Source organism: Lissotriton helveticus, chromosome 5_1, assembly GCF_964261635.1.
Source record: "Lissotriton helveticus chromosome 5_1, aLisHel1.1, whole genome shotgun sequence".
NCBI classification, from domain to species: domain Eukaryota; kingdom Metazoa; phylum Chordata; class Amphibia; order Caudata; family Salamandridae; genus Lissotriton; species Lissotriton helveticus.
In genome coordinates this window covers 1557926148-1557998236 of record NC_136065.1, presented here as the reverse complement: position 1 = coordinate 1557998236, position 72089 = coordinate 1557926148, and positions in this window count along the sequence as shown.

The following is a 72089-nucleotide window of genomic DNA, read 5'->3' as shown; positions in this document are numbered from 1 at the left end:
CAAAACAGCAGTGACCTCAGAGGTGTGGTGGGGCCTGTGAGCAGTGTTGTGTGAGGGGGAGGCCGATGAGATAAGAGAGGAAGCAGTGTTGTGGGAGGGGTTAGGGGGAAGCAAACGGCAAGCAAATGAAACCACAATGTTTCATTGCACTAGTAAACAGAACAGTTAACGAGCAAAGAGGCAAAGAGGCAGGTCAAGGAAAAAAGGAATTCTCTCTAACTATAAATAACCTGAACAGTAGTAACACATGTAAAAGGGCCAGTCCTCATGGTAGGCTGCCAAATTCCAAAAGGAGGGACAACTAAGTGTATTCACCAATGAAAAGCCAGCATTTCTAAAGGACAGCAAGAGGAACCAATTAAAAGATGAGCGTTTCTTTAAGCCCCTAGATACAGCATGTCTCGAAGAGACAGCGCATGTGCTGCCTAGGTAAGACCTAAAACCAGGACAAGAAATATATAGACGTAAGACTAAAGGTTTTAGGTCTACTTTCATGTCTGACCTATCTCGGTTTTTGCTTCTCAAAATCTGGTGACACTAGCTTCATATCGCTTTTTTATTTCAATCCTGTTTCCTCCTTCAACAAGCCATTGTCCACCCTCACCCAGTTGGCAAAGCCAGTAGCCCAGCCCTAGGCAAGACCTATTAGCTTTTCCAATGTTTGTTCTAACTTCTTAGCATTTCTTTAGACTACACCGCTGCCACGTTCATCATTTCCCGTCCGCTGATTCTTCCCTGTCACCTTATTGTTCATGCCGTTATATTTGTTTTGGGAAGTTGGCCTTGTTTTTCATCAACCAGAGTAGTTATTGATAGAGAACACTGGTCTGCTCCACTCTCAGTGCCAGGGAATTTCCGCACATTGCCTTGCCCATCACTATCTTCCATTTGCATAGTTAGCTGTCTGCAGCCATTCACTTCACCCTCTCCCACTCATCTTGTCATACTGCACCTGCTTTTGTACTTAAGGTACTTTATAGTTTCATTTTTTGTGAATGAAATTAGCAATTAAGTCTAGGCGTAGTTTGCAGAGTTCGGCTACGCGGAACTCTGCGAAGTGACAAAAAAACTCTGCCAAGCTACGTGGAGTTCCACGAGCGGCGGAGTGGGTTATCTCACGCAGGTGGCACTGATTTTTAGTGCCGGGTGTTTGTCCCGCACTGTAAAATCAGTGCAAACGGCATCTCGCACAGTGCAAGATAATGCTTCTTTTTTCTGCCACTCGAGTAGAAGTTCTGCTCGAGCAGCAGCAGCCTCAACGTGAACGGAAGGTTTCATAACACGAGCCGTAGTGACCATCGGTGACCGCCCGCATTGTGAAATCTTGCTGGGAAGTGGTCTAGCGTTGGATTCTCCTTGCTTACACTCTGCAACTTACCATTGGTGAGCACAAGCGGGAGAAAAACTCCGCTCTGCAGAGCAGAGATTTTTGGAACTCTGAGAGTGCGAAAAACTCCCCAAACTCCACAAACAGAGCGGAGTTCACTGCCCAGGCTTATTAGCAATTACTTAATTTCCCTTATCAGCTCGAGTTGTGCTACTTGTTTGTTAATTTAATGAAGATACCCGTTAGGGACAAATTGAATTATAGGTAACTTTCTCTTCTCCATTATGGAGACATTGTTATTATTAGTTTCCTGACTTATTTGCAAATGTTCACGGACTTGGAGGCTCCCAGCATGTCTTAATCAATTTGACGACAACATTGGATGTTTTTTCCAAAGCTGGTTGATTTCGCTGATGCAAGTGGCAATATCTATTATTTCGTACTACAATCAAAGCTGCCCATATCTATTTCTGTTGTCTCCCTGACTCTGTTGATAATAGCACAAGGGTTATTAAATAATTGCTGCCTTTTTCCCATACATGAAATGCAATGTTAGTGCTACATAAATCTTCATTTTCTAAACTTCTTCCCAATTCTTTCATTGTGGATTAATTAAAGTAGGATCTGTAAAGATTTTATTCAAGATTAAAAGATCTAGGTTTGTTTAATTAAAAGTAAAAGTAATCGGAAACCAGGAAAAGTTCATAGAAGGCTAACATTTTTAATGCAAAAATAGCCAGCAAACATAGACAAACATTGGAAAAACCAATAAGTCTCACCGATGATGCCAATTGGTTTTGCCAATGATATCTAGCCATGCTGTATATAACAGCACAGCTGCTGTGCAGCATGGCTAATGTTATATATTTTTTTAAAGCATTATAATGTGGCCACTGCGTAATATTTTTAGGCAGGCACTAAAATTAGTGTGCGCAGTTACAAACTTACAAAATACAGAGAGCGGGTGGTGCGATAGAAGGGCATGGGTGAGAAAGAACAAAGTGGAGTCCTGGGTGGGGTGAGAGCAGAACACTGCAAGAGGACAACAGAGAGCACTGAGTGGGAGAGAGAAGGACACAGTGGGATGACAACGTGGAAGACTGGGTGAAGGGAAAGGACACCGCGAGAGAGAATAACATGGAGTACTGGTTAATGGGAGTGAAGCACATGGGCAAAAGAACAACATGGATAACTGGGGTGGACAGAGACGCATACCAGGGGCCAAATTACGGAAGTGCCTCGGGACGCAACAGGCAATGGTGTCTGCTTAGCGCATCCTGAGGCACTTTGGTATTATAGAAAAGGCCACTAACCCAAAAGGTGGCGCGCTGTCAGTGTGCCCCCTGATTGCAGCTCTCTGGAGGGGGAAAGGGGGTCCTGTGGACCCCATGGGCAAACCCTTGCAGGAGGGTGCAGTCACTCACTGCACCTACCTACATGGGGTTGTCAAGTAGTCAGGTAGTCAGCTGGAAAACATATGTACTCTTATAGAGTGCATATGGAAAGAGAAACCATTAGTTCTTGAAAAGCAAGCACTCGTGGAAGAACAGAGGGAGACAAAAAGGTAGTGAACAAGCTTTGCTACACAGGAGGGATAAAGACATGATGAATAGGTTTTAACAAATAATGCCAGAAAACAGAAAGCAAGCAAATGTGAAGGACAAAACACAAAGCCAATGGTAAGCAATAGGCGGTATCCATTCCTAGATACGCTTTCTGCATTTCCACAATACAATATGCCTTTGTAACCAGTCAACTTTGCTGTCTGGTAGGCATTGACCTAAAAAGGAGCTGAATAGTGGTGGCTCCTCCGCTAAGGCGGAGGAGCATCGCCACACAAGAAAAATAAAAAGATAATAACAATGTTATTATCATCTTATATTTCACTTTTGTCTGGTGCTGTAAAGTTGCGAGCGGGGCCGGGCTGTTCCGGCCGCAGAGCAGGGTATACAACGGTAACCACGCATTTTTTACAACGCGGTACCGTTACCACGCTACTTTTACCACGCAAGTCGTTACCACGACTTGCGCTGGGGGGTGCTCCAGGATAGTAAATAGTTTAATTTACTATCCAACTCCTTTCCCTAGAGTCCACGGGGACTGGAGTTGGAATAGTAAATTAAAAAATTTACTATCCAGCGCCCCTCCACGCAAGTCGTTGTAACGACTTGCGTGGTAAAAGTAGCGTTGTAACGGTACGCGTTGTAAAAGTACGCGTGGTACCGTCATACATCCCAGAGCAGGGGCAGGAGTGAGGAGCATACTCTAAAGTGTGCATGACTGTTTAGCTGGCTGTCCTGGGCCGGTCAAACAGTCATGCGCACTATTCGTGTTCCCCACCAGGCTGCATTACACAGCCTGGTGGGGAACATGCCTAGGCTCCCTGTCCCCACATGAGCGCCAAACTTTGGCGCTCAGACCAATCACAACGCTGCATAGCAGCATTGGGATTGGCTTAGGGAAGCCTGGGTGCTTCCTGTTCCTGCGTCGTGGACGAGGAGGATGGAGGAGATTTGGCCGCTTGGAAGGTAAGTGTGCTTACCTGTAGGTTTGACCTTGATTCTCTTGCGTTGGGAAGCACTCCATCTGTAAGATATAGAGTCCGTGGATTCTTTATTTTGTGTTCTCTGTGGTGACTTTGTAGCTTCTTCAGTCAAGTCTGACAGCCCTAGAATCTGCTTTGTACCTGGTGTGGTGCTCCCTCCCACACAATCATGATCCCTCAAAAATGCAGTCACAGGTTTAAAATATCCTTGTTTTTGCAAAGTGATAGTGGATAAGTCCTGATAAATGAGGAGGGAGTGCCCTTCAAATGTAATTGAATCCATTGACCTTGCTGCCACCATGATAACCCCTTTTTAGGTTTCGCCTGGCGATCCGCTGCGCAGCAGCGTTCGCGCAGGCGAAATCTTTTGAGAACAGTCTGTGGGCTTTGTCCCGCCTCTCTGTTCCATTGGCTAGCTCCATAAATGGAGGCTAGCCATTGGAAGAGAGAGGCGTCCGTCATTGTCCGAGGCGATTCGTGGGCGTTCCGTACATTTTTTCCCTCTCCGCCCCTTTTAAAACGTCATTGCGGCGGTGGGCGTTTGTTTTTGGTTTTTTTGCAGCCTTTTATTTTGTCATTTCCCCCGACCGCCGCCGGAGGAAGGTTGTGCGCTCCTTTCCTGTTATCTTTTTTTAGGCACGGTGATTACGTGATGTGCCCTGAATCACATGATATTGAGCCGACTCGGAGACTCTAACCTTACATCTTTATTATTCTATATATCTGTAAAATAATAAATGAGCTGCACGTGGGCCCCTTGCAGCTTGTGTTGCCCGGTAGGGCGCCTCTGGTTTCCATGTGGTCTCCAACGTCTGTGTGTCTGTTGTCTTTGACTGGCCTAGTTCGGTCTCTTTCCTTTACCAGCCTCAGAGTTCACGCATCCCAGGGTCCATCTCATCAGTCTGAGACCGTTTTCTTGTTTTGTTTTTTCCCCCTTAAATTACCGCGTAACACTAGAGTGTGATTTTTGTTACATACAAAATGGGGTATAAATAATGCTTATTTTTGTCCGTGTGTCCTGCTTGAGCTGATCTCACATTTTTGCAATTATATCTAGGTTTGGACGTGTACATTCTTCACACCCCTCTGCCTTCTGACACAAAAATGTCAGTGAGGCAGAGCCCGGTTGTAGATGGTCAGACGTTGTTCTCAGCAGCTAGCACTGATCTTAGATACATTCACACACCTCATGTTTTTTGCATATATTTGTACTGACTTTATTCACAGCTTGTAACATCGATGACCGTGTCATGTGCAGGTATTATCTCTGTTTCATGCGCGGATTTATGGTGCATTTTTATTCAACATCTTCTGCATTTTCAAAACATAATTGTGGAATGAATTATGCACTCCTCGCGTCATAAAGTGCAACTCCGGTGTTACTTTGTGGGGTCATTTTGCACACCTGAAAGCACATCTTTAGATATTATAAACTCTAAACTGAGACAAAGGAGGCCCACGCGCAGAGTGAACATTTCTATTCACACGTCATCTATGCAGCCAATCCGATGCTAGTTACGGACCATCCTTATGTATAGATTCAGTCACATTTTATGGCGTGCTAAATGTTTAAAAAACGACCTGCTTTTAGTTGATTTCAATGAAATGAGATCATGGTTGCGACGATGAACTATTGCTACTACCTACTGAAAGACAAAAAAAATAGCATCATGGGTTTCGGAGTTCGAGTGATGCTTAGAACATCGCACAATCTATTTTTTAATGACATAAGTAATTAGAAAAATATCATTTAAGCCATGCCTTTCACCCTGAACTTTTGCTCTGGCGCAGGTCCGTTGTGATGTGCTAATAAGAGTTTCACCTTTGTTTCTCTTTTGTTATCTACGCCGAGACTACTTGACATCAATTAAACTCGTACAACGGTGAATAAATGCATGTATGTATGAATGCATGTGTGTATGTATGTATGAATGCATGTATGTATGTATGGATGCATGTATGTATGTATGTATTTATGCATGCATGTATGCATGTGTATGTGAGGGTGGGAGAGATTCTGGGGCAGATTTACAAGCCCCTTGCGCCACTTTTGCGTCACTTTTTCCATGTTAAAAGTGATGCAAAAGTGGCGCAAAGTGCTTGTAAATCTACCCCTCTGTGTTTATGTGAGTGTGCACCTGTGTATATTGTGTGTGCGTGTGTTTCAGTGCATGCGTCCCTGCGAGTTTGCGGGGTTCAGTCAGTTTTCGGCTGTGTGTGGATAGATGGGTAGCTGTGTTTCTGTTTATTGAATAAAAAACATACATTCGCGTAGGAACGATTAAGAAACACAAAGCCGTACACAGAAGGCAAGCTGGGTGATTGGACGTGATAACACTGCAGTCCGAGTTTGTGGGGGGCGCTGTGCTCAGTGCGGGTGGCACAGCCGAGTGCGGGCTGCCGGTATGGTGGGGCAGTAGGATGCACACGTGTAGCAGTAGGAGACGAGTGGCCAGGCAGCAAAGGTCGCCCTGTGTGACCTGAGCTCAGGGCGAGGGCAGCAGTCGCCAATTTGGTGCTGAAAGACAAACGGCCGGAGCCCGCCTGTACAGGCTGGGATGAGCATCAGCGATGGTCGCACACGAAGCCGCGGCCCCTAGGAGTCCGGGGTGTGCTGAGAGAGGGCAGTGTTTACTCTGCGCACAGCACCAGGGGAGGTCAGACGGCCGAGCCGACCGCCGAAGAAGAAACACACAGCTGCAGACTCTGGGCTTGAAAATGTAGAGACGCAGCACACGCTGATGTGTAAGGCCTCCGGGCGTGGGTGCCTGCCTTGCAATTGTTCATTTACCACGGTAGGGTGAAACTTGGGATCTGGAAATCACAGTAAATCTCAGAGGCGAGGGTGTCTAGGTGCATGGATATAACGTGCATTTATAAGGTAGGCATCTTGGCGCTGAATAACCTAACTCAATGGTACTCATTTTATGGACCTCAGATGGATGAAAGGCTGAGGGGACCGGGACCCCCGGGATTTCAACCTGCGACCATGAGGTCGAACATAGGACCCTACAGTGGACGCATTAGTCCCCTTAGCCACCAGACCCGGCTGTAGAACTAGATCGACAGAGAGAACGATTCTTGTCCTGTTCACGCACACAAGGGTATGGCAAAATAGGTGGAATCTTCCATAGTTAGTTGCAAATGCGAACAGGAGTGGGTCCAGCTCCCAGTAAAGAAGGTTTGGTGCCGATGGCAAACACACACATATCCCCTTCAGACCCTCAAGTTAAACGCAGTGCCTAGCCCTAGGGTGTACAAGGAGCTTTCGCGAAACTTGGCACTAAGATTGAAAAAGAAAGGTCCAGGCACCAGAGAAAGCATCAACTCACTGTCGCTTCTTTCCCCCCAAGGATACACAGGAGCCAGAGAGGTATGTTAAGCACGTCTTTATTCTCTCGTGCCTACCTCTGTACTACTCTCCTCCTCCTTACTTCCTTTCTTTCCCCCGCCCTTTCCCTTCCTGCCTGTCCTGTCGCAGACAGGGGTCAGGCAGTTGCATCACGACATCTCCCCCTTTTGTATAAAGTCTTACTGTATCTCAGATGACTTCGATGAGGCGTTCTGGCCGTCGAGTTTGTCGTCTGGGTCTCTCAGATGGTTCCGAGGTGCGTCGGTGACGTGTGGGGTGATCGTGTCTTGCTGGACTGGATTGACTGTGGTCACTGCTTCTGCTTTGGCTTTCAGAGTCGGTAGACGATTCCCAGGGGTGACGATCGTCGGATCCTTGGGGACTGCATTTCTTGAAATGTGATACATTTCGTGTGATTCTCTTGTGGTCACCTTGCGCCGTGATCATGGTTCCTTTCCGACGGCTAACCTTTAAGGGATGGGCGAGGTAGCGACTGTCTGCTTTTGTTCCTCGATCCCGTCGAACTACCACCCAGTCTCCTTCTCGGATATCAGTGTGTTTAGCATGTCTGCGCTGATCAGCGTATGTCTTCATTTTTAGTTTCTTCTCCTGATCAATGTTAACTAGTGTTTCATGATCAATGTTCGGAGGTCGGGACTGACTCGCGCTGCTCAGAGCGGGCAGTCGAGTGCGTGGAATTCTTCCTAACATGAGAGTGGCCGGACATTGGTCTATGGTATTGTGAGGCGTGGTGCGGTAGGCTCTCAATACTTCATTCAGTGCTTGTTGGAGTCTCTATGGGCCAATTCCGCTTGTTGCACTGCTTTCTTCAAAGTTCCCATGAATCTTTCCACCATGCCATTAGCTTGAGGCCAGAGTGGTGTGATCTTTTGGTGTTTGAAATCAAGATGTTTTGCAAAGTCTGCAAATTCGTGGCCGTTGAATGGGGGTCCGTTGTCTGACTTGACGCGCAGTGGGATGCCCCATGCTGCAAATGTCTCATCTAGTATTGGAATTACTGTGGTGGCCTTGGTGGATGGTATGAGGTGTGCAAAAGGAAACCGGGAGTATTCGTCCATGATAACGAAGATGTACTGGCTTGACTTCAGGGGTCCAAAGAAATCTACGGCAACTCGTTGCCACACTCCTTCAGGCAATTCTGACATCTGTAGTGGAGCTGGTGGTTCGTCACGGCTTACCGGTTGACATGATATGCAGTCCTTGAGGGTGGCTTCTACCATTTGATCTAATGTCGGGAACCAGACGCGTTCCCGTAGCGCTTTCTTGGTGGCGCTTATCCCTCGGTGGCCCTCGTGGGCAAGGTTGATTACACCTTGTCTCATTCTCTGGGGAATGACAATCCTCCCCCCTCTCAAAATCAGGCCGTCACTGCTGATGGACAGCTCGTCGTGGACGTGTTTGAATGCTAGGAGTTCACGAGACTGAGTACTTTGGTCCTCCGTCACATGGCGCCAGGAGTTGTTGCGAATGCGTTCTGTCACAACCTGAAGAATTGGATCTTGGATGGAGGCTTCTAGGATGGCGGCGAGCGGGACTGTGGGAGGACACGCTGTATCAATGACGAAATATAGGTATGCTTCTGCAACAGATTGCTGTGCAGCGGTGGTGACTTTGGGGTGACGGGACATATAGTCGGCTGGATTTTCCGACTTCCCAGGCTTATGAACAATTGTGTATATGTAGTCCTGAAGACGGAGACCCCATCGCTCTATACGCGGAGGCATCTTGGCCTTGGGGTTGCCGAATATGGTAAGGAGGGCTTGGTGGTCCGTGACAATGGTGAAATGTTTACCGTAAACAAAAAGGTGGAAGTGTTCACACGCCCAGACCACTGCCAGGCTTTCTTTCTCCGGTTGGGAGTACCGGGTCTCAGTATCAGAGAGGCTGCGACTGGCATATGCGATGATGTGGCGTTGGTCGGAGTCCTCTGTGTATTGTGCAAGGATGGCACAAAGTCCTACCGGGCTGGCATCCACAGTGAGTTCAGTACGTTTTTTCGCATCAAAGTAAGCCAGGTTGATCGCGGAGCTGACGGCTTTTTTGATCTTTCGGAAGGAGTGGTGACAGGCGTCCGTCCAGTCGAATGGCTGCCCTTGGCGGGTGAGTTCTCGCAGGGGGTGACTGAGTGTGGCAAAGTCCTGGATGTAACGGGCGCAGTAGCTTGCCATGCCTAGGAATGAACGAAGGTCACTCACGTTCTGCGGTGTTGGTGTGTCTGCAAGGGCAGAGACTTTCTCAGGATCTGGAGTCATGCCGTCCTTAGAGAATATGTGACCATAGAATTTTAAGTTTGACTTGTGAAATTCACATTTGGCTGGGTTTAGAGTCAGGTTTGCATTGAGGAGGGCATGGCACACTCTGTCAAGGGCAGTGTCATGTTCGGTTTGATCCTTGCCATATACCAGTAAATCATCGCTGTAATTGAAGGTGTTAGGTATCCCTTGAATTACGCGCCTGATGGTCTCTTGGAAGATTTCGGCAGCAGATGATATGCCAAAGTTTAGGCGTTTGTAGCGGAAGACTCCTTGGTGATTTGTAAACGTGGTGATGTAGCGAGATCTTTCGTGAAGTTCAAGCTGGTGGTAGCCCTTATTAAGGTCCAGTTTCGAGAAGATGGTGGCTCCATTGAGGCGAGCGATCATGTCACTAATGTGTGGTCCAGGGTGACGTTCTCGTTCGATTGCTACGTTGGCTGCACGCATGTCCACGCACAGGCGCACTTTGTTGTTCTGACCCTTTTTGGGGACTACCACTACTGGTGATATCCACGGAGTGGGGCCGGAAGTGCGTTCGATAATGTCAGTTCTGAGTAGTTCTTGCAGTTCTTCGTCTACTGCTTGTTGCAGATGAAACGGTACTTTTCTATGGTGTTGTGCCACTGGTGTTACTTGTTCATCTATGTGTAGCTTGACCTTGAAGTGGTTTAACTTTCCAAGTCCTTTGAACAGGTTAGGAAACTTAGCAACGATGTCTGGGGCATCTTCGGTCATGTAGAGGAGTTCTACCAGTTTAAGTCGTTCCGCTGTTGGCAGACTGAGTAGGCAGTCAGCAACATCTGGACCCTCCACTACGTGGATGTAAGCTGGAATCACTCGGTCTCTATATGATAGGGTTGTGTGGAAGCGGCCGAGACATGGCAATGGTTTCCGAGACATCCACGTGAATATTCTCATCGCTGCCGGTTCTAGCGCTGGACGTGGCTTCATGCTTTGGTATTCCAGGGCGCAGATGTAGTTCAGCGAGGCGCCTGAATCTAGGACAAATTTAGCTAGGTGATCACCTATCCGGATGTCCAATTTTGGATATTTCCGTAGACGGTCTGGATCTGAGACCATGCAAATGTATTTGTCACTGTCTTGGGACACCGGTGTGTGTGTCACAGAGTCACTGGATGTTGACCTCGATTGGCGTGACCGACGTGATCTGAGTGAGTGATCACTGGATCGGGTAGAGCTGGTCGAGCGCCTTTCCCGCTCTTTTACTGCCCGTGCATGATGGCGTGTTGAGGATCGAGGCCGTGATGATCTGCGTCCGGAGCGTGGTGATCTTTGTCTCGACGACCTGGTCTGGCAGACGGTTTCGAAGTGATTGTCCCTGCCACAGCGGTGGCAGCGCTGCCCAATGGCTGGGCATTGGCCCGAGTGTGGATAGTCTTGTCCGCACCTGTAGCAGGCTGGTGCGGGCTTGTTGGATTTGGCATGTCGTGCTTCTCGTGATCTATGGCCTGCCTCAGGTCTCCGAGATGACGCGTGGTATGATGACTTGTTCGATTTCCTACGATCAGTCTGATGTTTCTGGTCCTTGTGGGCCTGAAGTCTGAATGCTTGTTCCTTCTTATCCGATTTGTTCGTCTCCATTTTCTTAGCATGGTCTTCCGCCTGATCATTTATGCGCGTCATTTCTTCAATTTCTTCCAATGAATAGTGCTTTTTCAGTAGACGCCGCCGTAGTGACTCAGACTGACATCCTTCAATCATGCGAAGCCTTAGTGCATCCTCAGTGTTGAAGTCGTCAAAGTTGCAGTGGCGAGCTAGCCGTCGTATGCGCAGTATGAAGTCGCACATTCGTTCCTCTTTCTCCTGCGTAGCCAGGTTGAACGTGTACCGTTCGTAGTCAAGGTTGTATTTGTGTAGGAATTGTCGGTCAAGAGTTCCTTTGACGTCATCATATGAGGCGGTGGCTGCGTCGGGCAGCTCTTTGATGATTTGGGCAATGTCCTTCCCCACCAGGTTTCGTAGGGCAATTAGCTTCTGTTTGGGGTCTTGTACCTGTGACCCAGTCATATAGTCCTCGAAATCTTCTGACCAGCTTTTCCATTTGGGGCCCATGCTGCTGCCAGTGGTGAGTTCTAGAGGCTCAGGTGGCCTGAGGTATGATATTCCCATGATTGCTGGGGGCCCTTGATTCATTACTGCAGGGTTGCTCGGTGAGGCTCGTGACGCAGGTGTCCCTCCTGTGTCACTGGATGAGCTGGGTTGCGTTGACATTCTTTTTTGTATGGATGCTTGTTCCAGTGGTTAATTTGCGCTTGTTTCCAGTTATCTGGTTTAAACAGTGTTAATTTGGTGCTTATTTCCAGGTGCCTGACTTCAAAATGGCCGACACGTATTTTGTGCATGGAGGTCTATGGGCGGTGCCTGACCTCAAGATGGCCGCCGTGTAGGACACGTGGCTCCATCTAGTTACAGTTCATTTCACTTGCAGGGGCGCGCTGCAGGGTGCTTGCCGGCAATTTGAGGGATCCGCTGCAGTGGGGTTCAATTATTTGGCTTCAGGGACTCACCCCTTCAGTTCTGACCGCAGCGTCGGATCGGCGGGTGCTTCCTCGTCTTCGCGCCCTTTCTTTCTTCTGTTCGCCGGTCTCGCGCCCTTTTTCTTTGGCCCCAGCTAGGGTTGGTGCTGCGCGAAGGTGGCGCGCATCAGGGGTTGCTTCTCCCCGACAGGCAGCTTCGTCTCTGGGCTCCGCTCTTAGCAGCGGCAACCAGGTGGTGTGTGAGCGCGTCTTCGTTCTGCTCATACGCGCCACTTTCAACGAAGGCTGCAGGCTCAGCGCGTTCGGCCGCTCACGAGCGGCAGGGGTTGAGCGACGTGGGAATTAATCCTGGATCCCACCCTCGTCGTCAGTGTCGCTTCTTTCCCCCCAAGGATACACAGGAGCCAGAGAGGTATGTTAAGCACGTCTTTATTCTCTCGTGCCTACCTCTGTACTACTCTCCACCTCCTTACTTCCTTTCTTTCCCCCGCCCTTTCCCTTCCTGCCTGTCCTGTCGCAGACAGGGGTCAGGCAGTTGCATCACGACACTCACCTGTTTACCACTCGGCGAACAAAGGGACTGAAGCCCCCCGTTTAACTTTAGTGCACATGGTGCAGCGAAAGGAACAGCGAAAGAAGACCTCGGGATACAAATATTTATTGGCTGATAGCACAGCAATGTTTTTACTTTTTTTTTTTTTACTGCAAGGCTTCCAGTGGCGTAACGTAACTTGAAGGGGTCCCTGCAAAGTACATGGGCCCTCCCTCCTTCCCCTGGGCCCACCACCTATCACCTTTACCGAGCCCACCCGTCCACCCCCCCTCCCCCGCACCGGACTTTGTTTACACCACTGAAGGTTACCCTGTAAACCGAGAACCACCACGTTTTTTTTAAACATATGCCAATCCCAAGGATTATTCTCGTACGTCAACAATAATGCTGCCTAATATTGTATTCTTTGTAAGATAGACATGTTAAAGTCAATAAGTATGAAATCCAAAACAACTGTATAGCAAAAATATTTCGTTTAACAGCAGCACACGTGACTCAACATAATAAAGTAAGGATGCGATATGATCAACTTGTGTGACTGTAAAAGAAACACTTCTGGCAAAAACAGTCTGTGCATTTGATGTAACAGTGCAATAAACTGAACATTTGATTAATGGACGTGCATGTAGAGTCATTCTGATAAAAATATTTTCTTTCACAATTCAAGATGCCAGTTTATATAAACACTTTAAGAAACCTTCCACACAACACAGCATTTGCTATCCAGTACATTAAGGTGACCAACTCACGAAGTAATCGTCTAAATGTGTTTAAATATATTTTAGAAATACCATCCCCGAAATAGAAGGCACGTTGTTTATGGAGAAAAAATTATTGCAGTTTTTATAGAGGAAAGTTTGAATACCTAGTTCAATATTTTAATCGACCAGAATTGTTTTTCTGTGAGAGGCGTGAGAGGTTAAAGGCAATTATAACTGTCACACACTCTAGGTTCGACAATTTAGCAGGAGTAAAACTGATTATATTATACAATTTTGTGTGTGCTTTGGCACCGGCATTATCATTTAGTAGACTGTAAACTGTTAACACGGATGAATGTAATAAACTGCTTACTGAAACTAAAACGCCTTGGCTATAAATCTCGACAGCCAAGCACAAATTACTTCTCTGCTTTATGGGGTATGAATACCAAAGCAGCGGGAGCTGGAAGAAGCACCAAATTAAAATGTAACTCCTCTTTTTTTCAAAAGAGAAGGTAAAGGTGTGACTTTATATATAGTGAGCTCCCTGTGCATAATCCTCAGCCACAAGATTCAGAAAGAGGAACATGGTGCATGTAAGTATGCTTTCTGTATAGTTTGTCTGGGGCCTAAACTTGTGAATAGTAACAAAAAAAATGAAATGGAGAAGATACTATTCAGAAAACTACCAAAGAAATAGTAAAAAGACTTACCAAAACTTGCTGAACCAGTAAATCCTTGGTTTAGTGAAAAGTGTGCAATACAATAAGATATTGATGTTGTGCTACTTGTACAAATAAATTCATTGGTGTATAAAGTTAGTAGTTCATGTTAGATGGACACACATGCAGTCAGTGAAGGCTAATGAATACCCAGAGTTTTTTAAGTAGATTGCTTTTTCACAACAACCACCACTTACATGCAATTAACCCACACCACTACATGTTTAGATTAAATCCCTAGCTTTGCTGTGGTCTTCAGCGTTTCAGTACCAAGTCCAATTTGAGTAAAATGCACTTGTTATTCAGTTCAAGGCTTGGTGTGTATTTTGTGGGCTACTATGGGGATACGATGGGAGAGAAGATACTCCAAGAATTGTTAACAACACTGTTGCTCAATCGTACCTTCTCTCACATCAAATATACGTTTAAGGTGTACATTTCTGGGGCAATGGGACTACCCCCATCACCCCAATCACCCGAAGCAAAAGGCTCCTGTAGCCCGTTGTGGGATCCTAGGGCCTGCCTAGGGACCTTCTGCTTGCTTTTTAGGTTTTGCCTGGCGATCCGCTGCGCAGCAGCGTTCGCGCAGGCGAATTCTTTTGAGAACAGTCTGTGGGCTTTGTCCCGCCTCTCTGTTCCATTGGCTAGCTCCATAAATGGAGCCTAGCCATTGGAACAGAGATGCGTCAGTCATTGTGGGAGCAGATTCGTGTGCGTTCCGGAGATTTTTACTCATCCCGCCCCTTTTAGAACGTCATTGCGGCGGTGGGCGGTGGTTTATTTTTTTTTCTGCAAAGGTTTCTTTTTGTCATTGCTCCAGGCCGACCGCTGCCGGAAGAAGTCCAGGTGAGTGCTGCCTTTTGATTGTGCCCGTTCCCGCCCCCCCTCCCGCTGTCCGTGTGCCCGTTCCAGCCCCCCTCCCGGTGTCCGTGTGCCCGTTCCAGCCCCCCTCCCGGTGTCCGTGTGCCCGTTCCAGCCCCCCTTCCGCTGTCCGTGTCTCCGGCCCATTGTAAATGCTTGTTATGTTTGTTGACGCTTCAAGTCGTGAGAGGAGGTGTGGTGTCTTTTCCTCACTCGTCTACGGAATGTTGTCTCTGTTTCCTTGAATCCTTCGTCTGTTTGCATTCGTCAGTTTATTTATGTATGTTTTAGTAAAGGGCCATTCAGCGCCGACATACCACTTCCACCGCACGGTGAGTAGATTGTAAACTAAGTTCCCGCCCCCCCTCCCGCTGTCCCTGTGCCCGTTCCCGCCCCCCCTCCCGCTGTCCCTGTGCCCGTTCCCGCCCCCCCCTCCCGCTGTCCGTGTCTCCGGCCCCTTGTAAATGCCTGTTATGTTTGTTGACGCTTCAAGTCATGGGAGGAGGTGTGGTGCCTTTTCCCCACTCGTCTACGGAATGTTGTCTCTGTTTCCTTGAATCCTTCGTCTGTTTGCATTCGTCAGTTTATTTATGTATGTTGTAGTAAAGGGCCATTCAGCGCCGACATACCACTTCCAACGCAAGGTGAGTAGATTGTAAACCAAGGCAAATATTCACATTGCAGGGCAAACCCCCTGCTTTCCTGTCCTCTCTTCCTCCTTTGCTGATCCTTCACCCTAACCAAACTATCAAACGTTTGTTGTCTCCCCGTCCCCCCTGCTGCTCCTGGCCTTTCTGCCTCGTTGTATATCTGCATTACAGTAAAACAAAGTAAGGTGTTAAGTACACCCACTTTAACAGACAAAGCTGCTGACATTGGATCTGGGTAACAGGATCCTCAGCCTGTGAATCTGGGAAACTCACTTACTCTCTCTCCATCACCCCCCAGCTCACCTCCCCCCCTGCCTAAAAAAACAAAATGTGTCCTTGTGCAATGTAACTGCCCTTAGCGTCGAGTTCGCGCTGTCTAAAACTGAAAAATAAATAACTTTTCACTCTGAAATCTAATAATACCTAGTCCATTTAGCCCCTCCGTTCATCTCTTCATAAAACTGTATGATGCCATAAGGCCCGTACAGTCATATAATTCCTTTTCATTTATCTCAAGAAAACAGAAGAAAAAGCATATAATTGCTTCCGGGGCTTTACGTGGGATGACAAAACTGGGGGAGTGTGTGTGTGTGTGTGGGGGGGTTATTTTTCTTGCCTCCCGCTGTCCGTGTGCCCGTTCCCTCCCCCCTCCCGCTGTCCATGTGCCCGTTCCCGCCCCCCTCCCGCTGTCCCAGTGCCCGTTCCCACCCCCCCTCCCGCTGTCCGTGTGCCCGTTCCCGCCCCCCCCCCTCCCGCTGTCCGTGTCTTCGGCCCCTTGTAAATGCTTGTTATGTTTGTTGACGCTTCAAGTCATGGGAGGAGGTGTGGTGTCTTTTCCCCACTCGTCTACGGAATGTTGTCTCTGTTTCCTTGAATCCTTCGTCTGTTTGCATTCGTCAGTTTATTTATGTATGTTTTAGTAAAAGGGCCATTCAGCGCCGATATACCGCTTCCAACGCACGGTGAGTAGATTGTAAACCAAGGCAAAGATTCACATTGCAGGGCAAACCCCTGCTTTCCTGTCCTCTCTTCCTCCTTTGCTGATCCTTCACCCTAACCAAACTATCAAACGTTTGTTGTTTCCCCGTCCCCCCTGCTGCTCCTGGCCTTTCTGCCTCGTTGTAAATCTGCATTACAGTAAAACAAAGTAAGGTGTTAAGTACACCCACTTTAACAGACAAAGCTGCTGACATTGGATCTGGGTAACAGGATCCTCAGCCTGTGAATATGGGAAACTCACTTACTCTCTCTCCATCACCCCCCCACCTAACCTCCCCCCCTGCCTAAAAAAAAAAAGTGTCCTTGTGCAATGTAACTGGCCTTAGCGTCGAGTTCGCACTGTCTAAAACTGAAAAAAAAGAACTTTTCACTCTGATATCTAATAATACCTAGTCCATTTAGCCCCTCCGTTCATCTCTTCATAAACCGGTATGATGCCATAAGGCCCCTACTATCATATAATTCCTTTTCATTTATCTCAAGAAAACAGAAAAAAAAGCATATAATTACTTCCAGGGTTTTACGTGGGATGACAAAACTGGGGGAGTGTGTGTGTGTGTGGGGGGGTCTCTCAAAGGCGCGTGACCAATGTAATTAAGGGTATGGCCTAAAACACGTAAGCTAAAAATCTGTGCTTAGCATAGTGTGCCGCCCGACTTGAATTTTGCTGTTTCTGTCATTGCATCCAGATATATGATACAACAATTAACAACAGACCTACAACAAGTCAGGACTATTGGTTTTGTCAATGCTTTTTTGTTGCATACGATGAATAATCAGCAACTATGGCTTGTATATAATATTGAAAAAGCTTACACTTAAAGCCCTGGTGACCTCATGACAATATTGCTGCTCTTGACTTTCAAAAAGAGAAGGGAAATCCAGAGAGAAAATGACTCCCGTTAAAGGATTTCCCTTCCCCTACAACGCTTACCTGGCATGAGGTCATGCCGTAGCTTCTACACTAGTGAGAAGTGAGCAGTGTGAGCACGCGCACATCTATGTGCCTACTGTCACTGCAGTCCGCGAAAAAACGGGCCGCCTGTGCTAGGGCACAACATGAAGCCCGATAGTGACCCGTTTCGAGGCCACCTTTAAAAAAAAATGCCGGTAATCAGCACCGGTGAGACCCGGGCTACTTAAAGCCCTGATTACTTCCTTGAAAGCACAAGGCTAATCCTAATGACCAGTAATGTACTCGGCTAACCAACAACCTTGGTTTCCAGTAGAACTGCGTAATTCAGCTGAAGGCCTCATCAGGGGTAGTAGGCGCTATATAAATGGAATACAATACATTTGTTCCATCAAAAAAAGTGTTAATGATACAATTTTGAGACGAAAAAGGTTAAAAAGCACTGAAATAATTTTTAAAATGCTTTTTTATTTTAAAGACCTAGAGCTATACAAACCATAACTTTTCCTAAATAATGTATGATGTCATGTTACTTGTTGTGAATATTCAACTGAAATGAGTTTATTCAAATGCACCTTAAGTGGTGTGCTACTGTCCTACTGCACTACCAGGAATAGGGCTCAAACAGTCCCATATTGCAGCAGGAAGCTGAAAATATACCCCTCTTGAGGAGTCCACATCCACAAAACGTTTGCCAGTGGGTCCAAAAATCCTTGCACTATGCCTTCCTCTTAATAGAAACTTTGGGCCTTATTTATAAAAACTGTTGCTCCACGCTGCACACCGACTAATGGAAGGTGTCGAGCATCGACGGCACGGTCATCACCACGGCCACCTTCTGGTCCAACTTGTGGAAGACCTGCATCACCGACTCCACCGGCATCTCCAACTACAAGGACTTCCCGTCCATGCTGGCCCTGGAGGGTGCGTCCCGACGGGGGGGGTCTGTGTGTGTCTGTGGCTCTGTGTATGTGTGTGTGTGGCTCTGCGTGTGGCTCTGCTGGTATGTATGTGTGTGGGACTCTGTGGGTCTGTGTGTTTGTGTGTGGCATTTGCAAGAGATTAAGCTATTGGCATTGTAAATGACAGTGCCATTTATTTATCTGTTTTGAAAACCAACACATAAATAAAAATGTTGTCATTTACAATGCCAATAGCTCTAACTTTTTCAAAGGCGAAACAGTTGCATTGTAAATGCTTGTTGACTAAAGTAGTGCATGCACATCTTTATCTCAGAGGAGGTATTTTCCCAGCATAGTGATGGCCCCATTTTGTGCGTACGATCCAATATTATATCTTTTTCAGATAAAGTCAGGAGTACAAGTTTTACGAGGTGCTTAACAAAGGTCCACCGCATTCCGTGGCACACCCTTAAGATAAATGTTCTGTTGCCTTGATCAATTCCCCAAGTCCAAGTGCAACTGGAGGTCTAAGTTCTGCTCACCGGAGTGTGATAAACTCTTGCCCTATAAATTAAAATTCATCCTCTCGCAAACCTTGGGCTCCTTCCAAATCATCCAATGTTTGTCCTATCAATGACACATTTTGTTTGAGGCCCTGCAACTGTTTTGTAACATCACCTCTCATATTTGCAATGTTCTTGTATATGCTCCAGCATAATAATTCTTCTATGAGCTGTTGTGTCACAGAGGGCTCAGGCTCAATTTCTCTTTTTTTCTGACTCTGGTTTTCTAGCGGTGACCCCACTTTCATTGTTGTGTCTCTTTTCTGCACCAACATTCATTTCAGCATATCTTTTAGTCTATTTTTTAGGTCTTGGGTTTAGATGGTGTGCATGCACTGTCTTAAAAAGAGACCTGTTGTATGTACTTTTTGGGCTTAGCCCACCCATCTGCTTTCCATTTGCTGGCTTCCACGTCGCTCCAATATTAATTTCCCCATTTGCCCATGGCATGCATGCGTCATGCCTCTTCCCATCTTTAGCGCTCCCCGAAATCAAGTGCCAAGTACTACTATTTATACACAGCAGCCATTTTAGGAAATGTTTTGGGACTATTTTTCTATTTGGTTTAACAGCACTCTTGACAGTGCTTGTGTTTTTTGCAGCTGCTCACTTTTTGCTTTTATGAGCACTTCTTCTGTTACAACATGTTGGCATAATGAGCTCAAGCACTTCCACAGCTCGTGCCAGTTGAAAGTTGTCACACTTACACAGAGCACGCGCCATGCAAGGCAGTCACGAAAGGCTAATTTACACTTGTTTAATTACAACCGTTCTTGGTTTCCTGCTGTATATTACTAAATACATGCAGTAAAACAAAAAGAAAATTCCTTTCTGTGTTCCTCAATCTAACTATATTCGAGACCTTGTCAGACAGTTTAAATAAAAAGCTCTACATATAAAATTCCCACAATCACACACAAAAATGCATATATTATCTTGATTTTATTTAAGAAACAGGCTTATTGCCTAGATTCATAAATCTTTATACAAAAATACATTGAATTTTCACAGTGCTTTCTATTATAACAGATCACTATCTTCTTCCATTACAATCAATGCGTGTACCAAACGGCACTTACACTATTAGAATTTGGCAAAAAAAGCAGTATTTGTACACAGTTATTATGCAAATATTAAAAACAAGTTAAAAAACATTGGTTAAAAAGAAGTCCTTATGTCGACGCGTTTCGGTATCTTGTTCTGATTTTATCAACACCTTCTTCAGGACAGATCAATATAAAACAAACAAATCTGAAAATAAATGCATACAACTAATGATTTATAATTTTATATGAATTTTCTACACTTACCTAAACTGTATGAGTGTACTGTCAAGGTCAAGAGAATCTTACTTTTAAGTGTTTATTCTTTCACTCTATTTAAAGTTGACCAATGATAAACTTATTGTACTTCTTCCAGGGGTTCAACAAGACGTCCTCCTGTATTTATAAAATGATATAGATTGGCTCTTAGTATTGGCTCTATGTTGGTCACTATTACCTCAAGCACTAATCATTCCCCATCTAGTAGATGGCTCACTTCCTTAAAAACGAAGCGATGTTGTCATCTCACAATATATCTCTTTCACAGGACGGTGCATATCGTTCTCCTGCTCCTGTTAGATACTATTCTGTACTTCGGTGTTTTTTTTTTAATTTACACCCGTATCCTTTTGGTGCCACCTCTGTGTCTTGGTTGCGTATATTAACAAGGCACCTGTAGTCATAAAAGAATTTTATCAATACTTTTGGTATCTTTATTTCGTTTTGCTCATAGATAAACCGACACTTAGATGGGTTATATACTGACCATCAGAACTATTTAGTACGCTGTGTTTATCATATGTTTCTCTAAACGACTCCAAAATTATTATTGGACCTGGTTACAGGTCATTTATACTCTGTTAATTTGACGGTCATTTCTGAGACCGAGTTGTTCGATTTGTCTGTTGATCATGAAAAAATAAGGATATAAAAAATATATAAAAAGAGACTTATCGTATGTTACTCTAAAAAACGTTAAAAATTATTGGACCTGATCATATGTACACGTGCCCTTCAATATAAGTAATCTGATCCCTACACTCGAATCCCATCCTACGAGCGTATAGTCTGTTCCCATCCTGCGAGCGTATAGTCTATTCCCTTACCTTACGCTTCCGACGATCGTCCGCTTCTTCCTACTCCTGGGTTGTTTGGTAGCATAACTGCGGTTACTTTACTACGCCTATATATACCCCACGCCTAATGTCTTGATTGAATAATTGGCGTAATTCGGTATCCTATTAACGGCACTACCCGTATGTTGTTCCACATTTGTAGTTTAGGATATAATGCTTCCGCATCACATGACTAAACCAACTGCGCGCGCATCACGAGATATTTCTACATTCGTCATTGCGCCCGCCATAGTTGTAGTTCCGAGCCGGTTTGTTTACAATACTTCCGCACTTAGGAAGTTTTCACAAACGGAATGTACGAAGTATGTATGTGCAGTTAAAAAGCCGGCATTACGAATTTGCGCTCTCTATTTTGTCATTATCATTACTCTCCTATTTGAGATAAATTTTAAAATATCGAGCTATCTATGTTAATCCTTCCAGTTAATCCATTCAGTCAGGTGCACAGATAACTTTATATCCTGCAGTGTTTACCACCGTCCCCCTTATTATTCCCTTTGTGCACATTCTACAGTTATGTAAAAAGACAAACCCTTTTCCACATATTAGATTTCTTTAGCAACGTTTTCAATGGGCTGTATACTCATGTAAAGGTTTTCTTATACATTAGAAATACATATTCTGAACCTTTTGGCATAAGTCCTTACAATCTGGCAGTGTCTTTCTTAATAAGGCAGTTATACATGAGTTTCGTGTTTTTGCTTATAAGATCTTATGCAATATATAATATATCAACAATCATAAGAAATAGCAAACAGTTCATAATATTTTATTCGAACACATCAATGGGGGTCAGCTAAGAATGATCATACTTTGCACAGATGTCATTATGCACAAACATTGTTTCCATATACAGTTATCTCAATATGCATTATTTGATCATTCTTTCCCACTCTTCCCTACTGTTCAATCCTTGGTGGTATGTTTTAAATGTAGACATGTAAAACTGCTCTCTTTGTTTGCGTTTTTTCTCCATGTCGCCACCTCTTAGTGATATTTTAATCTTTTCTAGAATGAACCACTTTAGATCTTCTATTCCATGATTATTAATTGTCCAATGTTCAACAAGGAGTGTGTTCTTTTTATGATTTTTAAGGGCTGACCGATGTTCAGTCAATCGCAGGTGCATTTCGCGTCCTGTTTCTCCTATGTACACCTTGGAGCAAGGACAGACAATTAAATATATTACGTTTGCAGTCCTGCAATTTACATGCTCATTCATGTAATGTGTAATTCCATTCAATTCTACTTTCTCAGATTTTAAGATACTCTTACAGTGGGTACAGTTCCCACAGGGCAGATTCCCTTTTATCGTACTCCCATTTGCTATGCTCTTTTGAAAGCCTTGTCTAGGTTCTCTATATGTTTGAACCAAATGGTTTCTGATCGTCTTATTGCGCCTATATGCATAGGTAGGTTTTTTAAGAGGTATGGTGCCAGATTTATTCAATATCGACCAATGTTTGTTGATCAGAGTTTTAAGTTTAAAACTCATTCCATTGTAATTGGACACCATAACAATGCCCTGCGCTACTTGGTTGCTCCTGTTCTTGGGTTCAAATAGGCTATCTCTATTAAAGTATTTCGCCCTCTTATATGCCTCTTTTATTAGTCTCTTAGGATAGCCTTGTTGTATCAGTTTTTGTCTCAAGGCTTCAGTATGAATCTCAAAGCTTTGTCCGTCACTACAGTTCCGTCTGATTCTCAGGAATTGGCTAAAGGGGACCCCATCTTTCTGACATTTTGGGTGGTAACTAGTATGGTGCAAAAGTGTGTGTCTGTCAGATGGTTTGACGTATAAATCCACACAAAGTTTACCCTCCTTAGCCATAATCTTAATATCCAGAAAGTCAACTGCCACTTGACTTCTGCTTGCTGTAAATTTCAGGTTCCGATCACCACAGTTCAACCACACTAAGAAGCTATTTAGATCTTCTTTGTCTCCCTCCCAAATGAAGAACACATCGTCTATGAATCTAGACCATCGCTTTATGTTCTCATAGAAGGGGCTCATTTCATTGTAAATATGCTGCTCTTCGAAATTCCCTACATAAAGGCAAGCCAGGCTGGGAGCGCATGTGGCTCCCATACTGGTGCCCGTCTGGCAATACCAGTCTTTCTTAAAGAGAAACAGATTGTTTTTTAAGATTATTTCAATGCATTCAATAATGAAGGTATTCTCTGCAGAGAGATCACCATCCTCATTGCTTAGAATCTCCATCATCATTGTGACAGTATCTTGCTGTGGTATATTTGTGTACAATGATTCTACATCTAAGCACACCAACCACTGACAGTTTCCATTAAAATTAACACCCTCCACTTTTGATATTATGTCCGTCGTATCTTTAATGTAAGACGGTAGTTGTTCCACTAGTGGGCGTATAAAATGGTCCACATATTTGCTCAAAGGCTCTGTTAGTGAATCTATTCCTGAAACTATGGGACGCATAGGAGGGTCATCCATGTTCTTATGTACCTTAGCTAGCCCATAAAGGGCCGGAACCCTCGGATAATCATTAATCAGAAATCTATACTCCTCCTCGCAAATGATACCGTCCTCTTTTGCATGGATCACTAAGTCCCTAATTTTCTTTTTAAGTTTATTCCACTCTTCACTGCAAGATTTTCTATAGTGCAATTTGTTATCCAGTAGTGCCAGCATCCTCCTATCATAGTCTGATGTGTTTAGGACAACTATACTACCCTCTTTATCTCCAGGTTTAATAGTAATCTCCTCTTATCTAGATACATTCATGAGTGCTTCCCTCTCTTTCTTGGATAGATTATTTTCTGTACATATTTTCTCATCAAATAGTTTTTCCAAACCATTAGTTATTACTTTCTCAAAAGTATCAATCTCCTGTCCAACAAGGCCTATGTTGGGAGTCCAGGTAGATGGGGGTTTGAGATCTGATTTATTGTTGGATGTTCTACTCTCCTTATCCTCAAAGAATCTCTTGATTCTAATTTTTCTAAAAAGGTCTTGGACATCTTTTTCTATGGTGAACCTACATCCTTGTGTACTCGGAGCAAATCCTAAACCCTTTTCTAAAACTGAGATCTCTTCACTTGTCAATGTTTTATCAGATAAGTTTATAATGGGGGCCTTAAGATTAGTTGTCTCTACTCCCAGTCCTTGTGGCTGCGTGTTCTCATATATGGACGCCTCATGATGCCTTCCTTCTGGTGATTGCCTGGACGTCCCCTCCCCCGTGTCCTGTAGCCCCGAGATTGTCTTCGCTGACCTAAAAAAAAGGGTAATCCCTGCTGCCCCCTGCTATTTCTTCTCTACACTCATTCCTATTTGTATTCTCAGAATTTCTCTCTCCTTCCGAGTCTGTACTATTATAGGAGGTGTCAGAGAATGTTATATTTTTTTTTAAATATCTATTCCTATTTTGTTGATAGTTTCTAACATTATGATCAGAAGGGGCTGGTTGTTCATAATAGTTCTTTTGAAAGGTGGAATAAACTCTGGAATTTAAAGAAAAAAATGATCCGTACAGAGTTACATGCTGAATTTTTAAGACAGTATTGTAAAAAAGGTATCATACCTCAAGGGCTGCAAATTAGAAATGAGCCGGGTCTCTTTGTAAAAAATGAGAAATTTTAAGAGAATTGGACACTCATCGCGAACCGATGCAGTCGCGACTGGATGTTACTAATCATTGAAACAGCACAGGAAATCATTATAATTGAAAGGGAGGAAATAGAAACCCTTGAAAAACACCTTAATGAGAGTACTACCTTAGAGGATGCCAAACGCAAGTTAGAAGAAATACAAGAGGACATTAGTGGATATCAAGACTATATGATAAATAAAAAATCCAACAAATTGAGAAAAGATATAGCCAATTTTCAAACAGAACGGGTTTATCCATACTTACAAAAGAACTATTATGAACAACCAGCCCCTTCTGATCATAATGTTAGAAATTATCAACAAAATAGGAATAGATATTTTAAAAAAAATATAACATTCTCTGACACCTCCTATAATAGTACAGACTCGGAAGGAGAGAGAAATTCTGAGAATACAAATAGGAATGAGTGTAGAGAAGAAATAGCATGGGGCAGCTGGGATTACCCTGTTTTTTTAGGTCAGCGAAGACCATCTCAGGGCTACAGGACACGGGGGAGGGGACGTCCAGGCAATCACCAGAAGGAAGGCATCATGAGGCGTCCATATATGATAACACGCAGCCACGAGGACTGGGAGTAGAGACAACTAATCATAAAGCCCCCATTATAAACTTATCTGATAAAACATTGACAAGTGAAGAGATCTCAGTTTTAGGAAAGGGTTTAGGATTTGCTCCGAGTACACAAGGATGTAGGTTCACCATAGAAAAAGATGTCCAAGACCTTTTTAGAAAAATTAGAATCAAGAGATTCTTTGAGGATAAGGAGAGTAGAACATCCAACAATAAATCAGATCTCAAACCCCCATCTACCTGGACTCCCAACATAGGCCTTGTTGGACAGGAGATTGATACTTTTGAGAAAGTAATAACTAATGGTTTGGAAAAACTATTTGATGAGAAAATATGTACAGAAAATAATCTATCCAAGAAAGAGAGGGAAGCACTCATGAATGTATCTAGATAAGAGGAGATTACTATTAAACCTGGAGATAAAGAGGGTAGTATAGTTGTCCTAAACACATCAGACTATGATAGGAGGATGCTGGCACTACTGGATAACAAATTGCACTATAGAAATTCTTGCAGTGAAGAGTGGAATAAACTTAAAAAGAAAATTAGGGACTTAGTGATCCATGCAAAAGAGGACGGTATCATTTGCGAGGAGGAGTATAGATTTCTGATTAATGATTATCCGAGGGTTCCGGCCCTTTATGGGCTAGCTAAGGTACATAAGATCATGGATGACCCTCCTATGCGTCCCATAGTTTCAGGAATAGATTCACTAACAGAGCCTTTGAGCAAATATGTGGACCATTTTATACGCCCACTAGTGGAACAACTACCGTCTTACATTAAAGATACGACGGACATAATATCAAAAGTGGAGGGTGTTAATTTTAATGAAAACTGTCAGTGGTTGGTGTGCTTAGATGTAGAATCATTGTACACAAATATACCACAGCAAGATACTGTCACAATGATGATGGAGATTCTAAGCAATGAGGATGGTGATCTCTCTGCGGAGCATACCTTCATTATTGAATGCATTGAAATAATCTTAAAAAACAATCTGTTTCTCTTTAAGAAAGACTGGTATTGCCAGACGGGCACCAGTATGGGAGCCACATGCGCTCCCAGCCTGGCTTGCCTTTATGTAGGGAATTTCGAAGAGCAGCATATTTACAATGAAATGAGCCCCTTCTATGAGACCATAAAGCGATGGTCTAGATTCATAGACGATGTGTTCTTCATTTGGGAGGGAGACAAAGAAGATCTAAATAGCTTCTTAGTGTGGTTGAACTGTGGTGATCCGAACCTGAAATTTACAGCAAGCAGAAGTCAAGTGGCAGTTGACTTTCTGGATATTAAGATTATGGCTAAGGAGGATAAACTTTGTGTGGATTTATACGTCAAACCATCTGACAGAAACACACTTTTACACCATACTAGTTACCAATCAAAATGTCAGAAAGATGGGGTCCCCTTTAGCCAATTCCTGAGAATCAGACGGAACTGTAGTGACAGACAAAGCTTTGAGATTCATGCTGAAGCCTTGAGACAAAAACTGACACAACAAGGCTATCCTAAGAGACTAATAAAAGAGGCATATAAGAGGGCGAAATACTTTAATAGAGATAGCCTATTTGAACCCAAGAACAGGAGCAACCAAGTAGCGCAGGGCATTGTTATGGTGTCCAATTACAATGGAATGAGTTTTAAACTTAAAAATCTGATCAACAAACATTGGTCGATATTGAATAAATCTGGCACTATACCTCTTAAAAAACCTACCTATGCATATAGGCGCAATAAGGCGATCAGAAACCATTTGGTTCAAACATATAGAGAACCTAGACAAGGCTTTCAAAAGAGCATAGCAAATGGGAGTATGTAAAAGGGAATCTACCCTGTGGCAACTGTACCCATTGTAAGTCTATCTTAAAATCAGAGAAAGTAGAATTGAATGGAATTACACATTACATGAATGATTATATAAATTGCAGGACTGCAAACGTAATATATTTAATTGTCTGTCCTTGCTCCGAGGGGTACATAGGAGAAACAGGACGCGAAATGCGCCTGCGATTGACTGAACATTGGTCAGCCCTTAAAAATCATAAAAAGAACGCACCCCTTGTTGAATATTGGACAATTAATAATCATGGAATAGAAGATCTAAAGTGGTTCATTCTAGAAAAGATTAAAATATCACTAAGAGGTAGCGACATGGAGAAAAAACGCAAACAAAGAGAGCAGTTTTACATGTTTAAATTCAAAACATACCACTAGGGATTGAACAGTAGGGAAGAGTGGGAAAGAATGATCAAATAATGTATATTGAGATAACTGTATATGGAAACAATGTTTGTGCGTAATGACATCTGTGCAAAGTATGATCATTCTTAGCTGACCCCCATATGTGTTCGAATAAAATATTATGAACTGTTTGCTATTTCTTATGATTGTTGATATATTATATATTGTATAAGATCTTATAAGCAGAAACACAAAACTCATGTAAAACTGCCTTATTAAGAAAGACACTGCCAGATTGTAAGGACTTATGCCAAAAGGTTCAGAATATGTATTTCTAATGTATAAGAAAACCATTATATGAGTAAACAGCCCATTGAAAACGTTGCTAAAGAAATCTTATATGTGGAAAAGGGTTTGTCTTTTTACATAACTGTAGAATGTGCACAAATATGTCCTCTCAAAGGGAATAATAAGGGGGACGGTGGTAAACACTGCAGGATATAAAGTTATCTGTGCACCTGACTGAATGTATTAACTGGAAGGATTAACATAGATATCTCGATATTTTAAAATTTATCTCAAATAGGAGAGTAATGATAATGACAAAATAGAGAGCGCAAATTCGTAATGCCGGCTTTTTAACTGCACATATATATACTTCGTACATTCCGTTTGTGAAAACTTCCTAAGTGCGGAAGTATTGTAACCAAACAGGCTCGGAACTACAACTATGGCGGGCGCAATGACAAATGTAGAAATATCTCGTGCTGCGCGCGCGGTTGGTTTAGTCATGTGATGCGGAAGCATCATGTCCTAAACTACAAATGTGGAACAACATACGGGTAGTGCCGTTAATAGGATACCGAATTACGCCAATTATTCAATCAAGACATTAGGCGTGGGGTATATATAGGCGTAGTAAAGTCACCGCAGTTATGCTACCAAACAACCCAGGAGTAGGAAGAAGCGGACGATCGTTGGAAGCGTAAGGTAAGGGAATAGACTATACGCTCACAGGATGGGAACAGACTATACGCTCGTAGGATGGGATTCGAGTGTAGGGCTCAGATTACTTATATTGAAGGGCTTAATCTGGGAAAATGTTTTTCTAATCGCAAGAGCCTGCGAAACGATATAAAACCTCTTAGCATGGGGTGCAAAATGATTTACGATGTTTACTTAAGGGCACGTGTACATATGACCAGGTCCAATAATTTTTAAAGTTTTTTAGAGTAACATACGATAAGTCTCTTTTTATATATTTTTTATATCCTTATTTTTTCATAATCAACAGACAAATCGAACAACTCGGTCTCAGAAATGACCGTCAAATTAACAGAGTATAAATGACCTGTAACCAGGTCCAATAATAATTTTGAAGTCGTTTAGAGAAACCTATGATAAATCATCTCTGATATTCTTATGACAAACAGAATAACATTGGACAACTCGGTCTCAGAAATGACCATTTAACCAACAGTAAATATGGTTATACGCGAACTAAATAGTACTAATGGTCAGTATATAACCCATCTAGATGTCAGTTTATCTATGAGCAAAACGAAATAAAGATACCAAAAGTATTGATAAAACTCTTTTATGACTACAGGTGCATTGTTAATTTACGCAACCAAGACACAGAGGTGGCACAAAAGTCAAAGTCAAAAAGGTTTTTATTTGATCTGGTACTCAACTGAGGACCACAAAAAATTTTTTAAAACAGTTTACAGAGAATCAAAAATACACATCAATATAATTTTAAAAAAGATTTCAAAAATTTATAGAAGTTATAACAGACCCATTCATCAGTCGGTTGTTTACATAATGATAGTAAGCTGTCAACAGTAGTGATGTTATATTTCTGATATATCGGCCCTACATATCTTTTCCGTGCTTTTACTATAGTATCGTGTGGACAAACAAATAATATGTGCACAATATCTTGCACTCCCCCGAAACACAGTTTACACATAGGGGAGTCTCCTGGTGACCATTTAGATGTAAAGGCAGAAACCGGTAAGATTCCTAAACGCAGCATAATTATGGACCTTCTTGCTCCGTGTGTTAGACAGAGCCCCAAATATGGCCGAGATTGCTTGTATTCCAGTGATTGTGTAAAGATTTTATAAGTAGACAACTTACTACAATGAACTAGATCTAAATCGTAACTTAATCTCGGAGTAAAGCATTTCAAGAAGAGTTTTAACTGAGATTTTGACCAAGATGACAGAATAACTTTTGTGAGGCATGCTAATTTGAATGCCTCAACCATATTCTTGGTAAAGGTAAGACATTCAGATTCGGGTTTAAAAATCTCAATTTTTAACAAAAATCTCAGTGTTCCTTCTTTTGCATGCAAGATGTTATAGGCCCATCTGATAATATTTGCCACAGCTGTGGCATACGAACTTGTTAGTGCGAATTCCAGTCTTAGTGCCTGTACAGATGTCGATGAAGCGACCTTTAATAGTCTTTTCAAAATCTTTCCTTCTGCTAAATCCATGAAAGACCATTGTTTCATTGGTAAGTGTTCAGTAGCGTAAGACAGTACCGCAGGTATTTTTACTTTGTACACTTTGAGTAAAGAGGAAAAATGCCTATTTCCAGTGGCCATATACAATCGAGAAAGCGCCCCTGCATGTATCTCAGATTTTTTCTTTAGATTGTCGATTTGTTTGAAATTTTGTATATTCTTTGAAAAAATTCTTCCAAGATAGGTATATTCATTTACTTCCTCTACTCTTTTCCCATTGAGGTACCAGCTATATTTAGCACTTTTTTTTCGACCAGAGAACGCTACCACTTTAGTCTTTGTTAGATTAGGAATTAAAAAGTGGACCTTCGAATAGTCATTCAAGGAATTCAGCAGATTTTGAAGGCCAAATGGTGTGAGATCTACCAGGACTATATCATCTGCATATAACAATGAATGTATGCTCTGAGATGCAACCTTTGGGGGCAGGCTAGTGCATTGCTGCAGATGAAAAGGTAAATCGCAGAGGTGGCACCAAAAGGATACGAGTGTAAATTTAAAAAAAACACCGAAGTACAGAATAGTATCTAACAGGAACAGGAGAACGATATGCACCGCCCTGTGAAAGAGATATATTGTGAGATGACAACATCGCTTCGTTTTTAAGTAAAGGAGCCATCTACTAGATGGGTAATGATTAGTGGGTGAGGTAATAGTGACCAACATAGAGCCAATACTAAGAGCCAATCTATATCATTTTATAAATACAGGAGGACGTCTTGTTGAACCCCTGGAAGAAGTACCATAAGTTTATCATTGCTCAACTTTAAATAGAGTGAAAGAATAAACACTTAAAAGTAAGATTCTCTTGACCTTGACAGTACACTCATACAGTTTAGATAAGTGTAGAAAATTCATATAAAATTATAAATCATTAATTGTATGCATCTATTTTCAGATTTGTTTGTTTTATATTGATTTGTCCTGAAGATGGTGTTGATAAAATCAGAACAAGACACCGAAACGCGTCGACATAAGGACTTCTTTTTAACCAATGTTTTTAAACTTGTTTTTAATATTTGCATAATAACTGTGTACAAATACTGCTTTTTTGCCAAATTCTAATACTGTAAGTGCCGTTTGGTACACGCACTGATTGTAATGGAAGAAGATAGTGATCTGTTATAATCGAAGCACTGTGAAAATTCAATGTATTTTTGAATAAAGAATTATGAATCTAGGCAATAAGCCTGTTTCTTAAATAAAATCAAGATAATATATGCATTTTTGTGTGTGATTGTGGGAATTTTATATGTAGAGCTTTTTATTTAAACTGTCTGACAAGGTCTCGAATATAGTTACATTGAGGAACACAGAAAGGAATTTTCTTTTTGTTTTACTGCTTGTATTACCCAGTCCTTTCTGGTTTTATGGGAAACTCTCTTTTTTGGAAAGATATTACTAAATACACTGCATCAATTAATGTCAATATTTGACATCCATAAGAAATTGGGGGTATTACCTACAGCTTGCATATCTGGAGCATTGCAATGCACTGTTTATTTGTATGATGCATTTTACAATAGCAGAAACAGGAAGCTACGCACATCATCTCCTGCGTGCTGTGTTGGATTTTGTGTTTGTGTACCCTTCATTTTTAGTCTTTGTAATGTTCTATTTTGTACCACTTTTCTCTTGTAACGTAACTAGCTCTATTGTACAGCACTCTGACACCTTCGGGTAATGTCCGCGCTTTATAAAAATGCACTAAATAAATAAATAAAATAAAGAAATCAGAAGTTTTGAAAACAATTTGCTAGTGACTACATTTTACGGCTTGCAAGGGAATTGGGGTGACAGCATTTTCAATATGGACGTCGGGCTTGTTAAAATGTAGTTCCATTAAATGCTAGTACTTCTATTTTCGTTTTGAGCTGTCCGTTTGGTGTTTCTGTAGGTGGTACAGCTGCTTGCACATCAATCCGGTTTCTGGTCTGGAACAACCCGATCGAAGATTACGCAAACACAAGGAATTCGCCTGAGCACAGTAACGTGATGAGATAGTGGGTGTCTCTGCTCACAGAGGCAGCCCCAGCGTACATGAGAGGCTGCTGTTTGCTTACATTAAAGGGAGGAGGGGCAACATCAACTGTGGATTCACCATATACCTGTATCCTGGGGCTCACATCTCCGGGACAATGTGTGTCCACAAGCAGAGGAAGACAGTACCTGTTCCCAGCTGTCGAATGCCTACATCCAATCTTTGTAATATCTTGTAACCTGACTAAAAATGGAGTCATGAACAAATAGAAGAATAAAAGTATAAAATACAAACAGAATGGAATTTGAAGTACCTTTATATACTGTATCCAAAGCCGGAATTGCAACACAAAAACACCCCGAACTAAATAGGAGTATGCACTCAATTGTTCTTATGACTACTCATAATAGAGGCAAGCAAGTACCAAAACCTCGAGTAAGCGTTCTCCCATTGTCAATAAGAAGTGCCTCATCATCCTGCAAGAGAATTCTTGGACCTTACATTCCGCATACTATACATCAAAGGCCACCCTGGGCAAAACTCAGTTGTATAAAATACTACTTTGCTTATCCACAAACGCATTTCGAGTGGACTTGGGCAAGCCTATCTATTGAAAATGTCATTGTTTCATCGTAGCTTATAAATAGGTTGCAGGAACGGAAGTCCTGTAAATGTACATACTTATCACCGCCCCTATTAGTAGCTTATGATTTTTTAAGAAATGTAAATAAATGCTATATTCGCCTGCTAGATGCCTCTTTGAAGTGAGCGAGGCTAATGATAAAGCGCTATGCTACTAGGTTTCAGGGTTGCATGAAGGTGGGGGGATAATCAAATTTAGGGGCATATTTACTACAAAGTGGCAGAGCGCGACATTAGCCTCCTTGACTTAACGGCGCGCTCCGCCACTTGTGAAACGCAGAGCTGAATCATATTTACAACAATATGGTTCAGCCCTGCGTTTGCCCCTGAGCTGGCACTAAATTGAGCAGCCTAACACCAATGCAGGCACTTTTGCACGGTGGTCCAAGTGAGCAGGGTCTGTTGGGTGCGTTGCTGTGGGTGGGAGCTGGAGCATTGCGGCGGTCTTGGTTGTCGAAGTTGTCATTGATCATCTTAATCTTGAGGTGAAAAAAGGTGCTGATTCTATTGCAGAGGTCTTGGGAGGGTGGGACGTCTGTTGGTTCGCTGTTGGGTTTGGCAAATTCCTTGATGATGGTGAAGAGCTCTTTGGTGTTATGGGTGCTGGTGAGGATTCAGTCTTAGAAGTCTTGGGTGCATTTCTTCTTTGTGGATTTGATGAGTTGGTGGTGTGCTTTGGTGGCTGCTCTGTAGGCAGTGCGCGTTTCTGGGATTCTGTTGTTCCTCCACATCTTTTCGAGTCGCCGGCAAGAGCGCTTGGATTCTTGGAGTGCAGGGGTGAATCAGCTTGTTTTCTTGATGTGTCGTTATGGGACTTTCTTGAGGGGGAGAGTGTGTTGGTGCAGTTTGTCATTTAGCAGTGGAGGTTGCATGCTGAGGTGTAGGCATCTGGTGTCACTAGTGGTGCTGATGAGTGCGGAGGTGAGCTGGTCATGGGTGACTTTGTTCCAGCTTCTACAGGGGAGGCGGTGGGCCTGCTTGTATACGGTTGGTTTTCGGAAGGAGAAGGGAATGCAGATGTGGTCTGTCCAGAGAAGTTACATGGTGTAGCTGTAAGAGATGCTGTTTACTTCTGCAAAGACGGGGTTGAGTGTGTCTCCTGCTGTGTGCATGGGGGCGGTGACCAGTTGCTGCAGTCCTATGTTGGTGAGGTTCTTTAGCAGGGGGGGGGGGGTTGTTTGGGGTTGTCGAGGTTGTCCAGCTGGAAATTTAGGTTCCGAGTAGGATGTAGTCAGTGGGGGCGAAGGTGTGGGGTGTGAGGTTGGCAATGGTGAAGGTGAAAGGAGCGCGGTGCCAAGTGGCCTGTAGATGAGGGTTCCGCAGAATGTTGTTTTAGGGTTGGTCTGGATCTGGAAGTGGAGATGTTCCATGAAGGTCGTAGTGTTGTCCGGGCTGGTGGTTGTCAAGTGGGGTGCTTTTGTGGACGATGGTGATGCCTATGCCTGGGCATGTGGGGCGGTCTTTCCGCAAGATCTTGTATCTGTCGGGGATCGCGTGGCGATTTCTGGTGCGGAGTTGGCATTGATCCAGGTTTCTGTGAGGAAGGCGACATCGGGCGCGTGGGTGTTGAGGTTCCAGATTTCTATGGCATTCTTGAGTAGGGAGCGCATGTTGAGGAGGAGGCAGTTGAGTGGTTTGTGAGTGGTGGTGTCTGGTAGACTGGAGGCTGCTGCTGGGGTCTGAAAGTGGATGAAGGTGCAGTGGCAGTGTCGACAGGAGATCGGGCCTTAGGTTTTGCTTTGGGTCGAAAGCTGGCAATTGTTGCTGCGTTCAGGGTTGAGGGCGCGGAAGGTGCTGGTCCCTGCCACTGCTCGGGGACGGGTGCAGCGGCCACCATTAAGTAGGGGTCGGTGGGGGGGTCTGTCAGCTGGGAGGCTGGAGCGGGAAGGACACGCTGGAGGGGGGAGGGGCCACAAGAGCCGCAGTTGCAGGTAGCACAAGAGTAAAGAGAAGAGAGAAGAGAGAAAAAAGAAAAGAGAAAAGAGGGAAAAGAGAGCAAAAGATTTTTATATCCGGATATTTTATATCTGGATTTTTAGTGACTACTTTGTATTGGATCACTCGCAACAAGATTTGAACTATATTCTCAGGGATACTATGTTTCTAAAAAGTTTGTATATAACCTTGTATTGTATATGTTTTTCTATTGGTAGCTACTTCTATCTACTAGACTCAATCATGTATTTTCTACTATATTTTTATCTGCTCCTGACATCTTGCTTGTAAAGAGCTCTGATACCCACAAGGTTCTTGTCCGTACTATATAAAACTCTCAAAATAAAAAAATAAATAAGAGAGAAAAGAGAACAGAGAGAGCAAAAAGAAAAAAGAGGTAACAGAAGAAAGCCAAGAGAGGCAGAACAGCAGAAGAGCAGAGTGCTCTCCCACTAGACCACGAAGGATGAGGCGCAGGCAGCAGCCTGCGGGTGGAGGAGAGCCTCAAACACTCAGCAAAACAGAGAGCTCAGGGGCTCAGAGGGCAGCAATTACAGGTGGAGCAGTGCGGGGTGGAGAGCAGTCACACTGACCAGGTCAGTGGTCTAGCTCTACTTCTTCCTCCGCCCCGTGCTGCTGTCTCGGTCCTCTTGCTGCCGCATTTGTTGTGCCAGGGCTCTGCACCTCCCCAATTAGCTATCGCTGCCACCATCATCTGCAGAATCTTGCATACTGCCACCATCCGGGTGTGCCTTAGACTCTGCACCGCCACATCAGATGCACCCCAGTCTTCTAAGGCCTTTAATGGAGGTTTTTAACCGAGTTCTCCCTGACTTGGTGTGACCTCTGCCACAACTTTGACTGCCTTTGCAGTCCTCGTCTTGGGCCGCATTCAGCATTCCGTTCTCCTCTAGATGGTGGGAGCTGGTCTGAGTCATAGCCGCAGTTTAAAGTGGGCCACCTCTTCGCTCCTAACACTCTAGAACAGGCTCTTGTGTTAGCCCTTGTGTCAGGCTAACAATATCTTTAGTTGGCGCCTGGGAGGGGTTTACAGACACCCGGACTAGCCGCTTTTCAAGTCTAGGCTCAGATGGAGAGGAGAGATGTGTGTTCGATTAGGTCGCCATCTTGAGGCTCTGCCCCTGTAATATGATCTTTAGAAGGATCTGACCATCACACTTATAGTCTTGCTAAGTTATTTTCCAGATATCACGGCAGAAATATTAGCCCTGTGGCAGTGCTGTTGGTTCACAGGCCCCAACAGCACCAAACTATTGGCCCATTTTTTAATTTTTTGTGTTTTCTTAAGCAATTAAAACAAAAAAGAAGACTCCATATTACTGACACAGGAAGCAAAGGGTTACTGTTTTTGTTTGTCTCTCTGCTGTTTTTGACACTGTAGACCATGCTCTGCTGATTCCCTAGTTGATACAATAATTTGATCTTAAATGTGCAATGGATTTATGATTTTAAATGTAAATATGTATAATTGTATCTAACTTTTAAATGTAAATATGTATAATTTTACCTAAACTTGTATTTATATGTACAGTTTGCTTTTATGACAATCGTCGAATAAAGCTTGTTTGATTCCCTAGTTGAAAACTATAGCAGGAGCATCTGGACTTTCTGGAGAGCGTTAGTGCCTTTCTTCAGAACAAACCCCAACAAGTAAATATGACCCAGTGTATCTCTAACCCAAGAAAGGTTACTTGCAGAGTTGAACAGTGTTCATTGGTCTTCTCTTATCAACAACCACCTTATCTCCCTTACAGACGTTTTCCATGACCTACTTACAGCTGATATCAGAGTGAATGACTTCGCTTTCATACAAATTTCTTCATTACGGGTGAGTGTTCCAGAGCTGGCTCCTGCTTAACGGGAGCAACACAGAGATCATCATGGTGGGAACTAAGCTAGGCTGAAAAAACCACACCTTGCACTTCAATCCCATATGTTTATTAGCTTAATAAATCACTTGACAACCTGAATTAATTGATTTAGGCTTTTATCTTGATTCCAAACAATTTATTGATATCCAAGTCAATGTTATGGCCTACCTCTCACAATTGAAGACAGTAATTAATATGACCTGCTCCATTTCAGAATTGTATCTATGGTCAGTTCTCAGACTGATTATGGGAACACCCTGTATCTTGGAATCTCAAAAAAGAACTTATCAACTGTAGTGACCACAGGATATGGGTCTTTGGTTGATTTGTTTGGCCTCCATAAGCACAATATCTGTTGTAGGCCTGCCTTGGCTTAAGTGGGACCCAGAATACAATGTAATATATTTTGTATTATCTTCAAAGACGGTAAGGCAGTGCTCCAGCACATCCACCGGAACCCGTCAGAATACATGAACCCATAGCAGCTTTAAGATCTAGCCACCAAAACCTCTCGACACGGCTAGGGTGCAAATGTCTTGAATCAGTTTCCTTCCGGTCTTCCCACACATTGTACCAGCTGAAGTGGGTTCAAGCCAAAAGTTAAAATGCGTTTTTGTCCAGGATGTTGTGATTTACTATTTTTTACACTTTTCTCTCCCCTCTGTTTCCACTAGTAATCCAACATGCAGTGTCATTTAAGACAAGGCAGCATTGTGTTCATTTCTGCACTACAAGTCCCGGGACTGAAGTAGCAAAAGAACTCAAGGTTAGAATGCAACCGTGTTATAAGATACAAAAGTTATAAATATGCGCTCTCTCTCTTTTTGCCCCCACTGTGCCTTCTGCAACACATTCGTCCCACGAGATTGTCTATAGTGACATAATCGCTTTTTTTCAAACTGGCACACACTTCTAGAGAGCAGCAGGGCTGGGTAGAGTGAGTTACTGTCTGCCTGGAATTCTCCTGCAGTCACTGTAACCATTCCAGCCTCTGTCTATGCAGTGTCCAGAGCACAGCTCCTCCCTCAGGTCTGTGCATTTTGATCCAGACGCACTGGGGGTCTTATTTATGAAAGGGTTGTGTCACGTTTGCACCACGCAACGTGGTACATGCATGACGCAAACCTCTAAATCAGATTTTTGAAGCCACACAAAGCCACTTTGCATGGCTTTGAGTGGCTTCAAAACCTGGAGTAATGCAGCACAATGTTGCATACTCTGCCCTAGGGAGGTGTCCCAAGGGCGTTGCGTGGGTGTTTCCACACAACTCCCATGGATTTTGACGCATCCCCAGATTTACAAGAATGTATAAACCTGGGGATGCGCCAAAATACTACACCTTCTCAGGAGAGGGCTAACGAGGAGACATCTCTCTATTGCTCCTCGTTTGTTTCTCTTTCTGCATTATGCAGCACACATATTTTTTTTATTTAATGCGATTTTATATAGCGCGAACATTACCCGAAGGTGTCAGAGCGCTTTACATAAGAACCCGTTGCAAAACATAAGGATTTAGGATTACATGTGTTACATAAAAGATACAAACAGAAAAAAAGTGCAAATGTACAAGATGTAAAGTCACACAAGGAAGAGATACAAACAGAAAGAAAAATTGCAAATGTACAAATGGTAAAGTCACTCAAGGAATAGATACGAATGGATTTACTCTAAGAGTCACATAGGAATGGTAGAGAGTACAAAGGTCTACTGCATATACTAGTGATTAGAGTTATGGCTATATACATAGGGAAGGGATTCAAATGGATGTACTCTAGGAGTCACATAGGAATGGTAATGAGTACGAAGGTCTACTGCTTATACTTTCATTGGCACTCCTCTGCCAAAAGGACACCAGCACCAGGGAAAAGGCAGGGATGGACCTATTGCCTTAAATACGTTGCATTTTTGCCCTTTCCCTGTCACGCAGTGCAACGCAGCAAAGGTGTATTGCTGGCTGCGCTGCGTCATAAGCTCATAAACGAGCCCCTGGGTCTTTAGACCTACCATCCGCGCAATGCCAATGAAGTGACTTCAAACCAGTCAAACTATTACTGACAACACTTGAAGTTTTCCCGAACGCTGTAGTTTCACTTTCTTCAAAGTGCCCCAGACTCCTCTTTGATTTTGGCTGACAGAGAGACAGTCCGGATGTGCGTCCTCCTAAGAGACAGCAAACAAACAACCCAGGGAGCGGAAGTAGATCTTTAAAATAACACAGCAGCGAGGCAACTATGGGTACGTCTAATTATAGCCTGTGCAGTAAGTTTGCTTAGATGCCGGAGCAGGGAGTGCAGCTTTGCACATTCCACGCCGCACGTGTCCCGCCCAGCGCCTCGCGCGCACGTAGCCCAGGAGTATTCGGGGTCAGAGGGGAAGCGTGGCTGTGTCATGCCTTTAAAAGAGGCTTTTACGACACAGTCGGCTTACACCTGTCCATGCCAAAGAAAGGGCAGGCGGGGACCGAGGAAAAACTGCTTCTGCACAGCATCAGTATAAATACCCGACCTAAAAACAACCCTTCCCGTCTAAAAAAGGTGTCAGGGAATCCCGTGGGTCAGCCAGCAGACATCTGTATTTGCACCAGCCTCCGTCGCAGCCCTGTCTTTTAATCCTGGGCTTTAAATGGAATGAAAAAAGTGTGCGTAGTCTGTGTAATTAAGGGCGTGGCTTATGTAATATAGGGCGCGGTTTAAACATGTGTAGTACATTTCTGTGATTCATGGAATGTGTCACCCGTCAGGTATTTTGATTCCTCTCTGGGCTTTCTGTTGTTGCATCCAGATATATAACACCACACCTGGCACACACCGAAAACCAGCCGCACTAATGGCTGTTAGCCGTTTAAGATAAATGGGTAACAACAATGATTTTCTTGTAGGTAATTTCGAAAATGGTTAAATTCTAAAATCGTTAGATTGTGGAGTAAATTAGACATGGGTGCAGGGCTGGCGTTGGGCATGGGCAGTGTGGGCATCTGCCCAGGTCCCGCTTCTGCTCATAACTTAGAGGCCCCGCACTTTCATTCAAAACACTTCAGTGTTATAAGGCCGAGGGAGCAGCAGTGGTGCTGAGTTGCATGACCCAAGGGAGTGTCCCCCTCCCCTGAGCTTTGCAGCCATGGACTGAAAGAGCTTAATAATTCTAATCACTGCATCTGCATCACAGCGATTAGATGGGTACTTGAAGTGCTGTTAGGTGTGAAGGGTGCCCGGCCCCTGCGTGAATGCAAAGCAGGGTGTCCTGCAGTGCTCACAACAAAAGAAAGAATCGTGTCCATTCACCTAAGATTGAAACAGAGACAGACATCAACATTCTAAGAAGCACATTTCTTTAACACACAGAAGCGTTTTTTCCTTAGTGCATGGGAATATATTACTACATTGAGATGCATTTAGTCAAAGTGGGAGTTTTTAAACATGAACTGAGAAACGGTGCTGCCCTCTCTGATGATCATGGAATTAGTGAACTAATCAATCAATCAATCATAACATTTGTAGAGCGCACTACTCACTCGTGAGGGTCTCAAGGCGATGAGGGGGTGGGGGGAGGCGGGGTGCTGCTACTGCTCGAATAGCCAGGTCTTGAGAAGTTTTCTGAAGGTCAGCAGGTCCTGGGTCTGCCGTAGGAGTCTGGGGAGGGTGTTCCAGGTCTTGGCGGCGAGGTGGGAAAACGATCTGCCTCCGGTGGTCGCTCTTGGGACGCGGGAATTGGTGGCGAGTGCGAGGTCGGCGGAGCGGAGCTAGCGGATGGGGGTGTAGAAGCTGAGTCGTCTGTTGAGGTATGCTGGTCTGGTGTTGTGGAGAGCCTTGTGTGTTATGTTATGTTATGTTAAATGGAGTTTTGTTAAGCGCTCAGCTACTCAAACAGAGTGTCCCGGCGCTGTCAGACCCAGCAGCAACACAACCAAAGCAAGGAGATTATTGACAGAACAGCCATGTTTTAAGCTCTTTCCTGAAAGACAACAGATTCCCGCTCTTTCTCAATGACAATGGCAGTGCGTTCCAGGCACGGGGCGCGAGATATTTGAAAGAGCGACCCCCCCATCCTAGCACGCCTAATTGCCGGGATAGTGGCCAGAGACAATGACGCAGAGCGTAAGGCTCTGGACGGATAGTGAAAACCAATCCTCTTCCTCAGGTACCGGGCACCTGTGCCGTGGAGTGCCTTAAACTCGATGGTCAGCGCCTTGAACTCGATACGTTTCCGAATCGGCAGCCAGTGGAGAGATTTCAACAATCCCGCTGTAGGAAGGTGGCTACCTGACTATGGTTACCCCAGATTTTTTGCCTTGTGTTTAGCTGGTTTTTGACTTAGTTGACCTGGTTCCCTGCCAATCAGGGCCCCAGGCCATCTGCTCTCTCTGTAAAATGGATTCCATGTACCCTAGGTACATACCACAATTGGAAATGGACTCCTTGTCAGCCCCTGTATAATGCACTATAGGTGCCCAGGGCATAGGAGCCACCAAGGCCTACCAGGGGCTTCAGCATATCTTTTGCCACCCCTGGCTGGTTCTTAAATTGACACAACTGGCTGATCACTCAGCTGGGGTAAGGTGGTGTAATCACCCCTTACTTAGATATAGTATACCTATATCTAAACCTATATCTGGACACATATAAACCTGTGAGCCACTCCTATGGAAGGCCTCATCAATCCTGGAGGCAGAGTGCGTGGTTTAATGTGAGATGGAGCTCTAGCATGAGCTGAGCCTGTCTGCAGCCGTCGGGAACAACTCCCTAAGCTGTTTCAGGATAATGCCATACCATATACTCTTAAGTGCCTTATAATCCTCGCGGTTATATAGCAACTCTGGTTTGGCTTTATCAAAACATGTCGTGTAAGGTGTCATACGATTTGGAATACTATCCCCTCGCCAGTTCTGGCGATGGGGATATCATTCCACCCCTCTAGAGGGGTAAGACATGTTACTTTACTTAAATGCGGTTAATTTCTAAAAGGACCTTAGATCCACAAAATGGATGCCTCTGCCACAGACAAGAGTCTGACCCCCTGAAGCTGACCGAAACTCAGCCAAATGGGGCCTGGACAAAGGGTTTCCTGTCGCAGGGGGGTGTTACCACCCTCCAGACAGGAGATAGTGGATTGAAGCAGGGAGGTTTGAAAGAAACCAGACACTGCTTGGGGCGCACAAGGCTGCCCCTTGCATAATCCGGCCAAACCGGTTCTGGGGCACTCCGGCCCTCGTGCCAGGGCGGCCTGGATCAAAGGAAGGGGGTGTATCCACCCACTTCCTGGGTCCCACCCATAGGAGGGGACCTAGCAGGTAATCCCGCCCCCCAGATTCGAATAAGACTGGGAGCAGTGCCAATGCACTTCAGATTATCCTGAAGAAACATAAGAAACGAAATTCTGGACCCTTCGACATCCTACTCGACGTAGAAGCCCGAAGAATCTCCCTTGTGGTCAAGGAGTGACCACCCTGTGCAAACAGGCACCATCCAGCTAGCGACGTCTACTTTGTTGCAGTTCCCGCCGGAACTCGAGCGACAGAGATCGACGAGATCAAGCTTGCCTGCTTTCCAACAGCCCGATCCACAGTCCCTGCAGAGCTGAGACCCGTGGAGGCGACCGGAAGCATGGGGCACGCCATCTTGAATTGACCACGAGACGCTGACCGTGCAGCCCACGAGTGACCCTTGAAGCTGTACACCGGGGTTTGAGAAGCCCCAACCCTGAGCCACACTTGCACCGAAGTTCAGCCCTCCACACTCGACGAGTGCTGCGTGGGGCCCTTCTGCTTCTTTTGGCTCAACGCGTTGGCCCGGTCACTTGCCAGCCGGCTAGTGGCCCCTGTGCCGACGAAAACTTGAAATCGACTTGCTAATCTGGTTGCTCTAGATCTGCACCAGCTCCCCTGAAAAGGAGCCCCCACTCTGACCCTCCTGGTTCGAGTGAGAAGCAATCTCCCGGTTCCGCGTGGATTGCTTTTGCCAAGTGTTGTTTGTTCCAATCTTGAAGCCGACAGCGCCGACGGCGAGAGCCTGCGTGGGACAGATCGTGACCTGCTCCTGGACGTCGTAGATGCCCCCGAGCCCACGTGACAGCGGAGAGAAGCTCCTCGACAGCGACCTGATTGCGCCCGACATTGCCTGGTTCCGTCCTGGTTCCACCCTGGTCACTGCTGAGTGACCCAGACTCTGTCCCCTCTGCTTTCAGGTACTTTTCGACTCGAGTCCACCCTTGGACTCCACCGGACACTTCTCTTTCACCCCGCCTGCAGCCCTTTCAGCTTCAAGCACCAAGAGCCTGCGTGACGAAACCCGACTCAACTTCGACCCTGTGCACCCGCTTCCTGTGGGTGAGGTAACTTTGCTCCGCCGGTGTTCCCACACTGGTACACATCTCTAGGGTCTGTGTCTTAAGTTTTGTTCCTCTAGGTTCAGCGGAAGTGTCCTTAAACTTTAACTTTGCAACTTTTACGCACCATTGGTTAACATTGGTGCATGCGTGCGCTTTCCGCACTGCTCCCGAATCCCGTGGGCCTCTCCCGACTTCAGCACTGCTTGTCCTGACTGCTCCCAGCGATTCCCTAGGCCCTAGGCCTAACCACTGTTCGATTGGTATCTCTTATACCACTTGTTTAGTATATGGTTTGAGTGGCCCCCCGCCCTCATCCATAATTGTGCAACTTTGTATGTTTAAACTGTGCTTTTGATTTAACGCTTGTGCCCCTTTATTCATAAAGAATACTGGAGATTGTTTTTAGTAATAAACACATATATTTTTATAATATATACTTGTGTGGTGTCCTTTCATTTGATATTACAGGATTGTATGTGGTAAAACAGCTCGCTTAACACGACCTCTTAAGTTAAGCCTTTAGGCTGCTTAGTCCATGCTACCCCTAGGATAGCTTGTCTAACAAGGTTGACTTACAACCTGACACCATAAGGGATTGTTTGGTCTGATAATAGGTGGTTCCAGAATTGGAAACATCACCTATCAGGCCAACTTCTCACTTTGGTGAGCAGCGGTGCGGATTTGAGCTTGCTGTTGTTTTACCATTGCAATCTTTTATCAAATTGAAAGATCACATCAAGTACCTCTAGGTACATATAAATCAAAAGCTTAGCATATTAAGTTCTACTGAACTTAGTAGTTGTAGATTAAAGGGATTAGCACACCCTGACTACAACTCACTAGCAAGGTACAGTAGGAAAACACTTAGTGTAGGTAAGTGCACCACTTACACCACACTAGAGTCATGTCTGACACAGGAAAAGCCTCAGGGTCTGCTCCTGTGACAGTTGACCTTACCAAGGCAACTTCCAGCTATGACAAATTAACCCGAAAGGACTTGATTGCCTTGTGCATATCAAGAGGGTTAAAAAGGGGCAGAAGTCCCACATGTCCTATCCTGATAGCCATTCTAGAGCAGGATGACTTAGAGAAGGGAAATGAAGCTCCCTTAGACTCAGGAGATGGAGTGAACCCCCCTGTAACTGATACCCCTCAAGAGGAAGGAGAAGAGGAGGAAGAAGAGGAGGAGGAGGACTCAGATGTAGAGGACCCAGAAGATCAGGATCAGAGGGGTAGCCAGGTTATAGTTGCCAGGCTTAGCCAGGCCAACTTAAACCTACTTGGGAATGGAGAGGGCCAGCACCTCCCCAGACCCTATAACATTCTCCCAGGCAACAGAAGGGAGAGATCTCCAGCAGGGGACTCTCATATTTCTAGTGCCTCAAGAGAATCTCAGAGAGGCATGACTGCTTCTCAAAAGCTAGAGCATAGGGCCAGAATGAGGACTGTCAAACTCCAAATAGAGAGGGAGGAGGTAGCCTTGGCTCAAGCTAGACTTGCCTTGGCAAGAGAGCAAAAATTGTGTGGCTTAGATGCCACTGGTGGCAGCAATATTCCTAAAGAGAAACCCAGGTCCTATGATAGTAGAAACCTGACAAAGATTGTGCCCCCCTACAAGGAAGGGGATGACATCCACAAGTGGATAACTGCTCTTGAGAGAGCCTGCATGGTACAGCAGGTTCCTGAGGAACAGTGGGCAGCAATCTTATGGTACTCCTTTTCAGAGAAAGGGAGAGATAAGCTCCTCACTGTTAGACATGAGGATGCAAACAATTACAAAGTCCTGAGGAGTGTCCTAATAGATGGGTTTGGCTTAACCACTGAACAGTACAGGTTGAAGTTCAGAGACACCCAGAAGACACAGACACAGGACTGGACTGATTTTGTAGATTGTGCTACTAAGGCTCTGGAGGGTTGGCTACATGGCAGCAAAGTACATGACTTTACAGGATTGTATAATTTGATTATGAGGGAGCAGATCCTAAGTAATTGTCAGAACCAGCTCTTACACCAGCACCTGGTGGACTCTGATCTGACCTCTCCCCAAGAATTGGGAAAGAAGGCAGACAAGTGGGTCAGAACCAGGATTAGGCCTAAGAATCAGGACAGTAACCAGAAGAAGGAGTCTACCAAGCCTCAAGATAAGGGTGGGGATAAAAATAAAGAAAAGACTTCCCCAGGGCCCCAAAACTCCAAGAATGGGGGTGGGTCCCAAGACACTTCTTCAACAGAGAAAAAGCCTTATTGTCATGTCTGTAAACAGCTTGGGCATTAAAAAACAGACACCTGTTGTCCCAAGAATGGCAATAAAGAAAATATACCTCCAAAGCCAGCTCCAACACCTCCTGTTACTGTCAGCAGTAATCCCCCAGGAAGTGGGAGCACACCCGGGAATCTGGGTGGGTTTACTTTTGGAGCCCAGGAGGACCCTGGCCTATCCAGGTCCCCCTCCCCAAATAATCTTGTTTATGAGACTGGCATGGGGTTTGCCAACTTCTCTGATTGCCCAAATACGTTGAGCAAATATAGACAAGAACCCATCATCAATGGTTTGAAAGTTGAAGCTTTTAGAGACACAGGGGCTAGCATCACCATGGTGGCTGATGGTATAGTCCCCTCTAAGCAACTTTTACCTGGTGCCACATACCAGGTGACAAACATTGATGGCATCAAAACAAATCATCCCATGGCAGTAGTAAGTCTCAGCTGGGGAGGTGTCATTGGCCCAACGAGAGTGGCAGTGTCATCAAACTTGCCTGTGGACTGTCTACTTGGTAATGATTTGGAAATCTCAGCCTGGGCTGAGGTTGAACAGGAAACCCATTCTAGAATGGTCAATTCCAATGGAAAGGTTAGTGGGGCTGTAATGGCTACAGCCCCAATCCAAGATGTCCTTCCTGAAAAGGTTGGTAGGGCTGAGAAACTCTCTGCCCCATCTTTAGCAAAAGCTCTTCCTGAACAGAATAGCAAAGCTGTTATGATAACAGCAGAAACCCAAACTGAGTCTCCTCCTGAAAAGGTTGGTGGGGCTGTGATGGCCACAGCCCAAACTCAAACTGATATGTGTGTTGTGAAGCCTGAAATGATGGATAACTCCACACAAACTGAGAGCATGGAGGAGGAAGAGAAATCTCCCCCTCACCAGACTTTAGGACAGGATCAGCCTCCTCAGGGAACTGATCTTACCCCTGATGAAGGAACTGCCCCAGAGGTGGTTGGGCCTAGCCTGACAGAGCCTCTGATGTCAGTGGACCCTTCTCAGGTGGGACCCAGTCTGGAGCAGGTAACCTGCCCCTCTCTCCCTTGCCTTAGCCAGCCCAGGGCTGCAGAGGACAAGAAGGACAGTGAGACCCAGAGGGCCCCATGTCAAATAAAGCACCCCCATCAACAGATTAGGGGCACCAAAACTAGTAGCCCTAGTGAGGTGAAAACTTTAAAAACTCCTGAGGGAGCCCCCTTAAAAACAGTTAGAGACCTCCCACAGATGGATTCTGTTGGGCACAGCCAAACCTGGGACCCAAGGGGACCAAACCTGAACTGTCCCTCCAGCAAGCCAAACAGAGGGACCCAGCCTCCAGCTTTAGGTAGCCAGAGGTTGACCCTGAGAGCACAGTGCAACTCAGTTAAAGAAAGAAAGGCACACATGGTGGAAGATAATTGGAGGAAGTTAAGCCCTAATTTAGTAGAGCCTCACTTCAATACTCTATATCCAAACCAGCCTTTAACTTTGCATAAACACACCCAAGGTAGTGATTCCCTATGGTGGAGACCCTCTAATACCCCTAGGGTGAGGGACTGCTTAGTGGACCATGAGACAGGGGGTACCTATGCTAGTGCAGGTACTTCCTTATATGGCCACTCAGGCAATATAGGCTTTCCTGGGCAAGGATAGCCTTATCTCCTTTCGTTTGGGGGGGGGGGTTGTGTAGGAAGGTGGCTACCTGACTATGGTTACCCCAGATTTTTTGCCTTGTGTTTAGCTGGTTTTTGACTTAGTTGACCTGGTTCCCTGCCAATCAGGGCCCCAGGCCATCTGCTCTCTCTGTAAAATGGATTCCATGTACCCTAGGTACATACCACAATTGGAAATGGACTCCTTGTCAGCCCCTGTATAATGCACTATAGGTGCCCAGGGCATAGGAGCCACCAAGGCCTACCAGGGGCTTCAGCATATCTTTTGCCACCCCTGGCTGGTTCTTAAATTGACACAACTGGCTGATCACTCAGCTGGGGTAAGGTGATGTAATCACCCCTTACTTAGATATAGTGTACCTATATCTAAACCTATATCTGGACACATATAAACCTGTGAGCCACTCCTATGGAAGGCCTCATCAATCCTGGAGGCAGAGTGCGTGGTTTAATGTGAGATGGAGCTCTAGCATGAGCTGAGCCTGTCTGCAGCCGTCGGGAACAACTCCCTCAGATGTTTCAGGATAATGCCATACCATATACTCTTAAGTGCCTTATAATCCTCGCGGTTATATAGCAACTCTGGTTTGGCTTTATCAAAACATGTCGTGTAAGGTGTCATACGATTTGGAATACTATCCCCTCGCCAGTTCTGGCGACGGGGATAGCATTCCACCCCTCTAGAGGGGTAAGACATGTTACTTTACTTAAATGCGGTTAATTTCTAAAAGGACCTTAGATCCACAAAATGGATGCCTCTGCCACAGACAAGAGTCTGACCCCCTGAAGCTGACCGAAACTCAGCCAAATGGGGCCTGGACAAAGGGTTTCCTGTCGCAGGGGGGTGTTACCACCCTCCAGACAGGAGATAGTGGATTGAAGCAGGGAGGTTTGAAAGAAACCAGACACTGCTTGGGGCGCACAAGGCTGCCCCTTGCATAATCCGGCCAAACCGGTTCTGGGGCACTCCAGCCCTCGTGCCAGGGCGGCCTGGATCAAAGGAAGGGGGTGTATCCACCCACTTCCTGGGTCCCACCCATAGGAGGGGACCTAGCAGGTAATCCCGCCCCCCAGATTCGAATAAGACTGGGAGCAGTGCCAATGCACTTCAGATTATCCTGAAGAAACATAAGAAACGAAATTCTGGACCCTTCGACATCCTACTCGACGTAGAAGCCCGAAGAATCTCCCTTGTGGTCAAGGAGTGACCACCCTGTGCAAACAGGCACCATCCAGCTAGCGACGTCTACTTTGTTGCAGTTCCCGCCGGAACTCGAGCGACAGAGATCGACGAGATCAAGCTTGCCTGCTTTCCAACAGCCCGATCCACAGTCCCTGCAGAGCTGAGACCCGTGGAGGCGACCGGAAGCGTGGGGCACGCCATCTTGAATTGACCACGAGACGCTGACCGTGCAGCCCACGAGAAGCCCCAACCCTGAGCCACACTTGCACCGAAGTTCAGCCCTCCACACTCGACGAGTGCTGCGTGGGGCCCTTCTGCTTCTTTTGGCTCAACGCGTTGGCCCGGTCACTTGCCAGCCGGCTAGTGGCCCCTGTGCCGACGAAAACTTGAAATCGACTTGCGAATCTGGTTGCTCCAGATCTGCACCAGCTCCCCTGAAAAGGAGCCCCCACTCTGACCCTCCTGGTTCGAGTGAGAAGCAATCTCCCGGTTCCACGTGGATTGCTTTTGCCAAGTGTTGTTTGCTCCAATCTTGAAGCCGACAGCGTCGACGGCGAGAGCCTGCGTGGGACAGATCGTGACCTGCTCCTGGACGTCGTAGATGCCCCCGAGCCCACGTGACAGCGGAGAGAAGCTCCTCGACAGCGACCTGATTGCGCCCGACATTGCCTGGTTCCGTCCTGGTTCCACCCTGGTCACTGCTGAGTGACCCAGACTTGGTCCCCTCTGCTTTCAGGTACTTTTCGACTCGAGTCCACCCTTGGACTCCACCGGACACTTCTCTTTCACCCCGCCTGCAGCCCTTTCAGCTTCAAGCACCAAGAGCCTGCGTGACGAAACCCGACTCAACTTCGACCCTGTGCACCCGCTTCCTGTGGGTGAGGTAACTTTGCTCCGCCGGTGTTCCCACACTGGTACACATCTCTAGGGTCTGTGTCTTAAGTTTTGTTCCTCTAGGTTCAGCGGAAGTGTCCTTAAACTTTAACTTTGCAACTTTTACGCACCATTGGTTAACATTGGTGCATGCGTGCGCTTTCCGCACTGCTCCCGAATCCCGTGGGCCTCTCCCGACTTCAGCACTGCTTGTCCTGACTGCTCCCAGCGATTCCCTAGGCCCTAGGCCTAACCACTGTTCGATTGGTATCTCTTATACCACTTGTTTAGTATATGGTTTGAGTGGCCCCCCGCCCTCATCCATAATTGTTCAACTTTGTATGTTTAAACTGTGCTTTTGATTTAACGCTTGTGCCCCTTTATTCATAAAGAATACTGGGGATTGTTTTTAGTAATAAACACATATATTTTTATAATATATACTTGTGTGGTGTCCTTTCATTTGATATTACAGGATTGTATGTGGTAAAACAGCTCGCTTAACACGACCTCTTAAGTTAAGCCTTTAGGCTGCTTAGTCCATGCTACCCCTAGGATAGCTTGTCTAACAAGGTTGACTTACAACCTGACACCATAAGGGATTGTTTGGTCTGATAATAGGTGGTTCCAGAATTGGAAACATCACCTATCAGGCCAACTTCTCACACCCGCCGCATGGGATCTCCGGCCAAGGCCAAAGATTGCACGAGCGGCCGAATTCTGTACCACCTGCAGGCGGGATAGAAGGTACTCAGGAAGGCCGAGGTAGAGGACATTGGCATAATCCAGCCTTGATCCCACCAAGGCTTGCACCGTGCTTTTCCTGTGGGCAATGGATAGGAAAGGGAGAAATTTCCTGAGCATTTTTAGTATCCCAAAGCATTGCCCAACCAGGCCCATAATCTGAGGTTTAAGAGTGAGACAGTTATCCATCTTAACTCCGAGATTCTTAGCCGCCACGGTGTCGGCAGAAGGAGGAAACATAGCAGCCGGCCACCAGGACTTCCAACAGGGGTCCGGTAGACATCCAAAGAAGAGAACCTCCGATTTGTCTGAGTTGCATTTCAGCTGGTTAAGTTGAAACCAGGCAAAAACCGCACCCAGGCAACTCTTAATGAGTTCTCCATCGAAGTCCATGTTCTTTCCACAAGTGAAAAGGAGCTGGGTATCATCGGCGTATGATACAATCTGGGCACCAAATCACTCAGCCAGCGCCGCCAGAGGGGACATATAGATATTAAAGAGAGTGGGGCTTAAAATCGACCCTTGAGGGACTCCCACCTCCAGCGGCGGCACTAAGGTTGAGTACGGGGGGCTCAGACTGTCTGTTGTCGGTTTGAGAGAAAGGACTTGAAGGTGATCCTCTTGTTGACGGGGAGCCAGTGCAGGTCTCTCAGGTGGGGTGTGATGGGACTGTGGGGAGGGACGGCGAGGATCAGGCGTGCAGAGGTGTTATGAATGCGTTGAAGTCGTTTCAGGAGTTTGGCCGAGGCTCCTGCGTAGAGGGCGTTTCTGTAGTCCAACCTGCTGCTGACGAGGGCCTGGGTGACCAAAAGCAGGGCTACTTAAAATATTTGGCAAGAAAGGACCAAATTAGGTGGCAGGGTTTACTAATTTATGTGGCAAATTATGTTGCATAATGCAGCACATTTTGTGATAGTGTTACCTAATGATTTTATCATTCACCCAAGTACAGCAATAAGCAACAGAAAGATGACCAGTTATCCTCTGTGAAGGGCTTTCCACTGTACAGCAACAAGTGTTTTAGTTTTAATAACATTTGCTCCATTTGAGCAAGAAACAATATTATGCAGTAGATGTCTTATGCAGCAAATCCATAATTATGTGGAAAGTACAGTAACCACAACATTAAGTAATTCTAGTGGCCCTGGCTAGAAGGGATGTCAGGATTCATGTGTACCCTATATGTGGGCTAAATTCTTATTAAACATGGAGCAAAATTATAATCTATTAAATCAGGCACAAGAAGTGTCATACAGCACACACCCTGACCGCACATATTTGAATCTCTCTATCGTGCGATAATGGGCAAAATGGAGGTTAGTGCAAAATGAAGCATTTGCCTAGGATCACACAATTTGGTCAAGCAGGGTAGCCGGGATTGATCCTTGATTTTCCAGGGTCTCACTGTTCAATTCGGCCATTACATTGGCATCTCTTTATGGCAGAGATACTCAAAGTAGAGCTGCGGGGCCGCATGCACCCTCCTGACTTTTAATTGTGGCCCCCTGGTGAACATCAAGACTGAGCTGCTGTTTACTTGACAGAGCAGCAACATCCAGAAAGGTATGAAACAAACAGGCATACTTTCTGTACACAATAACTAAAGTAACGGTAAAGAAGAAAATAAGGTGTCCTAGACAACTTATGTTTAGGATCACCTTTAGTTTTAAAGACATCTTGCACTAAACATGTAAAAACATGATAAACTCTCTGCAAACTTCAGAAACGTCTATTTTATTAACAAGCATGAGCGTTTACCTTAGATCAGATTGTATCTCTGCATTGAGAGGCCTTCATGATAGTTTTCAAACACGATCTTGGAAACATTCATGCCGCACTCATTCTGAAAACAATCCATTAGTGAACCAAGAGGCAAGTTATTTGTCCGGTGCACCTTATGTGTAGCCTTGGTTGTTATATTTTTGAAACAACATTATAGTTTATTAAATAATACACGAGAAGGCTTTTTACAGCACACATCCTGAACTCGTATTTTTTTAAGGGGCTCTCATATGTGGTAATGAAGAAATAAGAGGCAAAGTGAAATTAACTAATTGCCTAGGATCACACAATTTTGTCAAGTGGGGAAGCCAGGACTGATACCAAGTTTTCTGGTTGTACATATTGCAATTCAGCCACCAGATGAGTATCTCTTTCCTTCTTACGTTTTACATTATAAGTTAATAGTTTCACTTTAATACTTGGTGCATGAGACTAGAGCGTTGGCGGCAGACAGAAGTCACGTGATGGCTCCGTTTGTTGTGCATCTGCTTTGCGTCCCTCTACGCCCACATTTCATCACCATGACCCTCATATTGCTGGCATCGGTGTGTTCCTCGTGCATACCACAGACAGTACTTTGTGGCACCAAGGGAAATGTTTGCGAGTACCCACGCATTACGGCATTAAAGCTTAACGCTTCATCTATCATTCTTGGAGCATGAAACTAGAGTCTGAGTGACAGGCAGGGTCCACATTGTATTTTTGGAATTTTTACATAGCATGGAAATAAGAGCACTTAAAAAAAGACACAGACTACAGTCATTTTTTTCCAGCATGGAGATGTGACTGGATTCGCAGGATGCTGAGCTAAGACCCGGATTAAAGCCTTGCTCCCCTTCATACATGGCAGGAGCTGCTGCCACTATGCCTCGTTGCCTCCTGTGAAATCTCAGCTCATTTTGAGCTTGAGTTTCCAAGAGGCTCTTCAACTGGGCTGGCTTAAGTTTTCAATGACTAATAGCATGCAAAAGAGATTAATGTGAGGAGGTTCAGAATACATGCAAACATTTTAAAAAACATTTGAAGAGTGTGAGTCTGGAAGAGGAGAAATTGATGTGAAGGAAGACAACAGCTGATATAAGGTAAGAGGCTAGGGGGAGAATAGTGGTAAAGAGCAGCATATGGAGTGAAGATGTAGATGTAAGAGGGGCAGAACCAGAAAAAAGAGGCTGGGGAAAAGGAAGAGATTGCTGTAAAGGGGGAGGACCCAGCAATAAAAGGTGAGACACGAGAAGGTGAGAGGCTGGGTGGAAAGACTGACTCACTTAATCGAACGGCAGACGCAGATTGATTCTGATACAATTTGGAGTCTATTGAATCTCGTTCAAGGAGGCTAGTGACTGACGTTTCTATAGGAGTGTGTGATTTTTGACCCACCACCCTCTGTGGACCACGCGGCCATGATGCTTACTCAGATCACTTTGTGATCCAATCTCTGAGAGCTTTAAGGAGCCCACTGCTTTTTCTCGTCAGCCTGATTTTCTTGCTGCCATTGGTTAGGTGCTCCCCTCTCTTTTCCTGATGAAGATCCCAGGCTAAGGACTCAATAACCTTTACTATATACAGGGGTCGAAACGTCGACATTCGGTCCTTAAATGTTTGCAAGCTCAGATGATGTAGATTTGTTTTCTACGTCAATAGAACACTATGATTTCTTTGCAATAATTTGCCTGTTATAGGCTGGACAGGTTTCAGCTAAAACTTAATGTATATATTGCACATTACCTTTCCTTCTCTGCAACCCTCACAAATGCACATTCTTCCTGAGCACTTTTTCTTCTCCCTCCCTCTTTTTCGAGCACCGTTCTATCAAATGTATAGACAATCGTGTTGTCTTCAATAACCAAACAATGATTAAGAAAATAAATTGTATTTATTGCTGATGTGTCATTGTGATGCCTTGATTGCTTTAATTTTGCATCTTGCACTAAATATCTCTACTGTGACAATTTTTCACTGTACTGTATCTTGCCCGGGTCTGGTAGTATTTCGGGTCACCCCATTGATATATAACTCACTGCTGAGGAACAACGTGGTTCAAGCCGTGATGCAAAGGCTGTTTACCATCATAAACGCTTTAAAGGGGACTCATTTTAAAGTATGCACTATACAAGAGTAACGAGCTACAGGAAAATAAACAAACACAACATTCTGGACATAGCTAATACTAACTAATAATGCAAGATTAAGTAGAACGTTAAATATAAACAGAAATTAAGTCACTGACATGGATTACCCTAAAGTTTTTAACATTCATTTTTGAGAAACTGATCAGTGTTTCTGCCAGTAAAGTTAAGGACATGAATATACAGCCCAATAGGGACCCGTTTCAATGTCTGTTTGTTTTCTGTTACTACCGAGTCAGAGACCTGGAGGGACCTGGGCCACTTAAAGTCCTGGTTTCATCCCACAACAACAGGGCCCCAAACGCTGGCCTTTTGCAAATCAAAATGGAGAGCCCAAAGATACATCAGGACAGCAGCATATTCAAGGCCACTGGAATAGGTTTTTCAACTGTAACCAATTCTAGTTACATTGGTAATCTCAAAGATGGATTAATGACTAAGGGGGAGAAATCCTACGTTGTTTGTAAGGGCAAATAGGAGAGTAAAATCAGTTGACAATTACATAGGTTAATATGCTCACAAGATCTACATCTCAGTCCAAATACCCCCTGAAAGAGATATTTTGTCAGATAAAAGCCAGGACTTCAAGTGGAAAGGCAGACCCAATGTGGACCTTTCTGGTAGATGCAACATTGGGAAAGAGGCCCATCAAATTCTAGAAAATATTTGCCGAGGCATGAGGGGTGAGGGCAGTCACGATATTTCCTCCAGATTGTAGAATCAGCACATAATTTGTTTGTTTTGTAATTTCATGCTTCAAACAATCATGTGCTGGGAGCAGGGCTCGAGTCGGGGTACCACGCGGGTGGACAGCGTCCCCCCACTTATTTTACCGGGTGGACGCCGTCCCCCCTATCAAACAGCTGGACTTCACTCTTTGGCCTCTCTGGGACGAGATCGGAGCGCACCTTTCGTGACGTCACTTCCTGACGTGACGTCACTTCCGGTGACCGCGTCCCCTCACTTCTTTTTTTAAGACTCGTGCCCTGGCTGGGAGTTTATGTTACATACCACATTGATCCATTACCCCAGTCCAACATGTGGAAGTCTACTAAGGATGAGGGCATGCCCCTAATAAGGAAGGCTAGATATTTATCAGTTGAGTGGCCAGAGGAACTTCCTTTGGCAGTACTTAAAAAGAAAGTTGATTTATGGGAAATATATTCGCCTCATTGTACTGGAAAGGCATGCTTGTTGGGAACATTTCTTCATCTTGAAGGGATAGTATTCTCCTTCCACTATAAGCAGGGCACGCGGGATAATCCTAATAACCAGCACAAAACTGCGCTTCTAGTTACTGTTGTGAAATAATTTTGGGAGTACTTAAGTGAGCGTCTACAGGCTTGAGTTGAGAAAATGGGTATAGTGCCAAATGAACAATTGGGATTCCCCCCCAAAGCGGCGTGCAGGGATAATATATTCACATTGCAAGATATTTTGGAGAAATGTGTTAGTACAGCGACCAAGCAGTTTATACCACCTTCATTTATTACTCTACAGTTTTCAACAAAATTGTTGACTTGTTAGAGAGATGAAGGTTGTAAACGTTTCAGTAAGGCTGTCAGATCTAATTTTTATTTGGGAAACAGGATATTGTTTTATTAACCTCTGTGAGTAGTATTTGCTATTCTTGTTCTAATCTATCACTAGTTTTCAATGACAAAAGTTACGTTTTCTCAATCAACTTTCTTACATCTCTGTATAAGAGTGAACTCTTCATTATATAATTTATTAATATAAATTATTAATTTCTGCTGTTATATATCCCTATCTTTAAATGTGAGATCACAGGAGGTGAATATTTACACTTTGATGTGAGAGTTAGCTTCTCTGTTTTTAAGTAGTCGGCTGACATTTTATCAGACATAATACATGTACATACATTTGGTTAGAGGCTTCTTCTAAATATACACCTGCTTTTCCTGCTCTTTTAATTATTATGTTCACTCTTCCAATTTATTAGTTAGTGTACTATTAGGAGTGACTGCTTTGCAATGTTTATTTTCTCTAGTTCATGACTTTTTTGTTGTCAGTCAGTCAAATATCTTTATTTCGGTTGATTAAAACCATAAAAGCAATACAAAAAACCATACACATGCAAGAATAAAATTACAATTAAACAAATATACACCTTTTTTGTTATATCCAGTTCATGGTTGATTTTTTGCTGTAAGATCTCCTATGTCTAAGGAAAGTTCCTTAACGTCCAACTGGATTATTCTGGAATTACAGGAAGATTCATTCATTTTATGACCTAGATGCCATATTTTCAGTTTATGTATAGGAATGCACAGATCAATGGATGGATGAAAACATATATTGTTTAGACACACATAGGTTCGACAGTTGGGATTTCAGTTTATTAAATGTTAGAACTGTTGGTCAGAAGAAAACCAATCCTCAGATAGTTGTAGCGTGCAGGGGAAATTAATAAAAATTCAAGACAAACTGGCTTGTGTATCAACCATAGACCATCTATGAGCCAGAATTTTACACATCGATATTAATGGGGTAACGGTTTGAAGGGTTTGAATTTTTGGCAAAATTATCTCTCCAGAAGTAGATTCAGTAAGAGATTGAAATCACGACCAAGATTTATTTTTGAATCTGCAAGGAATCAGGTTCAGTTTACCTTTTAGTTCTTTCCAGAATCTGGACATGTCTTGTGGACGGCAATATACAATAAGAGTGTATACGGAAGAAGAATGACAGTGGTGACAGTGATATCATTTGTAGTGGCAAGGAAGGCTTCTTTTCCCTGACCCTGCTAGGGGGAGTTGCCTATTAGCCTCTCCAAACTTTTGAAAGTAGTGTGCTAGTCCTTTGCAACCAGGTCGTTCACCATCAATGAATGTCGCATGGTTATATCTGTTTGTGAGTGTAAAGGATGTGAGTGTGGAGCTTAAGTGACACATAGTCACATAGTCACACTAAAATCCATTTTGTGTTTCCTACATCTAAGTATTACCTTAGAAGGAGAAGTGGAGGAAGCCCCAGACAGCACTGTGAGTTTTAGGGTTCCTCCAGGACATTCTGGGGATCATCTCTAGTGCGTCACAATTTTGAGAATGGAGGAGAGGAGAGGGCCTCTTTGAAGTTTAGGGTGTTTCCTCTGCCCTTTCCTGATCATTTTTATTTACTAAAAGGGCTACCTCCCACAGGTTAAGAGGTAGTTGAGTGTGGCAGCCTCTCTTTCCTGTGTGCCATGTTTTAAGTCGTTCCTGACTGGAGAGGGAAATTTCAATAGCTTGTCATGAGATGCTGCTGAAGAGCCAACTGACTGCAGAGGAGCCCTGTAGGTGTCATTGCAGGGGGACAGAAAAAGATGCTCAGGATATGGGGAGCTGTGACAGCTGATGCAACCCAGGAAGAAACTACATCGCTCAAGTGGAGTTCAGGTGACTCCTGCGCACCAGCAGTATAAGCTGTGTCATCAAAAAGAGGCATCTGAGTCTTTCATATCTCACAGATATTGACCACCAAGTATATAAATGTGCTGCGTTCTTCTGACCGCGGAGGTGGCTGGAGGGGGACAACCTAATGTTTGGGGACTGCAAACGATTACTCTTGAGCAAAAGCATGAATTGAGCTGCAGGAGCTCCTCGAGGACATCTCACCTGAGATTCCCCTTTGGCGGGCTAAAGACCATGAGCTTTACTATATATGACGTGTCCATAGGGAACACTTTAGACTGTTCTACAAGTTACTGTAGTTACTAAATTACAAGTGGTATGTTACTTAGGATGCTCTCTGATGATTATGTACAGTAATTGCAATGTGTATTAGTAATAAAGTACTTTTCTTTTACGATATTGGCTGGATAGTGATTTATTATTTGTTATCAAATATGTTATTAGGGGGGCGCTAGAGGGCGCACAGCAAGATGGCCGCACTGGTGTGAGGCTCTGCCCAGCCAAGCCACAATCCGTCCATTATCTGCTGCTGTAAGTGACAGCTAAGCCCACTGGACACTTGAGTCGCTTAGGGAACCCCTGCTGCATCTGCTGGTGGTGACTGCGGCCCTGAAGACCTGCTGGAAGAGTGCTGGCGAAATTATACCACGCTGACACCGCAGCATAGAAAATGGCGGCTGCCGTGATGCTGTAAGCCTTCCTGGGCTGTGGGGCTTTGGCGCATCAGCCTAGGGCTCCGCCCTCCACCCTCCGCCCTCTGCTGTCCTGAGTGATCCACCCTGTGATCGCCGCTGGCTGCCTTGCGGTGAGACTGCGTGATCAGCAGAAGAATAGTGAGGGATCGCTTGCTGGAGCGAGTCGGGCTGCGGAACCTGGACGGAGTGCAGGAGGCGGACCCCGGCAGCTGCGGAGGCCCTCTTCGGCATAGACACAGGCTTCGGCTTTCTGAGGTCCCAGATGCCCGTCGGCGCCAGCTGCGGTGACTGGGGTAGCGGCCCGGCCCAGGTTCTGGATGCGGAGGTGGGCCGGGGCTTGGGGTAGGGCTGCGGCCTGCGAGCTGCGGCTGGTGCGGGGTATAACGCGCGAGGCCTAGCCTTCGCTGAGCTGCACCGAGCACGGGCGGAGACATCGTCTGGCCTGCTGCCAGCCGCATCACTGGGGACGCTTGACTACCTGCCTCCGATGCTGCAGCTTTAACCTGCCTCAATATCGACAGCTCAAAGTACAGGCAGAGCTTCTTGCCCATTACAACTCCTCCACATTTATGTGACTGGGCTAGCCTACACTGAGGGGCACTCATCAGTAGAGCTGCGAGGTAACTGGCATTGGGGCCTTGGTGTGCAGTACCTTGGCGGCCCCCAGCTTGCGCCTGAAACCTGCAGGGACCGCTAAGTTCATTTGCTGTATCCGGTGCCTTGCATAAGGCGTCTGAAGGTAGAGACATTAGACATTCACAGATTGTGCCTGGGTGGCTGTACATTATCCTCTGTGCTCATTACCCCTGATTTGATATGCGCCACTGGGGGTGTCAAGTAAGGAGCCTGCGGGAGGACTGACAAGTCTCAACCACGCCTAAATTTCGGGACACTCAAGCCTACTAAGACCCAGCAGAAGGCTGCATCAGACTGGGAGGCTGATGCCCAGGCAAATGGCCCCCCACGCTGGAATGCTCTATTACTTAAAGGGAATCTTCATTACTCTGGGTCCCTTTGTCCTCGTCCCATTCAATACAAATTGGAGATAATCATCTCCCGACAGAAAAAAAGACAAGAGGAATACTGGGACCCTAATACTGCCCCTCCCACCGGGAGTACATAAGCAGCACCCAGCATCCCGCCTGTACAACCAAGCCCAAACAGGAAGGCCGGCCACCCGGGCGGGAGGGAGGGGTGTATGAATGGGACGAGGACAATGGGACCCGGAGTAATGAAGATTACCGGTAAGTAATAGAGCATTACCCCCAGGTCCCTTATGTCCTCGTCCCATTCATTACAAATTGGAGAATACCGAAGCAGAAAACCGGTCTTCCGAATCCACAAGCGCACCCAGGAAACCGCAACAAAAGCAGCAACCCATGGGAGCACCGAGAAGGAGGGAAAGGGAGACCGCAGGAAGCAACTGGCCCATAACCCAAAACAGGGCAGCAGGGACCAAACCAGGACCGGAGACAACTAAGAAAAAAACAGAAGGCCAGGGCCCCAACAAGGAGGCCGCCAACCAGAGAAACCGGAGACAGGGCAAACAGGACCAAGACCCAAAGGACACGGCCAAGGAACCCACCGGACAAGGGCGCCGAGCCCAGAACCACCATGAAGGCAGATCGGACCAGGAAGAGACCCAGACACAGACCAAACCCCGCCGAGGAGGCCCAGGAACTAGGAAAGAAAAAAACAGCACCCCCAGGGCCACCAAACGACAACCACCAAGCACCCAGCCCAGAGGGAGGAGCCGAAGGAAGAGCTCAGGGGCCAAACAAGAGCGAGACCCCAACCAAACCAAAAAGGACAGGGAAGGAGTCAGACACCCAAAACCCCAGGAGGCCAAAAAGCCCCACAGAGAAGGAGGCCGCAACCCAAACTAGGAAGGCCACAAAACCCACAACAGAAAGGGCAGAGGAGGGCAACTCAAAAACCACAGGCCAGAGATGCCCCAGAAAGAAGCAGCAGAAAGCAGAAAAACAACGGGGAGGCCAACCAGGACCGGAAACCAACAACTAACAAACCAGTAAGGGTGGAGAAAAGGGCCACCGGCCACAACCTCCCAAAAAACCCCAACCCCAAAAGTGAGGGAAAAGCAAGGGAGGATGGGAGTCTAGGGCAACCGGGAACCCCCAGCGGCCCCCAAACCAGGAAACAACCAGGCACGAACCCGTTGAACCACAGAGCCAGGAAGCCAGGCCCGGAGCCAAGCAACCAGCTAACACAGGAGAACCCGTAGACCCAACCAACTACCGGAAGGAGCCCACACAGTGCTCAGGCCAAAGCAAAAAAGGCAGGGAGGAACAGAGACCCCAGCACACCACAGCCAGACCACACAGAAGGTCGGAAAGAAAAACAGAGGAAACTGCCAAAGCGGAAACCGGAGGAAGCAGAGAAGGCAGAGGGCGAAGCAGCAGTAAAACCCCAGACAACCTGCAGCCAGGAGGGAGGACCCCACAGAGGCAGGTGGAACACCACAGAACCGCACCCCAACCAGAGAAGGGGGGGCACCCAAACAGATACACACCGTGAACAGAGCCCGGGGAAGCAAGGGACGACAGGAGGGAGCCAGGACACCAGAACCAGGCAAGAACCAGGAATGCCCATTAAAACACACCCCAAAGCTGACCAAAAAGTGACAGCACAGTCAGCCAAGGAGGCACAGCCAGAGGCCACCCCGAACCAGCAGTAGGCCGGCAGAACCGGAGCAACAGGAGGCAACCCAGGAAACGCCAACCCAGAAGCACCGAACACCAGGACCCCACACAGGCCCAAACAGGGGAACCGCAACCCAGGAGGAAGCCAACGAAGAAGGAGCAACAGGGCAAGAGGTAAACCCAAAGCCCACAACATCCAACGGAAACGGATGTATGACATTACAACGCATGCTTTTACATCGCATGCTTTTACAACGCGAGTTTTACAACGCATACCATTACAACGCATAGTGCTTTGGGGCGCTGGATAGTGAATTATTTAATTTACTATTCCAACTCCAGTCCCCGTGGATAGTAGGGAAGGTGTTGGATAGTAAATTAAATCTATTCCCTATCCTAGAGCGCCCCCCAGCGCAATGCGTTGTAATGGTTTGCGTTGTAAAAGCTGCGATGTAAAAGCATTGCGTGGTAAAAGTTGCGTTGTAAGTGATGTTTCCCAACGGAACCCCAGGACCAGGCAGAAAAACAGAAACCCAACCACAGGCGAACCAAGCCTGGGAAGAAAAGCTCCGCCAGGAGCAGGCCCTGTAGGACCCACCAGGACACGGCCACAAACCGCAGAGCGCCCTGCCAGGACACACAGAGAGAGCACAGGCAAGGGCGCAGAGCCGAAAAAGGCGACCAACAAGCACCCAAAACCTGCAGGAGCGGGAAAGCCCCAGCAGACACCCAGCCAGGCATCCACGATAGGATCCACACGAGACCAGGACCCCACAGGGAGCAACACGCACCCAGAGCCCCGACGGACCCCCAACCAGGAGAACCGCAGAACAGAAGAGGGGAAACAGGAGCCACGCCAAGCACACAGCAGCAGCAGCATGAACCCCAGGGACCAAAGGTGAACAGCCACCGGAACCACACCCCGGGGGTGCGCAAAGAAAGGAAGAGCAGGCGCCCAACCACACCAGCCGGAGAAGCCCACACCAAGCACCCCCAGGCGGCCCCAACCAGGACAAACCAGGCCTGGCTAAACGGAACCCCAGAGACCAGCCGAGAGCAGGAACGGCTGCAGAACCAGGAGGGGCAGCCAAGAACACCGAAGCAAGCGAAATGCAAGCACAGTGAGAGCCAGGGAAGGAGCACCCAAAGACAGAAGCACCCAGCAAGGAGGAGGCAAACAGCCAGAGACAGCACCAACCAGCCAGACCCCCGGAGCAATCCAAGCACACAGAAAGCCCCGGGTCAAACACCCGAAACCTCAGGCCGGAGCAAAGGAGAACATACTGCGCACAGGAGCAACCCCGGAACACAGAGACGCCAACCCACAGAACAGGGCGGAAGCTGGATAAACAAAAACGCAAACCAGACCTGCAGGCAGAAGGGGCAGAGTGCCACATAGAGCACCAGGCATGACACCAGGAAACCCCAAGGGAAACCAGGCGCAGCCCTAGGGACGGGAGGACAAAAGCCAGGAACCCGGAGCCCCCGTGCCCCAACCCCGAACAACCACGCAGAAGCCAGGAAGCGGAGGTGAACACCCAACACACCCAAGCAGAGCAGAAGCCACAACCAAACATGCCTCCCGCAGCGGAGGCAAGGCCTGATCAAGGGCTGGCAGACAGAGGCAGCAAAAAAAGCGGGGCAGCAAAGAAAAGTGGGGCAGACCCCGGCAGGCCAACAGGAACTCAGGGGAGCCAACAGAACCCCCAACATGCAGAGGCCAAAAGAGCAGGAATACCGTCCCACCACCAGCCCGGGGGCAGGGAGCCAAGGAAGAGCCCAGAGCAGGGAGGACCAGAAGCTTACCCTGACAGGCCGCATCCAAGGATGCGAGAGGCGACCCCTACCCACAGAGCAAGCAGCCATAGGTAAAACGCAAGCAAGGAGGCACGAGGCCCGGGACAAACCTAGCACCCCCACGAGCCATTGCCGCCAAAGGGAGCAGCAGAGCCCACAACACCAGGACCCCTGCACAGCACACGGCCCCTGGAGCACCCCAAAAGGAAGCACCCACAAATCCATGCCACGAGATGGCGACACCAACCTCCCCCTACAAACAAGGGAGGACAGGACAGCTGAGCAACACCCCAACAGCAGAGAAAACGGGGCACCTGGCCCAGCCATGGAGTGCCACAACCAGGGAACCCGACGTCGCTGAAAAAAGAGTGACTGAAGTAACCAAAGCCTGCACCCCAAAGGGCAAAACCCCACAGTAGGCGGGAACAGAGCCCAAAACTCGCACCATCAGGGGCCCTCCAAAGTGCATAGGAACCCCAAGGAACACCTCCAGAGGGCACGCACGGGGAGAGCACTACGAGACACGAACCGGGCACCCCAGACGCCCAAGCCTCCCGCAGCACAACCAAGGACCAAGCGAAAAGAGGCAGCAACGGCCACCACAGCCCGGGGGAAGGAAGCCCCCAAGAGGGAGCCACCAGATAACAAGGCCCCCACTACCAGCGGACAGACATGACAATCAGAACACAAAAAGAAACGGAAGGAAGCCCCACGGAGCAAAGGCACGTGGAACCGCCCCAGACCCGGGCAGGCTGCAGCCTGAACAGCGTACCCAGAGTCAAGACCACCACCGGATCCGCCAACCCACAGTTAATAAAGACCGTTAATCTGAAGTGACACCAAACAGCCTCCGTGACATGCAAAGCAGAAGTCCAAACAGCATCGAAACCCAGGATTGAACCAGGGACCTTCAGATCATCAGCAGAATGCTCTCCCAACTGAGCTAGTATACAAAAGAGTGATCCTAGTGTAATGAAATATTTACATAGGAGAGACAACTTAAATCAAAACATTTTATACCAAAGATTACAAAGGAGCGAAAGAGCAAGTGAATTGCAGCCAATGTTATTTAATCACATTGGTGGAAGTAATTGTTTACAGATATGAATTTACATGCAAAACAATCTCACAAATACTGAAACTAGCGGTGCCCGGTAAAAGGGGGGAAGTGCGAGGTAGTTAGTGATGGGTAGGGTAGTTAGGAGGTAGTGACAATAAATCACAAACAACTCTGGTATAGCAGTGCTTTATATACCAAATAGACAACATCTAGACATTAGCAGCAAGATGCCATACAGTACACATAACATCACAGTTACTAAATCACTGTTGAATGGTTGTTGGCAGGTTAACATAAAGTCGACGTTTCAACCCCTTGTCTGTAGGTGTTTAAGCCCTTACTCTTGGGGTCTTCATCAGGACTAGTGTAGTGTGGAAGGGACGGTTGGCACCATGAGTTAGTGACGGGGAGGGGGTAACTCTCACAGTCCAGCTGTTGGGAGAGAGGGAGGTTCCAAGGCTCTCCAAAATTTCAGGTCGGTAGAAAGAAGACGTCACTAAATGTGCACACTGGCATTGGCAATGCACTGGTCCTTCTTAATGGGACTTCAGAAACTCATTCATTGGAGTTAATCCAGTTAAACAACCAGAATCAATCTGAAGCTTGTCGTCGGCGTCCAACAAAGGTGAACCGTCCCAAAGATGGAAGATAGCGGGAGCCACGGGCAGGGGCTGAGAGCCAGCGGCTCGGGTACCCAGCACAAGCAGCAGCCCTGAGCCCGGAGTCCAAGAACACAGCTGCAGTTCCAGAGCAGAAACACCCCCAGGTATTTCTGAAAAGTATCTGTGGATGAGAAGTGTTAGATCGTTGAGACATTTTAGCATGCGTGGCTTCCATACCCGGGGCTCAAAACCTGGCAGCTTTTCTCATTTGTGATGGTTTATCACGCTGCACTAATTTTCCCTTGTGAAGCACAGTACATGCAGCTGCACGCCCCAGCAAGCCCCAGGAGCCAAAAGCCCCGCAGCCAAACACACCAGCAGTTCGCATAGTGGAGGAAAGAAACAGGCAGAAGCAGTGAAAGGAAGAAAAACTAACAAGCGGCACTTATCCGGGGGGGACCAACCCCAGGAACAAGGCCCCCACTCCAAACGCCAGCAGCAGGAGCCCATCAAACATGGCACGCTTCAACCGGCCAAGCTTGGGAAGATGAGCCCGTGACCCGGAAAAAAAGGGAACTCCAGCCCCAGCCGCGAAGGGCCGAGAGGCCATGCAGAGCAAGCAGGACACTGGCTCCAACAGAGACTGGCTCCCAACAAGCCCGGCAAGCCAGGAGACAGTCGAGGGAACCCCGCACCCACACAGCCAGGCAGCCGGGTGGGGGATAAGAGAAGCACCGCCACTCCAGCCCAGCAGGAGCAGCACTAGCACAGTCAAGTCCATTCTGTTGACAGACAGAAAAAAAAGAACAGGCGGGATGTTGGGTGAGTACTGCTTATGTACTCACGGTGGGAGGGGCAGTATTAGGGTCCCAGCATTCCTCTTGTCTTTTTTTCTGTCGGGAGATGGTTAGCTCCAATTTGTAATGAATGGGACCAGGACATAAGGGACCTGGGGATAATCGACGTTACTGGCCAGGCAGCATACCCTGCAGTCTATTGAGGGCACGATGGCTGCTGTTAACCATCGCCTTGACCACGCATGGGGGAGGTGGAACAGAGGGTATCAGCTATGGAGGATGGCCTGAGTTCAGTTGCAGACAAGACACTAAATATGGAGAAAGGTTTAGCCCTCATCCAGGCCAAAAATGAGGATTTAGAAGCGTGGTCCAGGTGCAACAAAATTAGCATTACTTGGCTGCCAGAGTGCACGAATGTGGGGAAAATGGAGACCTATATATAAAGCCTTGTTTCTGATATTTTTGGTACGGATCAACTTTCTAGCATGTTTATTGTGGAGCACGCTCACTGCTCTCTTGCTGCTAGGCCGGTTCCGGGGCGCCACCTCGCCCAATTACAGCTAGGGTCTTGAACTATAGGGACCATGACACCATATTAAGGATGGCAAGAGGGAAGGGCACCATAGTTCATCAGGGCAAAACACTGGCCTTCTTCCCAAACTTCACAGTGGCTGTTCAAGCAGCCAGACGAGAGTTTGGTACTGTAAAAAAGTTTTTACAAACTGAGGGGGTCCCATATGCTATGCTGTGCCCAGCCCGTCTGCGTACGGGTGTGGACGGAGACTGTAAGATATTTTCATCTCCGAAAGCCGCGATGGAGCATGCGAAGCAGTTGAAGCGCAGGAGACGTGAGTCCAGTACTGCACCTGAAGAAGAGGAGTAGAGGTGGGATCCATACGTTGACTCGAACGTACATAATTATATAGCTTCTCAGACTGCCCCCACTGTGCTGTATGCTCAACTGAGCTACACATGTCGGTTTCACGCTGCATGCTGCATCTCTTATGAACAATGTCTATACCTATTACCAATGGTGTTGCCTTAAGAGACCTGAATCCCCTATGTTCCTACAATTGTTAGAATCCTAGGTTGCTTCTTTTTGGGGTGAGTGTCCCCTATCAAGGGCTTATCTTAAGAACCCAGTTGGGGTCTTGATCATTATGTTTTCCTTTGCTAGTCTCGCCGACTAGGGGGCTGCTGCACTTTGTCTGAAAAGGGTATTTTGACATGGGCAAATTCTTATAATGGCGCAAATTAGACCTGCTTGGCCACCTCCTACCTGATAGGAGGCTAGTCGCACTCTGTGACCCCTTCAATGGGTGTACTCCAATTTTGTACTGTTTTTGTTGGGGACTGGGTGGGAGGAAGGTTGGGGTATTGGGATGGCTTTGGCATGTTGGGGCTGCTGAAGTGGGAGGGGGTTGGGGGAGTTGGTTTGAGAAAGGCAGAATGATGATGATACTAGCTTGGACAACCCGTTATGTGGATATGTAATTGTACTCTGGGTGACAACTACCAGTTATATTTCTTATCTGCTCAACTATGGCTGGCCTTAAACTATGAATAATACAATCAAGTTCCTCACCTGGAACGTACGTGGACTAAACTCGCCTAAGAAGATTAGATCGGTGTTTGCATACTTAGATCGCTTGGGAGTGCAAATTGCCCTCATGCAAGAGACACATTTAAGAACTGATTCAGCAAGCAAAGTAGGCACCCGTTGGGCGAGTGCCAGGGCTGCGTCCTCTTACTCTACGTACTCTAGGCGTGTGTTAACTCTGGTAAAAAAGGGTGTACCCTTTACTGTGATTTGATCAGAAACAGATGATTGTGGGCGAGTGGTGATTGTGCATATGCAATTGAGTGGTGAGAGCGTATTGATTGTGAACGTGTATGGTCCAAATGTGGATGACCTCTCATTTTACTCTCATGTGTGGCATAGAATATCGTTGTTCCCTCCGGCTGCAATTATATGGGGGGGATTTTAATCTGTGCCTGGATGCTACAATGGATAGAGCTGGCAGCAACGAGATGTGGCCCAAATTTGCCGCAGACGTGTAACTGAGATTACTAGACATGGTTCACTTACATGACATTTGGCGCAGACGTCTCCCCGCTGGTCGGGAGAGCACATTTGTTTCATCGGCGCACGGATCCTGGTCCCATATTGATCTTTGGCTGGTCTCGGAGATGGTCTGTACTTGGACATTTGCAGTGACGCATGAGGCATGTACTCTGTCTGGCCACTGCCCTGTACTCCTCGCACTGCAAATTCCGGCATATCAGAAACCACCCTTTGCTTGGAGGCTCCAACCCTCAGAACTCAAAGACCCTGTTTCATGCACACTATAGCCGAGGCAATCAAAAACTATTTTAGGGAGAATGGGGGGACAGTAGACAGCGCAGGAGTGCTATGGGAAGCGTTTAAAGTCACCATAAGGGGATCTTGCGTAGGGGCCCAATCCGGAGTCTTGTGCGACATTAGACATAGGATACAAAAATTAGCATCTGATATCTCTCAACTAGAACGGGAATATGAGTCCGATCCCTCCACTGCTAAATTAGCTGCGATAAAGGAGCTTGTCAAGGATGACAAGGAAACAGTGGACCAGGAAATGTTGCACTGCTCCAGGCTTAGAGTAGCACGGTATTATGGTGAGGGTGGCCGCCCAGGCCGCTCCCTTGCGCAAAAGCTATCGGAACCACGAAGCCAGGAGAATATAACCAAACTCATTGACGAAAATGGGGTAGCCCGCCATTCGACAGCGGAACTCGGCGACACCGTTTCACAGTTCTATACCTCCAGGGAGTCCCCACTGACTGTGGAGATAGATGCATATCTTAACGATGTAGCCCTCGGATGGTTGTCCAATTCTCATCAGGAGTATCTTGTACAATCGTTTGATGAGGAGGACGTTAAAGAAGCCATAATGTCTCTACCAACCTGTAAAGCTGCGGGGCCTGACGGGCTGCCCAGTGAATTTTATAAAGCATACGTGTCAGACCTGGCCCCTCGGCTACTGGAAACTTATGCAGAAGCCTATGAGAAAGGAACACTGCCGCCCTCTCTTAGGGAAGCTCTACTTGTTACACTGTTAAAACCAGATAAGCCCTCAAATCAGTGTGGGTCAAATCGGCCTCTCTCGATTATTAATATTGATGCAAAGATTTTGGCAAAGATGATTGCTACTAGGATACAACCCCTAGTTCCCCTACTGGTGTTGCCAGATCAGTCTGGGTTTGTCACGGAGCGCTCCACGACACATAACTTGCGCACGCTCTTTTCTACTTTGCATTACTTTGAACCAGACTTTTGCTGGATGCCTTTGACTCTCTGCAGTGGCCTTTTATGTTCATTGTACTGAGTAGGATGGGCTTTCCTCCTTTTTTCCGACAGTGGCTCAGGTTGCTTTACAGTGGGCCGGTTGCTCGCGTCCGGGTTAATGGGTGGGTGTCATCATTGTTCCACATCAAAAAAGGCACACGGCAAGGGTGCCCCTATCACTCGTGCTCTTTTCTCTAGCCCTGGAGCCTCTTGCCTGCAAATTGCGTCAAAAGCACGCCATGGCTGCCCTGCGGTTCAGGCAGCGGCCACTGATTGTCTTCCTTTACGCGGATGGCATGTTGCTATATGTCCGCGTGCCCTTGGTGCACCTATCTGTGTTACTCAGGGAGAATGTACAGTTTGAAAGATTCTCTGGCCTTGGGATCAACTGGTCAACATCATTAGTGTTTCCTCTAAATGCGCTCATGAAAGAAATGGAGATGGATTTCCCACTTGCATGGACATCTGACCCTGTGAAATACTTGGGGTTTGGGTGCATAGGGTTCTGGATACAATCGTCTCTGAGAACTATGGCTGTACATTTACGCGCATTTCTGAACAGGCTGAGCGATGGGCGCACTTACCCCTCTCTTTGGTGGATAGGATAGCGGTAGTCAAAATGGTCTTTTTGCCTAAATTGTTGTATTTTTTGTCAACATTCCTATAAAACTGAATGTAGTGATGTTCCGAACTCTGCAATCTGCACTTTTAACATTTGTGTGGGGCGGTAAGAAACCCAGATGCAGGTGGGATCTTCTAGTTCAGCTTTTGACTACTACCTGTGCGCGCAGGCGCAATTTGCACATTATTGGCATTTCCCCCAGTGCTTTCAGCCTCATGTGGCTATTGAATCGGATGCTGTTCTTCCTATGCCGTTGCAGGCAGTGGCCCTCAAGGGGGGATCGGGTGGCCCACGGTCCGAGATTAATCCTACACAGTGCACACCGAGGGCATGGTGAATGCTTGCGTCACGGGCTCAATTATCCTATTTTTATGCTCCTTTGCTACCACTAGCTTCACACTCTGATATTTCTGCTGCACGTGAGGCACCAGCCCTGCGAGAGCTGGCCGCTGCGGGTATCTCTCAGCTGGGAGACCTCTACAAGGGGGGTCAATTTAAAACAATATGGGAGGCGCAAAATGGTACAGATCGTGGTTTTATGTTTAGTTTTACATACGTCCGAGTCCGTCAACCTGTCCGTGCGGCATATCCAGAATACCCTGTGGAGCCCACTACTCTACGGGCGCTGCAGGCGATGCTGTCGGGAGAGGGGCGCAAGAGTTTAATCACTAAACTCTACAATGCCTCCGTGCGTGAATGGGAACAGGAAGATCATCCATCTTGCTTACGATAGCAAGCAGCATTGGGTATATCTATTGCACCGGAGGTTTGGACTGCGTGCTGCCAACTCACTGGTCGCCTCGCGGCTAACTGTAATCTTAGAATTATTCACTTCAAATTCCTGCATCAGGTATACTACTCCCCCTTGCAATTACACAAGTATGGTCTGCGAGAGACTGCTAACTGTGTGAGATGTAGAACCGCGGATACAGACTTTTTCCATGTTGCCAGGATGTGTACAGGTGTATTTGCGTTCTGGGCTGCTGTGGCGAACATGCTCACTGATATTGTGCTGGAGCCTGTGTGCTGCACTGAGATATGCTTGCTGGGCTACGTTCAATGCCTTAAGCCCTGTAACAGGAGCATTGTAGCAGTTTCTACCCTCTTCGCAAAATGGGCAGATGCGCAGTGCTGGGGTGCTAAGACAACACCCGCTGTAAAAAAATGGCTCCGTGACGTGATCTATTGTAGGAATCAACTACAGTTATATGAGGAGGAGCTCCCTGAGACGTCCTGCCCCAAAGATTTTTGGGCCACCTCTCTGAACAAGCCTTGGACTGCTCAACTTCACTACTCTGAGGGTCAAGTGCTAAAGGAGTGTATTTGCTGCAGAGTTTTAGGCTCAATAGTAAGTTTAAGGGCCAAGACAACAATGGTAAAAGGCTCTGATTTTCGTAATCTGACTCTAGATTGGGCTGGTTCTCTTAAACAAATTCCCACAAGGGCCGTTATGCTTTTCATGACACTTTGAAGGCCAGATACAATAGTAATCAGATTACAAATTAATAGACTAAAGCCAGAAAACAGCACGAAAGCAGGAATCCCCTCATCCTCAACAGAAAGGACCAGCTTCATTTAATCACACCTTTCCCCTCCCTCAATCCCATCTCCAAACACAATCATGCAAGAGTGATGTCTGGGCCTACAGCAGCTTGGCTGAATCCACCTACCCCTCTAATAATCACTGTTTGCAGCTCCACACGAGGGCCAATATCAGAACATTGCACATTAATTTTTATCAGGGAAATTAAACTTTCATTTTTATCACTTCTCTAACTCTAAATATCGTGTGACAGTCACGTGATGCAAAAGCTGAAAATGACATGCACAGTTATTAAGCTAAGTTAGCTTTGCCCACGACTAACAACTACACAACTGAGATAACTAACATCGAGAGTTACCATCCTCCACATTTTGAAGGTTAACTGGTGAGCTTTGAGCTAGTAGCACCATCTGTGTTTTGCTCAACCAAACGTGCCAAAGTATCTTTCTTTATCCAGAGTTCCTCCTTTGTTTTGTACTCTATATAAATATGTTGTGCATGGTTTAAGAGATTGATCTAAAAACCTTGGATATGACAGTTATATGTGTAAATCATAATACCTTGAATTGTGATTAGAGAAACATAACTTATTGTACATATTCATCAGCATAAGACCTGTTTTTCAATTATCTTATGTGTTTATTGTAAAGTGCTGCATTCCACAATGCCGTAGGATCAGAGTGCTTTGAGTGCAGTTGTATCTTAAAGATTTGTGGGACCCTGTAGAATATATATTGTGCAGCTGCCTGTTTGGAACAACTTTGAATTTATTACATCGTTTAACCTCATTCAAGCCCCTCGTCTTGCCAAATAATATTAAATACTATGTTCAACCTTCAGAAACAGGGGCACTCTAAAACAGCTGAATGTTCAGGCTGCCTTGTGTCCGCCAGCCAAACAGTACTAAAAGAAAGATTAACAAGCATTTACAATGCAATAGGTCTCACATTTACAAGTGTTTGAGCTATTGCATTGTAAATAACAATGCTTTTATTTATGTGTTGTTTTTAAAACAGATAAATAAAAGGCATTGTCATGTACAATGCCAATAGCTAAAACTCTCACAAATGTGCGACCTACTGCATTGCAAATGCATTTGTGCGATAACATTTTTTTTAAAAAGCGTTAGGAGAGTGGGAGTCCTGCCTGCAAGAGCAGGCAGGACAAAGCTATTTGTGAAAATAGTACTCGGAGGCTGTAATTTATTTATTTAGGATTTATATAATGTGCGTAGCTGCCTCAGCGACAAGGCGTCCCAGCGCAATCAGAAACCCCATGAGACCAGGACCGAACAGTGAAACAGCAACAGTTAGACTACCTGCGGGGGGAAGAGCCAGGTCTTTAAGGCTATTCGAAATGCCAGATGGTTCGGCATTGCTCTCATGGTGAGGGGGAGAGAGTTCCAGAGTTTTGCGGCCAGATAACCGAAGGATCGACCACCAGCCCTCGCTCTCCAGGCGCGTGGGATACGGACCAGCGCAAGGTCAGCAGATCGAAGCAGGCGCCCTGGCACATAGTACTCCAACAAGTGGAGTAGCCCCGGTGGGGCCTGTAGTGTCAAGATCTTATGTGAATAACAAAGTGCTTTAAACTCAATACGCCGCTCAACAGGCAGCCAGTGGAGCCTAGGAAGCACATGCGCAACCGAGTGAGATCTAGGCAATGCAACCAAAAGCCGAGCTGCCGCATTCTGAACCCTCTGAAGGCGTTTAATACTCGCCTTGTTGGCACCCAGGTAAAGACAGTTGGCGTAGTCCAATCTGGACATGATGGATGCCTGGATGATAGTCTGACATACTTCAGGGGGAAAGAAGCCGAGCAATGGTCTGATGCCATGCAATAGTCCAAAGCAGGTCCCAGCGACGGCTTTCGTCTTTTTATCAAAAATCAGGTCACTGTCGAACCACACGCACAGATTTTTCACTGCCTCTTTAGGGCGGGGGGCGGGCTTGAGGCGGTCCGGCCAGCACTGCTCTGACAAAAGCTCTCGGTCCTTGCCAAAGAGGAGAACCTCAGACTTGCTGGCGTTCAACTGTAATTAAATTCTACAGAGTAACAACACACATAACAGGGGGTGGTGCCATGGGAGGTTACAAAATGAGACAAGTCGGTACTAAGGTGGGACCACTAAGCCTATAGACCAATGAACAGCCATAGTTTACAGTGGACAATGGCAAAAGCCAATGAAAAATATGGGTGGAAA